This window comes from Trifolium pratense, linkage group LG2 (genome assembly GCF_020283565.1).
Source record: "Trifolium pratense cultivar HEN17-A07 linkage group LG2, ARS_RC_1.1, whole genome shotgun sequence".
NCBI lineage: Eukaryota > Viridiplantae > Streptophyta > Magnoliopsida > Fabales > Fabaceae > Trifolium > Trifolium pratense.
In genome coordinates, this window is record NC_060060.1 from 19547576 (window position 1) to 19619664 (window position 72089).

Below are 72089 nucleotides of genomic sequence, written 5' to 3' on the forward strand. Positions count from 1 at the left end.
TCACGAGCAGCCTATATATAAAAATCGTGCGTGCCTCGTGCAATAAGCAGTCACTCCCAAACATTAACCGGTGCGGTTTGCGCCTCGCGCAATGGACAAACGCACACCACGCCAAGGGCAGAACCAAACCCTGATGATGGGCGCGTTTTACGCCTAGCGCAGAACCTAATGCGCCTAGCGCAGGGACCAATCTTGGAACCTGTTTTTCTGAACTCAAGATTTCAAAGCAATTATAACAATCACTTATAAAATTTTTAAATAGAGAACTAAAAAACTTCGTTTAAATCTATTTTTTATCGAATTAAAACCATTCTAAAATAAAGAGCTAGCTTGGCCTTTGGCCCCCTAAAGAGCTGTAGTAGTAATAAAAAAAGTTGGTTATTATGTATGGTGGTAAGTTTCAAGAAAGGATTCACTTTAATTTCCACAGACCACGGTATCTGAGTTATATAACCGACAAAGTATATGGATACTTGTCTCATCTAAAGCCTTTTTACGATGCAGTCTCAGTCTCCATCAATGTCAATTCCTATACATATCCATCCTCAGTAATCCTTGCGTATATCATGTGTCCATGCATTATTAATATTTGGATGCTACCCATAACACACAAGACATTTCAATTTCATTACTAACTTATTTTATATATTTGAATTTTTAATTAATCCTAAATACTTTCAATTACTAGTATTTTTGGTATTTGTCATAATGGTATTTGTCAGAAGGATATTTCAGTTTATTTTTGGTATCAACTTTTATTTTTAATATCTCCTTAAAAAAAATCAAATCCTCGTGAATTTAGTTCAGTTGTTAGGAATATCGCACACTGTATGTGTAGGAGTAAGAGTTCGAACTCCAAACACTCTATTTATTCACTTTTAAAATAAAATTTCTAGTTACTATAGACTACTTAACAAAATAAAAAACATCAAAGTTTGGTCTTACAAAATATATATATATCAATTAAAAAGTCTCACATAAGATGAGAGATAGTCTGCACATGAGTTTAAAAAGTAGAGATAATTTTCATCTTACGATGCTAAAATGGTATTATAGTTTCTTCAAGATCTGTTGGATCATCTGCTATAAGGTTTCGGTAGTCGGACTCGGACCATCCACCGTTTTATATTCATGTAACAAGTCAATAATGCTGAACGTGATGAAGTTTGTTAAGAAGTTTCAAATCAGACGTAAGATGATTTGTACGTGACTTTATAAAGTGTGAGGGTTTTAAGTTTTAACAATACCAACTTTATATTTCAGTCACCTCTTTTGATGATATTTTAAGATCTTAGCAATAGAATTTAAACATGAAACTTGACAGTTGTTTATATGAGTTTCAACGATATTCTATTTATCATTATTTTTTTGAATTTAAATCAATTTATCATCATACAACTCTGTTCTGGTTAACTTTTATTTCAAGAACAAGAATCAAAATATAAATAAATAAAATAAAATTATAAAGACAAAAATCTTACGGAAACTTTAAACAAAAAGTACAAAGGTGTGTAGGAGTAGGCATGCACCACGTATTACACAAAGCAGTGATGACCAAAACAGTGAGTTTGGCAGAATGTGAGATTTTATAGTATTTGGTTAGGACTTAGGAGAGTAGCAGAGATAGCATGATTTTAGAATGGTAGGGGTGCTTGCTTATTTATGGATCAAGATTCTCTACGGTAAAACTTGACCATTGATTACTGATCAGACGATTCTGATTAATAAATTATAAAATCATTCAAAATAATTTCAGCCGTACATCTCAGATCGAACGGTCTAAAACTAAAACTGTGTAAAAACTGCAGGAAACTTTACTGCTGGAAATCTAATTCCCTTATTTTTGGATCTCTAAGAGGTATATATGGCCAACAAGGTAGGACGCAAACAAACGGTGACACATATAAACTGCAATGCAACGTTAATTAATAAATAAATTAAAGAAAGTAAGATACATTTTTTTTGACAAACACCTAATTAATACATTTTTTTTTAAAATATACAACATATAGAAGAAATTTTAAGAATTAATTTATTTTTTTGACAAATTTAAATGATACTGCAAATATAAAAAGAAAGGGTAAATAGGGTTTTACCTCCCTGCAAAATAAGCCAATTTTGCATTACCCCCTGCAAAAAAAAACTTGGGATTACCCCCTTGCAATATTAAGATTCTCTCTTTTTACCCCCTGTTTGACAACTTGACATAGAATCTTTATTTTTTATGAGGTGGCATGCATATGTGGCATTTAATTTTTTTTTAAAATTTTTTTTTAATTTGCACATGTCATTTTTATTATTAAATAAACTAAAAATTAAAAAAAAAATAATAATAAATTCTTTTCTAATTTCCCCTTCATCCCTACCACAATAACTTTCATCATTCAACAAGAACAACAACATCAACACCACCAAGAACAACAACATCAACAAAATCATCAACACCACCAAGAATAACAATCCAAAAAAAACCCAATTTTTTTTCTTCCAAAAATCAATCTCGGTAAACCCAGAAACATAATCATAAATTTCTTTTGTTCTTCTATTCTTCATCCCTTTGCAACAACTCAATTTCTTCCTAACCCAAAAACATAATTCTTCTTCCCAATTCTTCATCCCATCAATTCAATCCCTAACCCATAAATTCAAAAACCCAGTTTCTGCCTTTATAGGAAATCCGGTTCCTAGTTCCTGCCTTTGTTCTTCATCAATCATTTGTTTCGACGAATTCGGCGGAGTGATTCGGCGGATTTCTAGGTTTTATTTTAGAGAAAAAGGATTCTGGAATTCTAAGTTTGTGTTAGAGAAAAAATAATTTTGGGTTTTGAGAAGAAGAATGAGAAGGAGAAAGATTTGTGTTATGTTACACGAAAAGATTGTGAGTTTTTTTTTTTTTTTTGTTAGAAACAATGGATTAACATATCTTTTTGAATTAACATATTTTATTTTTAATAATTTTTTTTGACACAATATTTTTTATTTTTTTAAAAACTAATTAAGTGGAATTTTTAAAATTTTTGTCACCAATTTATTTAATAATAAAAATGACATGTGCAAATTAAAAAAATAAAAATGAAATAAATGCCACATATACATGCCACCTCATAAAAAATAAAGATTCTATGCCAAGTTGTCAAGCAGGGGGTAAAAAGAGAGAATCTTCATATTGCAGGGGGTAATCCCAAGTTTTTTTTTTGCAGGGGGGTAAAACCCTATTTACCCAAAAAGAAATATTGTAAAACAACAATGATTTTATACAAGTGGTAAGAGTCTCGATCTAAGCATGTGGTCAGAGGTTTGATTTATGTGTATGGAGAATATTCAGTTTGGAGGGGAGAATCCACCTTGTGTGCCCCATAGATTCTTCGGCGGAGATTAGTTATTGCTAACGACAGTGAAAACTTCATACCAATATCATGGTAAAAAAAAATCATTTTTTTTTACTTCTTAAGTTATGCAAGAAGTTGTTAGTTCCAGCAAAACATCCATGGTCAAATGACTATATAGATACACTCACGTAATTTTTTGATTATTTATAATTAGAATATATCTATGTTGAATGTTATTTATAATGATGACTATTTTTTTATAGTATTTATAAATTAAATAGAGAACTTTTTTTTTTGAATTTTTTGCACAATTTTTTTTTTTAGTAGAGAATTTTTTACACAATTTTTTTTTATAATGATTTTTTACACTATTTTTGTTGAAGACTATTTTTAATATTCTAATAAAGCCTTCAACAATTCCTCTCAGCTGGTCATGTGGACCAAACCGTGACCCATTTCTATACTCATCTCAATTTTTCCATTTTCACGGTTTATTATTTATGTTTTCCCTCCAATATATTAAGTATTACTATTCATTATGGGAATTTAATTTATCATACATGTTCAGCGATTCATGGTTTATTATGTTTCATTTTCCCTCAACTATTAATTAAGTACTACGTACTATTCATTATGGAATTTAAATTATTAAACAGACGTATAGATGTTCAAGTTCAACGAAGAAGTGTACATAGATAAATGGCAATAAAAAAATGTAGTTGCGGTAGACAAACTATTTGACCCAACGAGATTTGAAAAATCTTTGATGGAGGGAAAAATAGAGCCTCAATCCTGTACTCGATATAGTCCAGGTATTCCGGCCATCTCCACTCCATTTTTGCATGAACTTACTTTATATTTCAATATTTTCTTTTATACATGGATGAAATTATAAGTCATTAGAAACTCACTCACTTAAAGTGCCTTTCTGTCCTGTAGATAGACTTATAACTGATAATATTTTGAGGTGTGTTCAATTATAAGTCTACAGATCGATTAATGGTTCCATGTGTTTAATTTCTTTAAATTTGATTTAAATGTTGATGGTAGAAAGTTGATCAGAAGAATTAGGGGTTTATTGTTGGGAGATTGGAATGTTCGTATCATTGTATGTTTATTGCAAATATAATAAGTTGTTGACGCCTTGTCTGCATTAGGTTGTGCTTTAATAGGAGTTACATATTATGAAGAATCTTTAATTGAGTTTGAGCATTTGTGCTTAGTTTATGTAATGGAGTTCTATTTCCCGAGTTATTTTCGTGCAATTTTTCTCTTTAGGCTTTGATATGGTTTTTGTAATTTTGTATTGCTGAATTTGGTGGATATATTTTTATACGACAAAACTCTCATGAGATATAGTGTTATAAGGAAAATACTCACATATTTTTATTGTTCGTATTCTCTTTCTAATTCTCATTATTATTCATAGTTATATGACTTTATATATATATATATATATATATATATATATAGATAGATAGATAGATAGAGAGCTACAAATTTCTAAATCATACTTTAAATAATAAACTAATCCTATAAATTATAAACAAATTTTAAATATTATAAACTAAAATTCTTATTTTAAATATAAACTAAATTATGTACCAAAAAAAAAAAAAAATATATATATATATATATATAACTAAATTTAATCTAAAATCTTCAAAAGATATTTATGCATATTATTCTCAAAACTCCTCCTTAACTGAATATCTTTTATGCGCATTCAATCTAAGCTTCTTAGATTTGGTTGAATTAGACTGCATTTGACCTGAATTTTTCCATCATTGAAGTTTTTCCTTTTTTGCAAGCTTTAGCAAATTTGTACCTTGTGGTAGGGGTGATCATATCCAAATCAATTCAAAAGTAACCACAAACCGAACTAATCCAAATTGAAACCGCAAAAAACCGCATTTATAAAGTTTTAACCGCACATCATTTATTTTCCAAACCGCACGGTTTGGTTTGATTTGCGGTTTTTATTTTAGAAATCCGAACCAAACCAAACCGCAATACATAACTTACCTCTATCAACTATTAGCAATCAACTCAAATTGAGTCCATAAAACAATAGGCTGTCAAAACATATCATTTCACGCAATCGATAAATATATTGTTGGTATTAAAAATAAGTTATTATGTATCAATTTCTGTATATGCATATTGTATCATATGTAAACAATAAAAAAAAAAAAAATTAAAATCTCATATTTTTTATATCGTGATCAACCTTACAAACCAAACCAACTCTAACCGCATTGGTTTGGTTTGGATGACTTTTTAAAAAACCAAACCGAACCGCATGCATTTTTATCTCTTAAATTATAACTTAAAAAAATATAAATTGTTATTTATATAATTTTAACATTTTCTTATACAAAATTACTTATTTTGGTTTATTAGTCGATACTCTTAAGCTACTCATTAGTATTATAAATTAGTCTTATTAATTTTATATTTGTTATAGTGTAATAAATTGACTATATAAAAACGATAATACCAGGTATATGGGGTCACATTGCATAAATAATACTAGTATTAACTAAAAATAAATTGACCCCACTACCCCCACACTAAATTCGTCCCTGGCGGTTAGGATGCCTTTTATACTCAAAATCGAACCGCGTGCATTTTTATCTCACAGTTAGCAACCCTACCTTGTCGACTCCATGGTAAAAACATTGCATTTTTATGACTTTTATGTGGTTTCTCATTTGCATCTTTATTCTCCTTCTTAACCTAAAATTTCTTAAATCTTATGATCTTTTCTAAATTTAAATTCCTTTTTTTTTTGTCTCTTCATCTTTTTACTTTATACTGTGTCAATATTTTATAATTTTTTTATATGATTTAGATATCCTCTGCGTGTAATAGAACCACAAAAAATGGCAAAGCTCTCCCTAGGGAGTTTAACGATGTTTAATTCTCATGGTAGAATTTTAATTCAGTTTTTTTTTTTTTTTTGATTCAAAAAGAAGTATATTACTAAACAGAAGAAACATGAGATGGCATCATATCTTTTTGGATATCGCCTACAATGTGTGTGTGGGGGGGGGGGTAAGTTTTGTTGGGTTCAACTTCAGCCCAATTTGCTAACACATGAGCCACCGTGTTTTTGTTCCTGTTGATCCATTAGATAGAGATTTTGGGGTTTTTTTTCCATAACTTCTCTAATCTTTCTCGCTAGCATCCCCCAATAGAGTCTAGGATAACTTCTTTTGTGGATAGCTTTCACAATTGAAGCATTGTCTGTCTCGAGATCGTTTATTATTTTATTAAAGTGATCTTGAGTCAATATTTTAATGTTAAAATAACACAATTGAAAAGAAAAATACTCCCTCTGACTTTAATTATTACACATATTTATTTTCAAAATTTATTAAATAATTGATATATATTTAATTTATATTTTGATGTATATATATTCTATAAATATAATTACTTTTTTTATAATCTATAATTACTATACATTAATAATCTAAAGAATACAAATATTTACTTATAATTAAAATTAGTATAGTATTCGGTTGAAATTATTCTTATGTGGTCACGTGACCAAATATAATTTTCTTAGTCACATCACAATATTTATTTATTTATTTTATTCTTTTAATTATTTTGTAAATAATCAAAAAATCATGTGAGTGTGTTTATATAATCACGTGACAATAAAAGTCTGACTTATTTTGAAGTTAGTACTCCTTCGGTCTCAAAATATAAGCAAAAATAATCAAAAAAACTTAATGTATTTAGTTAAAAATTTGGACCAAATATATTCTTTTAGTTGACCAAATTTTACTTATATTTTGGAACGGATAAAATATATATAACAGTAGAGTAGAAAAGATTCAAAAGAATGTCGCTATAGAATTAGAAGAATTATAGAAAAAATACGCAGAGAGCGTATCCTGAAAAGATATCTGCACCGGGATATGCTGGTGCATGCTTGATAAAACATGTCTTCAATTAAGGACTTTGGTGTGTTCTATTCTATGGGTCCCTCCCAAAAGGAAAATAAGAAGGATTTTTTTCATGTACACGAATGATCTGATGGACTGGTTGTAGCTGTAAGAAACATGAATAGCAGAGGATTTTAATGAAAAGCTGCCTCATACAAATTGCAGAGTAATAGAGACAGAAAAATGGCATCATTATTGGGATGAGATGAGACATGCTAAAGCAATTGCATGTCAAATACAGTACTATTTTGGTCACATTTATTTATGATACGTTAGAGTATTTACTATTTACAATGAGTTTGATATTTTTTCCCAATTACTATTTTAAATATTTAATTCCTCTAACTTAACACATTTTAAAAAGTGTTGAAAAAAAAGTCTCACAGAGATATATTTTAAAGAGGAGAGAAAATGTTTATAAAGAAGTAGATATTCAATTTTGTTGATCTTTGATCAGTTTAGTGCTCTTTGTTGTATGAATTTGAGTATTTATAGTACTTTCTTATAATAAATTTTTATTTATAAAAAAATGCTTAAAAAAATAATAAAAAACTTCCATTGAAGATTGTCTCTTATAGTTTTTCAATTTATTATATTTTTCTCTTAGACAAAGTGAAAATCTACCAAAACTCACATACTATTTATAGATTTTGAGTTTGAATTATAGTAAATTTGTTCAACTTAATAATATCGATAAAAAGAGTGCATATATACGACATATTCAAACATAAACAACACAATCAACAAAACTTATACAAAGGTAAACTTAGTTTATTGTGAGTGAAATTATTAATCCAAATAAAGTTAGACAATCTATTCTACCAAGTGAAGTTAGTAGTACTAGTATATTAACTAGACTTATATGTAGTTTTGGCCCGCTAAATTTTACAATTGCTTGATTTTGACCCTTAACGTTTCAATTGCTTGATTTTAACCACCTAAGTTTCAAAATTGCTCGATTTTGGCCCCCAAGTTTACCCTCTTTTGCATTCGCTAGCCCCCCGTTGACGTTTTTGACTAAAAATTACTTATGAGACATTTTAAAAAAAATAAAAAATATGTTTTAATTAAAAAATTTATAAAATAATAATATTTGCTTTTATAAAAATGTATTAAAAAATGTTTTTTTAGTAAAAGGTAAATAATTAGTTTTTATTTTTTAAAAAAGTTTAAAAAGTTTTAAAAAAATAGTTCATTTTTTTTTTACTTTTATATATAAAAAAATTACTTTATAAACTACATATAATAAAAAATTATAATTTAGTTAAAAAAATAATTTGTAATTTTTTTAAAATTTAAAAACATTTTAATTTATTTTTAAATACTTATTTAATTTTAAAATGTCATATAACCAATTTTAATCAAAAAAGTTCAACGGGGGCCAGCAAATGTAAAAGGGGGTAAACTTGGGAGACCAAAATCGAGCAATTGAAACTTGGAAGGCTAAAATCGGGCAATTGTGAAACTTATATGGTTAAAATCAAGCAATTGAAATGTGGTGAGCCAAAATCAAGCAATTGTGAAACTGCATTTAAACCTATAAACTAATATTGGCCATTTTATCGGCCCAAAAATTACTCTCTTTGTGAATGACTTTAAAATGCATTTGAGAAAAAAGATGTAAACAATTCCTCCATCTATGTTATGATGAGTTCAAAGAACAATGCAAGGTTATTTGAAAATCAATGTAATAAGATGCGAATTACTTTCTACCCAGATATGATGCTAAACCTTTACCAAAAATTATTTTAATGGCTAAAATTGCTCTCATCCCATCAAACTCTTCCTTAAACATGGTGACACGTTACTTATTTTGATGTGAATTAATTTGTGAATTTATTGGAAAATAAGATAATATCATTGCATTATAATTCAAAATATAAGATATATGGTAATGAATATGAAGTCTGGGACTAACCATGCTTTTGGATTAACATACACTTGGTTTTGAATAGCAAAAAAGGAGTTTCTCTATCTAAATTCTATATATCATTAAAAAAATTGCTTTTGGATTAAACTATTTCATTTGTTATAATCAGACCAATTATTAAACTAAAAAGAGATCTTATATATCTTATACATGTCATCTCTCTAAATCCTTTTGGATATTGATTAAAACTATGGTGTGATATTTCTTCGATGATAGAAGTCAGAAAAACTTAGGTGAAAATTGGAGCAAATTAGTGAAGAAATTAACGAATACTACTATTTATGGTTGAAATAGTTTCTACGCGCAGACCTAGTTCCAAAATTCAGAACAATATATGCATGGCTAGCCAAACTAAAAACAATTATTGAATACCTTCTACCACATAGATTTAATTAACTGGTCCCAATTGAGTCATATTATTGTTTGTGAAAATAGGGACGTTATGGCAATTGAATTTCAAGTTATTATATTAGCCTAATTAATTACTCCTATTATGGATGATGACAATTAGTTTTGTACTTCTATATGCATGTAATGTAATATAGTCACAAATTTTGATTGCTAGATGATGCTATAGTAGGAGTACATTATACTTACCCCAATTACTTCCTCCGATCACTATTATAGGCAAAAAACCACTTTTTATATTCATTCAAAAAGTAATGTATCTAGTCAATAATATAGACTTGATACATTATTTTTTCATTGAACCTAAAAAGTAATTTTTTGCTTATAATAATAATCAGAGGGAGTATTTCTTAGACACACTCACATCAAGTGAAAAAAAAATACTATTATTTGATGTAACTATTTTATTTTATTTTTAATTTTTTTATTTGTGTGTGCATAACTCTTGTGTCCAAATATTTTGCCTAGGTAAGACTAACTCGTACATTATATGTAAACATATAATTTTGTACTATAAGTAAGCATTATATCAATGCATAAGCAACAAAGTGATATTAATTTTACCGTTACAAATGTTATAAGTACGGAATTTCTATTGTCATTTTAAGGATGATTAATCACTATTGAAAAATTTGTACTAAGATACAAGGTATATTTTCTCCTTTGGTTCTAACAAAAAATTATTCATTACTAGTCCCACACCCGTGCGATGCACAGGTGTTATGTGGTATTTTATATTATAATGTTGAAAAATTATTCGTATAAATTGTAACAATAAGTATTATAAAATGAAAATAATAATAATAATAATAATAATAATAATAATAATATAAAAGTGATGTACTTATCACTTCCTCCAACCAATATATATACCTATATGTATAGAGAATGAGTACGGACCATCAAAATTGAATGAATTTTTTTTTTGTGGGGTGCGCCAGCCAATGCAATAGTGCAACGCATAGGCGACACACTAAAATTGAATGAAATATGATAATGATAATGGTTATTATATATTTCAATCCCATAACCTAACTTTTTGCATAACCTTCACTCTTCTCTAAAATTATAATGTAATTAAGTCAATAATGTATACACTCTTCGTATTTTTTTGTGTGACTAAATTATAAACTCTTTGTTGTTTCTATGAAAACGGTTGACATTTAAATGGGATAAATGTTGAAAGAGAATCCAACTATGTTCATCTTCATTGTCACTAAGAAATGTTATAATAATGTAGAAAAGTGTAACATCTTGTGACATCAATTTTTGGATAATTGGAGAGGTATAATTCAATAATAATGTAGAAAATTGTAACATCTTGTGACATCAATTTTTGGATAATTTGAGAAACATAATTCTTTATTAATTATTATGAGATTGATATAATATAAAAAAAAAATAGAGATGAGAATGATATAATATAAGGAAGTGATGTGGAAACAAAAAAAAATAGAGATGAAAATGATATAATATAAGGAAGTGATGTGGCATTATTATGTGATTTAATTGGATGTAAGTGGGTGATGTGGATTAGGGTTAAGATGAATAGTAGGAGAACTATCTAGGAATTATATATATAGATTCTTCTCCCATTGCAACCGTGTGTGCATTTTGGAGTGCCAGAAATGAGTCCATCTCCTTTGAAAAGACAAAATCGATAGAAGAAGTGGTTGATCACATAAAAAATATATCTTGGGATTGATTTTTGGCTAAAAAAGTGGGAACTCTTCTTTTTTTATAAGTGGTTTGTCAATTATTTGAATTATATGATTAGGTACGTGTTTTTTAGTGTGATCATTTTATAGTCGTCTTAGTATCATTTCGCCTGCCTTTTTGTGTGAACCATGTATTCTCTATGTGCAAATGCTATAAGACTATAATTTCTCGAGTAAGATCACAATGGACGGAAAAATTCTTTCTAAGAGATTTAACACTTTTGCATTCTCAGATTGAATCCAAATCCACAATCATGTAACTTCACTCTAAAACATAGATTCTTACCATAATTTTGAGTAAACGTGAAAATCCATCCAGCCATGTAAATGTAACCAAACAGTGACTAAGCAAAAGTCAAACAAAGTAAATTTTTAGATGTAACATGAAAAGTGTTACAGTAATGAGCTTGAAAAGGTTAATGAGGTTGAAAAGTGAGTAATCAACATTACTAATAGGAAAGTGAAGCAAGGCATTAGTTTGAGAGAATTCAGTTGTAATGCAAAGATTAGTCAGTTAAAGGAATAACAAATTTAGGCAAAAATTGAGGGTGTGAACGTGTGAAGCCATGCCAAAGTTTTCGATTTTTATGTCCTTTTTTTCTGATTTGAAATAGTACAAGCAGTAACAACTTTTCAGTTTATAGCTATCAACAAACAGGACCTAAATAATCTCACAAATCTTCATATAAACCCCTAAATATGAGACAAGTCCATGTGATATATAAATTCTTGGTTTTCTCATCAAACAAAGAAAAATAAACAAGCAAATCAGTAAATATATTGACACTTGCATAATCAACCTCACTAAAATGGAAAATAAAATTAATGTAAATAACCAAAATTAACCAAAGTAGGAGGAACAATTTCTGAGCGCCGCCAGTGTAATCATTCAAATTCATAATCACAGGGGGTTTCAAAGACTTCATCTTCAACTTCCCATAAAATTTTATTTATTTTGTTTTTAATTTTAAATAAAAATATCACCTATCAATATCAGCTGGTATAGCTAAAAGCAGCTTTATCAAAACACCATCATGCACAAAAATCTCCATCCTTTATTAGTACTGTCTTTTGTTGGGTTCTACACTATTTAATTGATAAATTTTTCTTCAAAAAAAATATATATTATTTTTTCCCAAATTTCTCACCATAATTTTACTTTTGAAATACTACACAATATAAAACCGAGAGAATAAGAGTATAGGTTAAGAAAATAAATGTAGAAATTAATTTTTGGGACTTATATATTTTAACTTTTTTAAAATTAAATTTTTATATATTAAATACATAATTTATATATTAAAATATCTTAATATATATATTTAAAGATATGTTAACATATGACCCATATATAAAACTATGATAAGAGGTTCTCAGTATGCACAACTCAATTAGTAGTTACTCCTCCTTCTTAAATGACTTAATATTAAATTTGTGAATATAATCTACTTTGAATATATTTTTTACTAATAGTAATATGTAAATGCAAATATTAATAAATTAGATGTTTAATTTGTTTCGATGAATATTTTTAAAAAATATAATTTCTAATAAAAGATAACTTAAAATATTAGTGATTAAAATTTTACATTAACGAACGTTAAGATAGTCAAATCTATTATTAATATATTAAAATCGATTACCACCAAAGTTATTAATTTATCCTTAGTACTTTTAATCACGTTACAAATTTTATATCCTTCATCATAATTTCACTAAAAAAATATAGAAACAAGATAAATACAAAATAAAAAAAATACAAAAAATATAGAAAGAATAAGAATAAGATTAGTACAAAAAAAAAAGGAATCTATACATAAAAATAGGGAAAAAAAAGATTATAAACAGTTTAGTCAATAATAATAAATTATCGAAAGAATAAAGAAAAATAAGTTGAATACATAAAAATAAGAATATCGAAATAGAAACATAAACAATATTTTTAATCAAAAATAAAATAAATAAATAATATTACTACCAAGTTTACTACTAACTAATAATAATAATAATAATAATAATAATAATAAAATAAAGTTAATTCCTATCAAATTTACTAAATTACCCTAGATATTTGATAGTGGCTCTACAAGTGTACATAATCGCAACCAAGTAATAAAGTAGTAAGTTATTGTCTCGACAGGGATTGTGCCAAAGCTACCAATTTCGGTTAGGAATTATGATAGTTTTGCTTTTGCTTTGTTTGTTTGGAAAATGTTTTGAGACAAAGTTAGATAGTATAAGACTAGAGATAAAATAAAGAGTTTAAGATGATAAAAGTAGGTTAAGTGCTTTCGAATCCCTCTCATATTTCTGCTTGGTAACTGACTCTATATCTGTTCACTATTGAAGCATTATCTAGAGATTAATTTCTATTAAAGTAAACTTAGTATAACTATATTTACTTCTATTGTAATCTGTTTAGGTTGAGCCAATTAAACTAGGTTTAGCATTCGTTATTTTTGTGTCCTTACCCTTAACGAGTTCAACCTTTAATGTGCATCCTTATCTTTAGAGGTTCCTAATTTAACAAGTTCTCTAGCGTAACTGATTTCCCTATTATCAGTACAAAATTTAATTACGTGCGATTCTTAATATCTCAAACCTAACCGCAGATACTGAATTTAATGGTCTCATATAAGTAGGTTACAGTATCTCATTGTTTACGAAGTCTTGGATGTGTCACGAAATCCACTTCGACCCTAAGTACTAACAACACATGCGGCCGATCATATATACTAGTATATAAAACGATAAATACATATACTAACAGATAATAATTGAATATCAATTTGTATATAAACTTGGAAAATAACCAGATTACATGTCTCAAGCATTCCCAGGGGAGTTCATCTACTTGCCCTAACCTAAATGGACTTAGCTACTATTAATCATATTGAGCAATAAAGAAAACATGCATAAAAATAACCTCGATTCCTTGCGGAGAGGGTTTCGTCTCCTGATGGTGGGGGAGAGTCTCCCTCTCTTGAGAGCTCCTTAGCCCTCCTTGTCTCTTCCTCCTTTGATCCTTAGAGAGCTTATAGTTCTCTGAACTTCAGAATGAATAATTGTGAAGGAGGAGAGCTCTATTTATAGTTTTTCAGCTGGGTTTGGGCTTTTTCCTACGACCCATCGTATCCATCGTAGCCACGATGATGTTCAAATTCGCCTCATCGTGGCCACGATGGATCTTATCGTGGTACGATGGAAGATTTGCTTCATATATTCTGTGTTGTTAAACCGCCTTTCATCGTGCTGCGATCAATCTCATCGTGGGTACGATAATTTGTGCGTTTTCAGCCATGTTTGCTTGTCATCGTGGCCACGATGAAACCCATCGTAGCCACGATGGAGTCCATAATTTGTTTTTTTGCTTCAACACAAAAGTTGTAGCTCTTTGTCTTAGCTTTCCAACTCATGGTCACGGTCCTCGATCTGGCAATCGCAGCTCAAGTTATGGCATTTTTGGTACGATGTGGTATTTCTTCATCGTTCTACGATGGTCATCCATCGTAAGTACGATGACTTCTTCAATTTCTTATTTTTCTGCCATTTTTTGTGCATTTTCCACTTTTCTTCATTCTTGGTTAAGTAACTTCGTAACTTTAGGTATTTGCTTGCATTTGTTCTTCAATTGCTACTAAAACTACTCTAAAATAGTACTAAAAAATCATATAATCGACTGTCATCAACATTCCTAATAAAATTTCTAATTTTCGATTAGAAAAATATATACGGGATCACTATTTGTCATTGAAACATAAAAAATTAGATAAATAAGTTTTACAAAAAATAACACAATAATTTCACTTATATTTAACAATATTATTTGTTCTCAATAAATTTTCTACACTAAGATAATAATAAACTTAAATATCGAAAATCTTTAAACTAATAAGTTATTTATTTTGGGACATAGAGTACAAAGTAGTTTTAAGAATATAAACAGAACTTGAGTTTGAATATGAAATTTTACATTTCTAACTTTCTTTATATTAAAGTGTATGATATATATATATTAAAGTGCATGAGTTTGGTTCCCGTGAGCTTAACTCAATTGGTAGGGACTTCACGTTATATACGCAGAGCTGGGGTTCGAACCACGGTACACTACACTTATCCGCGTTTTAAAGATGGAATTTCTAGCCACTAGGCTACTTGACAACAAAAAAAGTGTGTGAGTTTAATCATTAAAGTTAGGAAAATGTTAAACACTCCCCTCATGGCACTATTTATTATACTAATATGGAAGTTTTACCTTAAAACTTGTGCATTTAATACATTAAAAACATAAAAAAATCATTTTTTAGCATTAATTTTATCTTTTAATTTTCGTTTTTAGTATGTTTAACAAGTGTCTCAGGGACACTGTTTAGCATGATCCATTAAGTTATTAGAATAAAAGCTATGATTAAAAATGAGTAAATACATTTTGTCAAAAAAAATAAGAAAAAAAGATTAAGGCTTTCTTTGGTAAAAATAGTGGATAGCTGGTAATTTAATTTATAGCGGATGGACTTATAGCAGTTAGCTTATAAGCTACCTTTTAGCTTATAGCGAATAAGCTAGCTGATTGAATTTGTAGTGTTTGGTAAAATTAGCAGTTGAACTAGCTTATAAGTATGAAATGACATAAAAAAGACATGTTTAATTAATATTTAATTTTTTCAAATAAGATGATAGGGGTAAAATTGGAAGAAAATATGATAAGATATAAGCTCATAAGCTAGTAAAATAAGCTATAAGCTCTTTTTTAAAAATTGTTACCAAACAGAGCTTTTAAGTTATAAACTAAAAGCTATAAGCTAACTCATTGCTCTTCCCAAACAGAGCCTAAATACATTTTTTTTAGGAGAATGTTAACATGTGCCCTGATAAATGTGGAAAAACTTTATTGAACTTGTGATGTATTGAATTCTCTAAACATTAGATTATTTGTATCACTAAATACTACTATATTTATATTTTTAGGTAGTTTAACATGTGTGCTTACGGCACTAGTTAACATGATTTTCTTTTTATTGTCTTTTCTTAAACTACTAGCTTCCACTATTTTCTTGGAATGAAGATATGAGAATATGCTAGTAAAATTAATTAACCGTTTGTTTCAAATATTAAAAATTGTAAAGTTCAATCATAGCTAATCCTTTATTTTTGTCGTTGGGAAAACCTTTTTCAATCATAAACTTTTAGACGACCCAAAAAGGTATGGTTCATTTCCCTATCTCACCCCAAATTTGTATCCTTTCTTGCTCTCTTGGAAATAGCCGAAGGCATTCAATTACTACTACTGAAGTATTCTTAGCTGTCACAAATCACCACTTCCATAAATTAACACTTTTTTCTTCAATCCATATTTAATTTTAGGGTTATGCTAACCAGTGCCCCGGGGCACTGGTTAAGGAAATCAAAAAAGGAAATTTTAAAATTGAAAATAATATTTTTTAGACTTTCGAGGCGTTGACTGCACAAACTTCAATATGATATTACTATATTTGGTTCCTTAAACAATGCCCCGGGAGCACTGTTTAGCATTTTCCTTAATTTTAAGGATAAGTTTGAACACTCTCTTGTATATGAGTGTACATATAGGTTGGATAAACCGTATATGTGTACAAAGGTCCGATTTAGATTTTCTTAAAAAAAATTTGATATTGATCATGTTATAATAATATTAGCAACATTTAATCACTATATTTATATTCATATATTTGGACAGAGTACATCAGATTCAAATATGTATAAATTCAACATTAAAAAGAATTTAAAAAACTTAAAATTGCGACACTAAAAAATAAACAAGGTAATACATATTAAACATTTTTTTTTTATTGTAGTTTGAATTATGTTTTTGAAATATAAAAAATTACATTTCTACTATTAAACTAACATCTTAATTAAATTCATGAATTGTTAGCTAATTAAACACGTATGCAATATGGGTAACGGACTACTTGGATTTTCTGGATTTCTTGAGATTGTTTCGTATGTCTTAGCTTAAGCTTCATGCCCATTACAATGATTTTTGCTTAGTAATGAACCAATGTTTCAACAATGTGGTTATTGAATTAGATTTTACGATTGCAATTGGTTTGGTAGAATACAACACCTCTCATCTCCATGCTTAATTATGCTTTTCTCATCAAAGAAATTTGACAATTTAAAAATATAAATTGGATTATCGCTTTTTATCATACTTTTAAACGACAACAAATGTGTAAATTGGCTTGCCACGCTATCTCATATGTCTCTCTAAAAATTTGACATATAGTTGTTGATCTCCTCAATTTAGCTGTACTTTAATAGTTGATACTTTAAGTGTTGCTTGCTCGAGCGTAGTATACTTTTCCCTTTTATTTTATTTTCTGATGTATCAATAAAAAAAGCATGCACATGGATAAAAATGGCTAACTGATCGATGTAATCGTAAATTAATTTATTTTCTATACTAGAATTTATTTTTATATATAGAAATTTATTTTATTGAATGATATTTTGAGATAATGACATTAAATAATGTGAAATTAGTTAATGTAGATTTTATTTATAATTTAATCCAAAAAATATGACTACCGTTTTGATTATTATATTTAAGTTTAGGAGAAATTATATAAGTTGATTTATTGTGAGAATTAAAATACTTATAGTTTGAGGAGCAACACTTGCTTAGGCACAAGTGTTTAGACACAAAATATAGGTGCACACACATAAATCAAAAAATTAAAAGAAAAATAAAATTGTCACATCAAATTATATTACTTTAATTATTTTTTATTTTTATATTTATGTATTTTGGGTATGTGCCCAACAAATCATATTTATGATCGTAGCTATTAAAGAATTTCTCTAGTTTGAGAGATGTTTTGTTTTCTTTCTACTGTACGGGAGCTTCTCTCCTCATTTGTGTAAGGCACACCTTGAACTGTTGCTTTTGTGTGTTAGATTAATAAAATAAATTCTTTTTTGCCTTTGCAAGAAAATATTTATCTAATGTAAATTCATCACGTTATGTTTCTCAAAAAAAAAATAAAAATTATCACGTTATAAATTATTTCTTATTATTAGTTATCACTGTTTTATTGTTGTTGCCAAAATTTTAAAAAAAACAAGTGGTAAATATAATTTTTTTTTTGTCAAATAAATATATAAATTTGGATTATTAGTTTTTCTTTTCGAAACGAATATAATATTGTATCTACGATAAAAAATAATAGAAAGTTCATAATATAAATAGGTACAAGAAGTAAAATCAATTAGATATCCACAGTCTGAAAAAGGCAAAGAAAAATAAAATAAGGTAGATAAAAACTATCATACCAAAACTACACCAATAAAACAAAACAAGTAAAACGACGCCAAAACAAAAGAACACCGTACGTAACACTTCAATCACGAGAATACTAGACTTCTTTGAAGAGAAGAAAAAGATCAACTACCAATACATAATACTCATTTCAGTCCTATATATAAGAAAAGATTTACTTTTTAGATGTCTAACATTTTCTTATATATAGGACTAGAGGAAATATATAGCACCGGAGGGAGTAGACATCAAAAGAGTCTCAATCTAACTTTAAAATACTTAGATCCATCTCGACATCGCGAGAAACTCTACATTTGGATTACTCCTATTACTAGTATTAGTTATGACATACTAGTAATTATTTAATGGAGAATGTTAACATGTGCATATATATATGGTACATGTTAAGGTAGTAAAAATAGAAATTATACCTTAGAATTTGTGCATTTTAACTTTTCAAGCATTAAATGTCCTGTATCATTAAATGTTAAATTTCTATATTAAGATACCTTATCATGTGCCCTATATACACATGTTAACAAGACCCTTATTTAATTTGGTTTATTAAGTACGAGTAGTAGTTTAATTATGTATTTGATGAGATGTAATATTCAGGGTGTATTTATGTTTTGAAATGTTGAGTATTTATGTTAATATACAAATTAACAAAAATATTCAGGGTGACCCTTATTTATCCTAATATACAAACTCAACATTTAATGATACAAGAGATTTAATATTTCAAAAGTTAAAATGCACAAATTAACATTCAATGATTTTTATTTTTATTTTCTTAACATGTGCCATAATAATAATAATAATAATAATAATAATAATAATAATAATAATAATATTGATTGAGGTGATAATAGGAGTTGGAAAAGCAGGAAGGAGACAAGTGGGGTTAGGCAACAGTTGGCTTTTAAAAGTCTTCGGATATGTAGGACGATAGTGGTCCGGCAATACTAATACTAGCCCTAGTAGTTAAGGTATAGATGCGCAAAAAAGTTCATTGGATAGTATTAATGTTTTTTTTGAAATTTGAGATCACAACCTATCTATCTATCTATCTATCTACTATAACTATCATCCATCCTCCTCCATACAACACTGTTCTAATCCGATGACAAATTAGAAAATTGTCATCATGTCATGCATGCACAGTAGACAAGGTCTCTTCTTAAACTTGCAGAATGTATTGTACTCTACGATACAAAATCAGTGATTATTAACTCTTAATACAGACAAAATGGGACATAAAACACGTTTATGTATAAACTTTTGGATTTTTCTTTTTGTCTCTAAACCGTAATTATTACTAGTACGTTTTCGTGTTCTTTTCACATTGCCATATTTTTAACTTACAGTACATGACAAAAAGATACTAATCCTTTATCCTAATTAGTAATATTTTTTTATATTACTAGTATAAATTAACAAGGCGAAGGCTAGCATGAGAGAGCAAATCATGTCTCTCACCGGTCGAAACTTACTTTCAATCATAGGATGTGCTGAAAATTAGTAAACGGCTTAGATGAAGTACAGTAAACTTATTTCTACAGTATAATAGCAAATTTAATTTTTTACTTTTACTTAAATCATCTATTTCACTTAAATTAAATAACATTTTTTATAAAAAATTTAAAATAAAGAAATATATGATATGTTTTTACATTTACCAACTGAAAATACTTAAATGATTCGTTATTGTTTTTTTAAATCTGCCAAAAAACAAAAATCAGGGAAACAGGAAGAAGATGAACTCAGTAAACTCAGATCTCATCATCATCTCTATGAAGTCCAACTTTGAAAAAGCTTAATTCCAAATTTCAAAAAGCTTCAGAAACGTTTTTTTTTTCTTTTTCTTTTTCTCTACAAGACAAATAAAACACTTCATGGATTATTATTTTTTGACAAATAAAACACTTCATGAATTTAATTTAAGGAGAAATTGATTTTGCGCCTTCTGCAATTTGCCCCTTCACACTTGGCTGCAACAAGGCTTCACATAGAAAAGTGATTTTGCTGCGATGATGATGATATATGAGATTTGGGTTTACAGAGAAAGTGATGTTGGATTTGGATTTTGCTGAAAGTGATTTTGGATAATAAGACTCAAAGATGATGATGTCAAAAAAAAAAAAAAAAGAAGATGATGATGAAAAAAAATAATTACTTAAAAAAAAAACAGGAGCAACCTGTAATACCCGGTAAAAATAACTCTTCACCAGTGGGAGACATGTTGCAGTGACCCACACTAGAATCCGCCAAAATTAAGTAAGTCAATTTTTATTGATCAAATCATTTTTTATAAAAAAATGAAGGTTTTTTTTTTTTTTAATTTATTGTTGATAGTTTATTTTGATGCAATAAGAGTGCGTTTGAACTGCTAAAAAATAGGGGACAGGACTGAACAATTTTTGTTGTACTCTGTTTGATTTGAAACTGATTATGAGAATGGACAAATTAGGTAGCAAGGGACAGGACAAAAACAAGATTTTTTGTCTCTCACTAAACCACAGGACAACTTTTTGTTCACAGTACAACTATAAAAAATACGAAAATACCCATTTAATTTTCGAATATAAAAATATTATCGCCTTATATCTTTCTGGTATAGTTTTGTCCTGTTCTATATTATCGTGTTATGTCTTGTGCTGTTCTGTTCAGTTCTTGCTGTTTTACGAATCAAACGCACCCTAAGAATCTAAGAGCATCCACAATGGAGAAATCCAATTTTGGGTACTTAAGTGGGTCCCGCATGTACACATCACTCATTTATAATTTTTTAATAATAGTACCTAATAAGTACTTAATCTCTCCAACCCAGCACATCTTAAAAAATTCTAAACCGGTCCCACAAATAACTACACATTTCATCAATAATTCTACATATTTATAAATGGGTCCCACAAATTCTATTAAGTACTATGAGAGAGAGGGTACTTATTTGAGAAGTGGTACCTATTTGGTACTAAAATGTGTTGTGCTCCAATGGTAGTACCTAATAAGTACCATGAGTACCTAATAGGTACTATACCATTGGAGATGGTCTAAGACTCTTTGTTCTGGGTGTATTTATGTTTTGAAATTTTCAAAAACAAAAATCAAATTTTTGAGCTGTGGAAATTTTCTAAAGCCAAAAACCAAAACATGCGATCACCCCATATAGGCCTAATACAGTTGGATTACAACTTATCATTTTATCTTAATTTTACCACAATCATCTTACTTCATCAGTGCCAAAATATAAGTAAATATGAGTAAAAAAAAATTAATGTATTTTGTTAAGAATTTAGACCAAATACATTCATTTTTGTTGACATATTTTTCCTTATATTTTAGGACGGATGAAGTATTTCATTTCATATTTATAAACAAATTTAGTTTATAAGTTTTCATTATAAGTTCATATGATATAAGTTATCTAAGCTAATTGATATTTTTTTCCAATTGTGCTATTATTATTATAATTATATATTATTTCAATAACATTATATTTCACTTTGTGTGGAGAAAGAAACAAAACCAATAGTTTATTTAGTAAATGAGCCATGTCCTTTAACAATATTATAATATTGTAAATATGTAAAATTCAAATATTCAATATGATTAACATTATTATGTAGGACATGTTATAATGATTTTTGTCTAATAAATATAGTGAGACAAGTTTTGCATTGTATCATACATAAATTTGTATTCACCATGGAATCAATTTTCCATCATCTACACAATTTATCTAAAATAACAAAATTACCTTTTTACCTATCAAATATTATACAAAATAAAATTTATTTGATACCTTAAATTTTATCATATATTATTCTATAGTATACTATTTTATTCAATTAAATATATATATTTTACAGATCAAACCGATCCTGATAAAGTTTAACATAGATATATATGTTGTTGGATATAGTATACTCTATAATCAAATCAATCACTTTCCTAACATCCACTCTCTCTCTCTTTCTCTTTCACAAGTAGAAATAAAAACAAAAGAAAATGGAAAAATCTTGTTTAGTTGATGCGTACAATAACTCACCCATCCATCCCACACTATAACTCAACTCAAACCTCTATAAATACCCCCAAACAACACCAAATTCAAGAACCAAACTTTTCTCTTCCATTTTCATTCTCATCTCTCAAAACTCCTTTATTCTTTCTCATCTTCACTTCACTTCATTCTCTTCAATGGAAGAAGCACTTCACCGTCTCAACGGAACTTCCCCAACAGTCCCATTCCCAGACCTACTCGAAACAAAAAAACCAAAACCCAAAAGAACATCACGCGACAACACAACAACAACAACAACCACCGGCAACGGCGGCGCACTTCGTTACCGTGGTGTACGCCGCAGACCATGGGGTCGTTATGCAGCTGAAATAAGAGACCCAGCTTCTAAAGAACGCCGCTGGCTTGGTACTTTCGACACAGCTGAAGAAGCCGCTTGTGCTTATGACTGCGCCGCACGTGCCATGCGTGGTATCAAAGCTCGCACGAATTTCGTTTACCCAACTCCTCCAACACCACATTCCACCACCACTTTCCCTTCTTTCAACTTCCCTAAACATTCTCAAACTAACCGCCACGTGTCAACTTGTAGTTGGTCCGAACAACAACAACAACAACATGCTACTCCTGTTGACATGCTTCTGTTTCGTGATTTCATCAACTCTTCAAATAATCACTTCCATGACAATTCTCCTTATTCTTGCAACAACAACAAAGGTTGTTCTAATTCTAGTAGTTCTGCTTTTTTACCAGGTTGTTGTTTGGTGAATTCTTGTGGAGGGGGTGCAAATAGCAACATGAGCAACAATGCTTTTGGTGGTGTAGATGGGAATAATGGGAACAGAATTTCTGCTGCTGATGAAGATTCAGAGTTTTTCCCAAAAGAATCTTCTGATTCTGGTTTATTGGAAGAGATTGTGAATAAGTTTTTACCTAAACCTAAACAAGAGATTAAAACTGAGATTTTGCCAAAGACAGTGACTTTATCTGACCCTTTTGTTTCAACTGCACCTGTGAATGATCACATGCTTGATATCAAAAAGGGTTTTTCAAAGAATGAATTTTTAGGTGTTGGGTTTGATCAAAATGGTTTTAATATGCAGCAGTATGAGAATTTCAATAATGGGTTTAGTACTTTTCAGTCTCTGCCAGTTGGGAATGAACAAATCACGGTGAATCATGCTGAGAATTCTGTTATTCAGTATCAAGAGTATCTTCATGGTTTTGCACTCAGGATGCAAAATGCTTAGTTAATTGAATTTTACTAGTATAGCTTATGTATTTTAATTTTGTTGATTCTGTTTATGTTGATGTTTTTAGGGTTTTGATGTTTCTAGGTTAAACTATGTTAGTACTACTACTACCACTATGTACTTTATCCTTCTTCCAGCTACTATGTTCTGAAAAGCAATATTGGATAATCTTATAAAAAAGTGATAATGTAATATTAATATTTTATGAATGGTTTTGGGTAAGCATGGTTTTTACCTTTTTCATTACTTTATGCCTTATTTTGTTGTTCTGTTCTGAAGGTATGTAAAAGTTGATGAAAAGGGGTTAATGAGAAAGACAAACTCAGAGTAAAGTGAGTTTCTTGCTTTGTCTTCAGTTTCTAAAATAATGATGACTTATGTAGTTGACCTTGGAACTAGAAAAGTTTGTTTATTTGTTGCATAAGTAGTACAACTTTATTCTCATGCTTTTGTTAATTGGAGAATGTATTGGTCTGGTTTGAGTAATGCCTGGTTGTGTTGTCCTTTTCTTCTTTGAATTGTTGTGGAAATTGGAATTTTATTTACTGTATTTCAATGTTTTTGAAGTGTGTTTTTGGGAAAAAGTGTGAATAGAAGAAGCTGCAGGGTGAGGATTTTTAGTTAAAGGACGAAACAACATGCAGTATGTGAAGATTTTTAGTTACTATACTTGGGCAGTGAAGAAGAATAAAAAATATTGGTTGTGCAAGTGCAAGTGCAAGTTTTTGTTTTGGAGTGACAGAGGATTGTTTGTTCAAATAAGCTTGGTGCTACCTATGCCTATAATAAGCCATATGGGCCAAGTTGTCTCATACTTTGATCATAATTAATGGACCATTAATACTTGCAACTAGTTTCATATGTGCCTTATGGATTACAATTTACTAAAAGCACATAATTTTCTCACGGTTTTAAATCTCAACCGTTGATGATAGATTAAACAGTTCAGATTAATGCAGTTTTGAAATTACTCTAAACAATTTCGACCATACATTTTAAAATCAGACAATCATGATGTAAAACAGTGTGAAAGTGGTGTGTATTTTGACAGCAGCAAATCCTATTATGTGACTTATACCGTGCAAATTGAAGAAAATTGATAGATGGTGAAATATCCAATTTATTAGTGTATAGATTGATAAAATTCAAATTGAATTAAACTTGATGATTGATTAATCCATTTAGTAACACACCATATATGAGACACACACCATTGAATGTCAAACCATAATTGAATGTTAATAAGGAACTAAAAAATAAACAATAGGGATCGTGAAAGATTATCGACACCTACCCGAAATACCTAAAAATTATGTTCGGCAATTGAATTAATAGAGAATTCACAAATTACAAACAAATGTGGCACAAAACACACAAGAATATTCAGCTGCCAAGTGAGGGCGATAACTTGTTATATATTATATTGGAAATTTATCTAAAAACTAATTAAGTAGTTGGGAGAGAAACTAATGTAGTAATTGCCACTTGGCAATTATATATTTACCTGTTTTGATTGGTTTATTTAAATTTATTTATTGCTGTAAGTTTTGCGAAATTGTTTGAGAGAGAACTTATAAAAATTATTTATGATAATTTTTATAAAAAAATTTCAACTTCTTTAAATAATTTATAAAAACAACTTATAGCATATATAAAAATAATTTAAATATTTTTTTTTGCTATACAAATAACTTATGTGAACTTATACATAAACACTTATTATGATAAGCGTTTGTACTAAAAGCTATCAGCTTAACCAAACAAGCCCTATTCATATATGAAAAAAACATATGCGGTGTTGGTTCGTGTATAATTAACATTGATATTGGCAGATACTAATATTAATAATATGTATTACCAAGATACGTAAGCTAGCATTTTAAACTTGAAAGATGGCTAAATATTAAACCTCCATTTATTTACAGTACTATATAGTTTTAGTGCTTGGTCTCTATTGTGATGTAAATAATAAATGACATTATTATTGGAGTGCCGAATCATGAGATATGGAGTATAACCGAATGAGTCCATAAATTTCTTCAAGTTGGAAGTGTATTTATTCTTTGTATTTTTTTCTTTCTTTCGTTTTTAATTAAAATACAATATTTAATTTTATGAAGAAAAAAAAACACAATATTTTTATAAAATTTATAATCATCATAAAAAAAAATCTTCATATAAAGAAGATGTTCTTAATCTTTATTGTTTCCTTGCAAACCTTTTACAATGAATTCCTTCTTTTTTGGAATTGATGGAACATAAAATTTTCACTTTTGTTGTTTGTGCACATGTTTTTTAAAAACGTTGGCAGAGGAGATTGAGGATAAATTTAGATCACTTAATCCTTAATCATGTACTTAATTTAACTTAATTGTTACTTAATTTTGTGCTTAATCCTTATCATATAAAGGAGAAGTTATATGCAACCCAGATGACTTGAAGTATTGTTGATTGATGCTACAAACCACCATTAGTCTTTTTAGCATGTTTTGTATTCATTCATGTGCTTTATGAAAAACTTTCTTAGAAGGTCGACCCCTATTCAATTCAAATTAAATGTCAAATGCATTTAACTATGAAGTTCTTATGTATGATGATTATATATACCAAAAATAAAATGATATTGTTGGTAAAGGTAGTACCAATCATTTTTTATAAATTGCCGTTCATTTTTTTTTTTTTTTTTTTTATATAAATCATATATCTTTCAACCATACAGTCATGTACATGCATGGCCTCAGGATATATCGCTCTCATTTTGAAGCGAATTCATGTCCTTTTTCACATATTTGCTGTCAAGACTCGCTCATTGTCCATGTCTTATATGTACCGAGGATCACTCCTCACTCCGACACTCTCGTCGGTCTCATACGTCACACTACATATTAATGAAAATATTATGCAAATTATAGTGTGATCAAACAACATGAACCCTTGTGAGTTTTAAAAAAATTAATAAGGCAAGATAGATGATTGGTTTCAAAGTTTTCCTATTGCATGTTTCCTCCCTTCCCAACAGAAACGAGAGTATACATGACTATATGGTATATGTAATAACTAATAATTATGGATGCAAGTCAAAACTACTAGCATAATGTAAAAAGAAATATAATTGCTTGCATAAAACTATTAGTATTGGGCAGAATTTGTTCCTACTACTTCCGGCAAAAAACCAACAAGTAAAGAGTCCTTCAATTAATTTTAAAGAAATAATTCATGTGGTTGATATATATATAGAGAGCATTAGAGGAAATATACATAAGTGATAAGAGTAAAGGACAATTAAAATCTTAGTTAATAACTATCCCATACATATTGAAGTACTACTTTCTATAACTTGATGAACATAATCATATTCTTATATGTCCATATAAGGAGTATGTCCATGTTACGTACTCATTTTTGGCCTAATTAATTGCCTCATATTAACATAGGCTATATGGGTCCATCTATCTGCATAAGTTGTCTAATTTTATCTTTTTTACATCCATTAATTCATATTCCTACTACAGTACTACTACCCAACTATATGTTTAATGTCAAAGCACTGTACTATACGTAATGTGTCCGTAACAAATAACAAAATAAAATTCTTGCATATAGGCCGGTAGAACAAATGTACGCGTGTCCATGTTACCGTGTGCATCTTCCATTTGATGGATTTTTTAGGAGTACATACATAAAAGAAAACACTACGTCCGAAACTCCTAAGAATATCTTCAATTAGGTTAAAAGAAAATAAACTAGTTCGAGATGTTAAGAAATTCCCTAACGATTGCGATGTGGTCTGAATAAATGTTTATAAAATAGAGATAATTTTTGCTTTACAAGTCGATTTTGTAGGATTGCGATATGGGTCCATACGGGCCGGGCAATTGAAGCAAACAAATCGTTGGTAATTACTCTTTTCATTCAAAATCTCATCATTATACTAAAATATATTTTTTCGTAGTGTATATTCTACCGAAATATAACTTCTATTAGTGTAGAGTTTTACTAGAAAATATATTCTAATAATGTATTTTGCATGTCTAACATTACGAGGGAAGAAGAGCAATCACCCGACACTTCAACGCTTCTTCTATTTCCATTTGACAGTAAGCGCAAAGGTAGCTCAAATGTCACATGGACAACATCTTGTTTGGTTGAAGGTTTCTTTTACGGGTTAAATAAGTTTTTGATCCTTATAAATATTTCAAATTTTACCTATAGCCCAATGTCACCAAGAACATAAAAGGGCTCCAATATACGTGTCCAAGCAAAGGATAAATGCTCAAGTTGGGGATGACCACGTCCTCCCTAGCACATCGGTTCAACCAACAAGAATTCAAGATAGTACTAAAATTGTACTATCCTTAGCCCCACCCACGTAATGGAATTATCACTATTCATGCATACTCACACAAGGCATGACCTATAAATACAAACATATACATAAACCCTAAGGTATGCAATCTCAACACAATTTACTTAGCATTTCCCTTCTTTCAAATATTGAGTTAAGCATTATAGTGCTAAGACTGTATACAAGCTAAGACCATCATATCAACCGTTCGTCTCCAACAAGTTCCCGTGAGTAATTTCCGTCTTGACTTTTGGTCCCTGCTGCTAAGTAAACTCTTTACATTTTTAAATGAGTTTTTGTGTTCATATTTATAGTATTAAGGGAATTAGTCCCACAAAAATTTATAACTTAAAATACCCATTCAATGAGAATTGTAGTACATATACCTCCACAGTTTATGTTCACACTCCCACGCTTTCTCCCGTTTCCAAATATTTCATGCCCTCTTTTCCCCCCTCTCCACAGTTTTACATAACACCTCATTATTTCATTGACTCACCATAACATCACATTATAAAAATATTAGATACAATATTATTGAAAATTCAGTATTGTTTAAAATATGTTTACATGTATATCCATTATCCAAATAATTTTAGAAAATAATATTATAACATTTAAACGGTTAGATTTGATTGGATATATATGTAAAACATATTTAAATCATCGGTGCATACAAATTTTAAACTATATTATTTATTTCCTAACGTGGCAACTCAAAAGCTTCTTTCACCAATCTCCTTTTTCCTTCTTGCTTGAAGAATTCTTCAAGGAACTCAGAGAAGTGATAATTTCTATATTTGAGAGGGTGTTCTTCATCTATCAATTCTTGAATTGGCCCAATTGTTGTGTTTGGGTTTGGTCCATAAAACATCGCCATTGAAACTCGTGCATGGACATTGTTGGTAACAGCCCTGTGAAGCACACTTTTATATCTTCCATTGCTTAGAACCTACATTTAAAGTTACAAAAAAAATGATGTTTCAACATCAAAATTTTATTTTTATTTTTATTGTGTCAAAAAAAAAACATCAAAATTTTATTGTCAATAATATCAAAAAATGATAATTATTGCCATTTTTTTACTAAAATTTGTCAAACTTGTTGCCAAGTGTTATTTGTGTGTATTTTTAAAATATATGTAAAGTGAAGAAAGTAAGAGAAAGATGGAGATAAATGTATACTACTTTAAATGCTATCAAATCTTTTATGTTTAAATAACAAACCTCAAGGTTCTTTTTTTTTTTTTTATTAAAAAACATGAAGGTTCCTAAAAGAAAACAATGTGTTTATGTCTTCAAGTAAATTAAGGACTTTAGGCCCGAAAATACTTTAGTTCACTCTGTGTTTAAATCCTAAACACTTTATATTCTTTGTTATTATTTTTTTATTTCATTTTTTTGGGTTTATAGATCAAGTGGTAAATGGTAAGGACCGTCAAGAACTCGGATACACAATTGTAGATACACAATTGTACAGTTTTGAGTTTGATTAAACTCTATTGCTTTAAACTTCACATCAACATAAGTGGAACGAGTGGATTGCCGTCCATAAGTTGCGAAGTAACGATGATCAGGATGATCCGCCTGTCAGCACCATTCGGTGGAAAAAGCCTCGTATAGGATGGTTAAAGTGCAATGTAGATGCAGCATTTTTTGTCGATGCAGGTAGGACCGCAATGGGTGCTTGTTTTCGTAATAATTCTGATGAGTTTATGGCTGGAATTACGCAGTGGCAGCAACTGACTTTATCAACTGAGGAGGGTGAAGCATGTACACTATTGCAAGCTATGAATGAGGCTAAGAGTAGAGGTTTTGAAAGCGTCCAGTTTGAAAGTGACTCTCAAGTGTTGGTTGATGCTATTCGTACCAAACGGCGAGGCAATTCAGAGTTTCTTTCAATCGTTAATGAAATTATTCTTGTTATGTTATCAGGTGTAAACTTTGAAGTTAAGTTTATTAGGAGACAAGTGAATTCGGTTGCTCACAATTTAGCTAGGGCGGCCAATTCCTGGACTAGTTTCCATAGATTTGAGATTATTCTTTCATGTATTGAACTTTTGATAATTAATGAAATGCAGTAAGTTTGGTTGGTTCAAAAAAAAAACTTCACATCAACATCTACTTTATGGCAAATTTTTTTCATCCCACCCACTCACTTTCTCGTCTATTTCCCTAGCGCGCAAAAAAATTCAAAAAATACGTTACGAACTGTTTTTTAATGTAAAATTTACACTATAAAAAATTTGGAAAATGTTTTCCGAATTGCTAGAGGGGTAGGGGAGAAAGTGAGTGGGTGGGATGAGAAAATTTCCTATCGCTATACATGTTGGGCTGAGTTTGCGCTATTTTTGAATGATTTTACAATACTAACAAGAGAAACAATTGTGTGATCACAATTTTTTAGATACAAGATTTAAACAAAAATGTGAAAAAGCAAAATGAAAAAATAATTAAATAATATATATTTAATTAAACAATTTTTTATTTTGATCTTGTATCCATTTAAGTATTTTTCCTAGTAATACAATTGGATTTTTGTTTTTTGACTTTGGAAAGTGGATTTTCTCTCCTTTTCAAATTTTCAAGTCATCTTGTGATGCGACTTGGGAAATGGTAAGAGAATTAGTTTTTGGAAAGAGAAGTGGTTTAGGCAGAACAACTTTTTGCTAACTCGAGCTAGTCATGGACTGTGATGGATTTGGGAATGGTCAGAAGAGCTATATAACAGGGAATGAGGTGCAGGAATTAATTGATCTTCAACAGCTGCTGGTCGGGAAACAGTTCCTTTCTAACAGAACGGATGATTGGCGGTGGTTACCGGACTTGACAGGGAACTTTACTGTCAGATCATGTTATTCTTCTTTGCTGCAGCGCTGCAACTCGGTTGTATTGCATGCAGATACAACCACAGCAGTCCGTAAATTATGGAAGAATGACATTCTGCCGAAGGCATTTGTTAAACATAAATTACCAATGCGTGCAGCTCTTGCTTCCAAAGGAATCCTTACTAATATCCATGATCTGGTATGTTGATTTTGCTTCAATGTTGTTGGAGACAGCAACCACTTATTTTTCTCTTGCCATTGCATTCAATAGCTTTGGGAAAGGGTTTATATATGTTTGGATGGGATTACATATCACTCCAAGGGAAGTAGGAAGACAACACTGTATCCTCTTCGGTAATATGATTAAATCGAAAAAGGGTAAGAAAATTAGACATTTGATTTGGCTTGCTATCACTTGGAGCATATGGAGAACGAGGAATAACATTATGTTTAGAGGTGAAATCGGTGATTCCACACGGTTGGTTAATAACATTATTAGCATCTCTTGGTTGTGGTTTAGTGGGAGATCGGGTAGTCATGTAAATTTTATTTTCTCCAATTAGTGTAATAATCCCTTAGTTTGCTTACAAATCATCTAAGGTTCTTACTTTGTAAGGAATTGAGTACTTCTTCCTTATGCTCCGTTATAATACAACTATCTTTACTTATAAAAAAAATAAGTAGGTCAGTTAAATATAGCAATGACACTTACCTCAATTTGATCAGCTAGATTGATGACAAAAGCATTAGGAATACAAGGTACAGAAATCCATTTTCCATCTTTGTTAACTTGAAGACCAGAAACTTGTGATTGCAGAAGAACTGTGAGAGCATTGAGATCAGTATGTTCTTGGAGACCCATAGTCAACTCTGGATCTGGACATGGTGGATAGAAATTTGCTTGTGCTCTTTGTCTAGGCTGCTCACCCACCTTCTTAAACAAAAAATCCTCCTCTAAGCCAAGCCCAATTGATATCAAACTCAATAGCCTTTTCACCAATGAACCAATCTCCTTTGCATATTCAGTGAAAGCTTCTCTGTAAAATGCAAAAAAATATAACTAACTATATTAGCTTATGATGATCTAGTTTTTTTATAACAGTGATGATATTATGATACAAAATGTTCGACGCCGTATACATACACCATACATAAGTTTTTGCTATCTCAATAACCATAATGCAAACACAATTGAAGTTATTTCGGCCACATTTGACCATAATTTTTGAATATCAAAGGATCAGGATATGTTGTATCGGTCACACATTGGCAACAACTAGCTTATCATTTTCATATACATGTCTATTTTACTGCGCCTCTCTTTAAGATAGTGACCTGATCTTTATGCCTTTCATGCGGGTTGAAACTTACCAGACAAGGAACTTTGATACCTTACGGCCGTTATAGTTATGAGTGTCATTCATCGGAAGTTCAGCCGCGGCTTCACAAACATCCATAATTAACCATTCAACACTATTCAGGCTTAAGCGCTCATAACAATAAAGATTATCATTTAAGTGCTTATGTATAAGTTATTTCTATAACAAATGGTAAAATAAAGTCAAATTGTTTTATACAAACTAATTTCATACACTAATTTCAGTTGGTAGGACATTGCATTATATATGCAGGGGGCAGAGTTCAAACTCAGGTCATCCCACTTATCCATCTTAAGAGTGAAATTTCTAGTCAATAAGCTATATGACGAAGAAAAAAAGACAGTCTAAACAGAATTTATGGACATGTCATAAGTCATTTCTATAAACTCTCCAAAAAAGTTTCGCAAGTGTTTATGACATGATATTAGCTCAAATAAATCAATTCAAACAAATATAAATCTAGAATGGTAGAGTCAATTGGAAAATTCCTCACCTGTATTGAGTTCCAATTTTTTCTGGCAAAAGATGAATGATATCATCAATAGGATACCATGAATGACTAAAACATTCACTCCACATTTTCACCTTTTCTCCACCTTCCACTTTAAGATAATAACTGATCAATCTTACATTCTTAGTATAATCTGTTGATGAAAGATGTTCTCTTTCATCTGGTGGAAGCTCAAAAAGACTAGTAATTGCTTTCATCATTTTGTTGCAAACTTGTTCAGGAACACCATGGTTCACAATTTGAAAGAAACCAAATTCTTCACAAGCCTTTGAAATCTTGTGAACAACTTCCAAGGATGAAGGGTTGTTGTTATTGTGATCATAGTAACTCAAATCAATTATTGGTATTGAGTCTAAAGAAGTGACTTGTGAAAGGTTTGGTCTTTTGTGTTCTGGGAGGATGAAATTTGGAGTTAAGGATAAGGGAGAAGATTCATTGGCTAATTGGAAAGAATTCATCTTGTGTTAGAAATTTTGATATTGAAGTTCATTCAAGAAACAATGGGAATAATATTTATTTATATCTTATTTGATTAAGTAAATTATACTATACTACTAGTTGATGGTAACATACTAACTTGCAGGGGCCACCACCAGCCCACCAGAATTGATCAAAGGATTAAGATGACTTTCTAGGAGCATTATTAAAGAGTTGACTATTAACTTTCTAGTCTTTTTTAGGACATAAGTTGACTTTTTAGGTCTTGTTTATTTGGAAAATGTAAATTAGTGTATATATTTAGTAACATAAATAAGCTAGCTTATAATTTATTGAATTTACTTTTAAGTTTGTTTGATAAAATAAAATGTGTTTGACTGAAAGTTTTTAATCTGACTTATAGTTTTTTTTTTTTTTTGAAATGTTATTTTTGTGTCTAAAACTTATAGTTTTTTACCTTTTAGTTCAATTTTAATCTTATTATTTCAATTTTATTATTTTTTTAAAAAATGTAATAACTAGTTAACTACCCGTTAATCATGTATTTATATCATTTTATAGGGACTAAAAATAAAATTTGAAATATTTACACTTGAGGGAATAAAGTGTGGTTTGTTACCATTGATCAAGAGAGAGAAACATATAAAAATTTAGAGAAAATGAATTTAGATGGTGTTAGATTACACTTTATTCTCTCAAATGTAAATCACACTTGAGAGAATCCATTCCCCTCCTCATTTGTTCTCTCTCACTCATTGTTCTCTATCTCTCTAGTGAAGAATGACGTTTTTGCCAAATTGTCCTTAATTTTAAGGATTTAAATGTCAAAAGTGTCCATATTTGTGTGTTATCATTCACAAAAACCAAATAAAAGTTTAACCAACACATTTTTTTACGTGAATCAAACTTAGGAACACTAGGTTGACGGTACCGGTCATAGAGCATGTTACTCCACTATGCCAATTGGTTACTAGGTATGATTCATAGTAATCTATATATGGTTAAAATCGAGCCGTACATGGTGAAAGACCCATATCACTTTTTCACTCTAGACTTAGTATTCTCTTGAAAAGAGCATGTTACTCCACTATGCCAATTGGTTACTAGGTATGATTTTAACCATAGATTAAGTGAATCAAACTTAGCTAGAAACACTCTGTTGACGATACGAGTCCTAGAGCATGTTACTTCACTATGCCAATTGATAACTGAGTATCATTCATAGTAATCTATATATGGTTAAAATCGCGCCTTGATGAAAGACCCACCACACTTTTCACTCTAACTTAGTAATTTCTCTTGAAAGAGGTGTTGCATTACATCCAACTTTTGCAGTGTATTTTATGAGTAGGTACATATGCCGTTCATTGGCTCGACATAACAATAAAAATAGTAGTAGGTACATTATTGAAAATCCAGCATTGTTTAAAATTTAATTTGAATGCAATCATAGTGCAAAATAACTTTGCACATATATCCTATGTCAAAAAAAAAAAAAAACTTTGCACATATATCCAACTAATTTTAGAAAATAATATCATAACATTTACATCATCAATGCATACAAATTAAACTATTTTATTTATCTTCTAGCTTGAAGTTTTCTTTCACCATCTTCCCAGTTCTTTTTGGCTTATAATATTCTTCAACGAATTCAGAGAAACGATAATTTCTGAATTTGATAGGATGTTCTTCGTCGATCAATTCTTGAATTGGCCCAATTGATGTGTTTGGGTTTGGCCCATAAAACATAGCCATTGAAACTCGTGGATGCACAGTGTTGGTAACTGCCCTATGAAGTACACTTTTGTATCTTCCATTGCTTAGAACCTACATATACATGTCACATTTTATGCATTTGTTTCACGTTATGACTCAATTTTTATACATTGTTAGTAAATGAATTGATGAAGTTGAAGAACTATATATGCACACAAAGTATAAAACATTTTTACAATCATCCAATTAGATTTTACTACAATGTTAATTTGATAGAGAATTATCATCCATTCATATGCCACTATCGTGGTCGATTAATATTACTTCTAGTCGTAAGAGTTTGACCTTAGAGTCTTAAGCGGTGATAGTGTAAAAGGCACACCAATGACATGTGAAAAAAATAGCTAGGAAAAGCACATCAATGGCACATACCTCAATTTGATCAGCTAGATTGATAACAAAAGCATTAGGAATACAAGGAATAGAAATCCATTTTCCATCTTTGTTAACTTGAAGACCAGAAATTTCTGATTGCAAAAGGACAGTGATAGCATTAAAATCAGTATGTTCTTGGAGACCCATGGTCAACTCTGGATCTGGACATGGTGGATAGAAATTTGCTTGTGCTCTTAGTCTAGGCTGCTCACCCACCTTCTTCAACAAAAAATCTTCCTCTAAGCCAAGCCCTATTGATATCAAACTCAAAAGCCTTTTCACCAATGAACCAATCTCTTTTGCATAGTCAGTGAAAGCCTCCCTATGAAATGCAAAAGTCTAAATTGCTTGTGATCACATTTTTCAAAAAATGGCAGCAATATGAGCCATGACATTAAAGTTTTTGATATTATTGAAGATATAGTTAGTTTACATTAATTACTACCTGTAACTTACTTTCCTGCCAAGTAACTCTAAGTTGGTTAGTTAGTTCAATAGAAGCAATTGCTATCTTGTGTGAGCTATAAGTACAACTTTTAAGCATTGTTTCAAGCCAATGAGAATCACTTTTCTCTTTCCTTTTTTTCATTCCTAACTGTGTTTCCCTCATGGATCTAACAAACTATGAATCCTAACAAACTCAACAGATATCTCTGTAACTACAACACAAACACAGTTGAGGTTGTGTTGGGAAAATTTGACCGTAATTTTTTGCAGTATTAATGGATCATAATGCATTATATCGGTCACATTGGTAGCAACTAGCTTATCAATTTGTTCAACTAATGCCATACTCTAATTAAGTGCTTACGGCATAAAAGATTATCATAAGTGTTTATTTATAAGCTATTTCTATAACAAAAGATAAAACAAAATCAAACTGTTTTTATATGAGTTGTTTTCAGAAGTTACCGAGATAACCTAAAAAATAACTAATGGACGTTTCCATAAGCTCTCGCAAATGGTCTAACAATTGTTTTTATGACGGTAGATAAACTCAACAAGTATAGTCAAATATATACTAAATTTAGAATGGTAGAGTCAAATGGAAAATTCCTCACCTATATTGAGTACCAATTTGTTCTGGTAGAAGATGAATGATATCATCAATAGGATACCAAAAATGACTAAAACATTCACTCCACATTTTGACCTTTTCTCCACCTTCCACTTTAAGGCAAAAATTGACCAATCTTACATTCTTGGTATGATCTGTTGATGAAAGATGTTCTCTTTCTTCTGGTGGCAACTCAAAAAGACTAGTAATTGCTTTCATCATATTGTTGCAAACTTGTTCAGGAACACCATGGTTCACAATTTGGAAAAAACCAAATTCTCCACAAGCCTTTGAAATCTTGTGAACAACTTCCAAAGATGAAGGGTTGTTTTCATCATAGTAACTCAAATCAATTATAGGTATTGAGTCTAAAGAAGTGACTTGTGAAAGGTTTGGTCTTTTGTGTTCTGGGAGGATGAAATTTGGAGTTAAGGAAAGGGGAGAAGACTCATTGGCTAATTGGAAAGAGTTCATGTTTTCAGAAAAAATTGAGATTGAAGTTCATCAACAAATAATTGCAATGTAGTAGTAATTTATATATTATTTGCTTAAGTAAAATATACTACTAATTATGAGAGGTGACAATGTTTAAACATTATTATTTTTTATATACATAAGTCAAAAAGAAGAAGAAAAAAGAAATCTCTGATAGTATCTTGCAGGGCCCCCACCAGCCCACCAGAATTGATCAAAGAGAGAATTATTGAAGAATACTATTTATTTATTTTATGTTTGTAATAAGAGAGAGATATTTAATTTTGGCGAGAACAAAAATAGTTATGGTACGTTTGGTTTGCTAAAAAACAAGACATTGGACAAGACAACTTCAGAAACATTTAAGTTGTGGTTCTGTCTAGAAATTGTTATGGAATGCTAAAATTGTAGTGGTAGTTATACATGTGACAGCATTAAGTACAAATATATCATAGCTGTTGATACAACAATGTGTCTTTAGGAGCTTTTGCAACGCCGAAATATTCAGCAACACTCTCAGAAGTCCCGGCAACATTATTCAACAATGACGCTCCCCATGCCAGCCATCCCGTCTCTGCTTGTTGATTTTGAGTTTCAGCCATGTTTTTCTTTCGTTCTTCGTCAATGAATTCAAGCCACCGTTTAGCCATGAACTCCTTCATAGCCTCAACTCCTTGATTTACAACCTCTACCGGTGGAACGATGATTGGATTCTGGTCCAGGTTCAGCTTTGTTAGTTTTTCAAGCTTGCAAAACGCGTAAGGCAAAGCTCGGATCTGGTTATTGCTTAGGTCTAGCTCCTTTAAGTTAACCAGACCACCAATTGTTTCAGGAAGTTGAGTCATATCGTTGAAATTACTGCCGATGTTTAGATATTCTAGATTTGTTAGTTTCCCAATAGATTGAGGTAGGCCATGAAGCTCATTGAAATGAACATCAAGATATCTGAGAGATTTCATTTCTCCAATGGATAGAGGAAGGAATCGTATCTTATTCAAATGGATCGAGAGCTTCTCGAGGTTAACAAGTCCATAGGCCGTGTTTGTTGGCAAACACATTAAGTTATTAAAGCTTGCATCCAGTTCAACTAGTGACCTACAATTTGCATTGAGGATAAACTTAACAGAAGCAACAAAATAGGAGAAACAAGTGTGCAGCAAATTACATTAATATCGAGTCTAATGAAATTAGGTTTTTAAAGCAAACAAGAACCTGCAAAGAGAAACTGATTCAGGAAGAGCAGTTAGCTTGTTCCCTGACAGGTTAAGGATTTTTAGATTGGTTAGCAATCCAATGCAGTCTGGCAGAGACTCTAAAAGGTTCGACGAAACATCAAGCTCCACAAGCTTTTGTAGTCCTTCTATTGAATCAGGAATCACCTGTTTTGAGTGGATGGAATTATTCAATATTATAAGTTACACTTGATAAAACTAAACATTTTTGGCGTTCATTGAGTAAAAAAATAGTTATTTGTTCAAATTCTGCGACTCTATGATGTAGTGCTATAATGCTACTAAAGCAGCTATTTCGCGACATTTTGTACTAAATAGCGTAGCACGGAAAAATACTAATTTGTTCAAACTTTGCTGTGATAATAGGACATGTTTGGATTAATTTATTTAAGATTATCTGTTGAGATAAACACTTTTGTGAGAGGGTTTGTGAGAGCTTATTATGGAAACAACTTATGAGTTATGACATGTCTATAAGTTGTTTTCAGCTTATTTTTATGTCTATATGAAAACAGCTTATATAAAAATAATTTGACTTCATTTTATTTTTCTGATGGAAATAGCTTATAGATATATATCTATATATACACACTTATATTGATAAGCACTTGTGCTTAAACACACTTATATTGATAAGGACTTAATTAAGTTGTTTATTCAAACATGTCTATATGTTATTTCACAACACTGATCATATCCATACAAAAACTTCAAAACGGTTTACCTAAACACATATACAAATACGAGAGATGGATAGAAAAAATAGATACCTTTAATTGATTATGAGACAAATTAAGCAAAACCAAACCCTTCATCTTCCCAAACACCTCAGGAAAAACCCTCAACTTCATATCAGAAAGATCAACCTGCTCAACAACCTCGCCTTCTTCAACTTTCCTCAAAATCCCAACAACTCCTTCATTAACATCCTCACCACCAACCCCTTTCACCAATTCCTCCACAAACAACCTATAACCCTCCACCAACCTCTCCTCAGCAACCATCAACAACTTCACACACTCCTCATGCATATCCTCCACCTTCAACAAAGCCTGATACACCGCCACATCCACGTCCGGTTCGGCTATTTTAGCGCGAGAAGCGGAGATAGACGAAGGATCAGGACGAGGACCGAGGGTGCGGAGAAAAGATAGAGTATGTGTTATGTTGAGATTGGAAATGAGGTTTGTGAGTGAAGGTAAGAGTTCAGGATTGTTGAAATGAGGGAAATGAGTTAGTAGATTTTGGTAAAGTTGGTTTGTAAGAGGTGGATAAGTTTGAGGGTGAAGGTGGTTTAAGAGAAAGGAGAGAATAGGGAAATCATTTAGGTTGGGATTGAAATCCATTGAAGAAAGAAAGGTAGAAGAAAGGTTAGAAAATTGTGATGCAAGGAAAGAAAGAGTTTTTGGTGTTGATATTTTGAGAAGTGGAATGATGAGTTATTTACTTAACTGTATATTGGTTGACTTGACTAAATAGTGAGTGGAGGGAAAATTGAATTGGTCATTGAGGTGGCTTCTTGAAGTAGGTAAGGGGGCACTAGTCAAACCTCTCACATGACCAATTCCACATTACCAATAAAAATATTTTATTTTGATCTCTAAATTTAGATTCGCCCCATATTTTGATGGACAAGATCAAACTGTTTTCATTTAGATGGTTGAAGTCGACGAGCATTACGTTAGCTTTAAACTACCACAGTTGGTGGTCTAGTCCTCGACTTTGTTTGGGTCTTGTTTGACTGTTGTAATTGTTTTGTTTTTTATTCTTCTTGTAAACTTTTGTAGTCTATCTTGGTACGTCTTGTGCCAGGGAGACTGATTTGGTTAATATATATATATATCTCATTTTGGCTTGTTCAAAAAATAAAAATATTTTATTTTGATCTCTAAATTTAGGGATGCATGTACAAATTATTTAAAATTTTAGGGACTTCAGTAATTTCACATCATGATACCGGAATGACCCAAAATAACAAGGTATGTGAGGTGCTCACCTCAGCATTAAAGATGAAGAAACATAAAAATCTGAGATATTCTTACATGGTTTTTGGATCAAAAAATAGCATTTGGTCACACAATCATCTAATTAAGGTGGATCATAAAATTGTTTTTTTATTATATTATTATAATTACTTTTTATGTATTTTTATGTTTTAATTGGTTGCGACCAAAAGTAATGTTTTGGTCATGCGATCACCTAAGATTATCTCCAAAAATTGACTCTCGACTATTGTTCTGTAAGTTATTCACATCGATACCAGGATTGTAGAAATACCAACGTGCTTCAAGTCGGATAACTCACAAGAGTTCAACTTATCTAGTTGTACATACTTAAATCAACTTAGGCAGTTGTCACTACATAGGCAGAAACAAGAGGAGTCTATTAGGCAAAATTTCATTTTACTTAAATCAACTTATATATTATCTCTCTATTATTGGGCAATTGTATTTTTTAACACATAAGGTTTTGTTGTTATGCTTAATTTTGGGGTTCAGGGAGAAATTTGATTAACTATTGCTATGTAAATATTCACAAAGTCAACAACATAACAAACCTCATATATAGGGAAAATACTTAGGCACAAACACATATTAGAGGTGTTAGGCACACACATCAGCAAAGCAAAATTAAAGAAAAAAATGATTAAAATTATATTAATTGATGTGATTATTTTATTTTTCTTTTAAATTTTTTGATTGATGTGTGTGTGTCTAAGTCTTGTGTCTATATCATTGTGTCTAGGTAAGAGTACCTCCATATATAGACATCCCAAAGTCTCACAAAAGGATCTAGTTTCTCTGCAGTGGACATAGATGACCATTCAATTTTGAGTGGACTATACACGTACTCAAATTTAGTAAAGTATTTAAATTAAGATTAAATATGTTTTTAATCTTTACAAGATTGCATTCTTACAAAATATTTTTTTGATAATCAAAGAATCCATTTTTCATAAAAGAATAAGGAATTGACTTATATATAATTTTTTCTTTTTGATAAGGCAAACATTATTTTTTTTAGGAAAATGCTAACTAGTGCCTCAGACACACTAGTTAAGAATACTCAATATAGTAAAATTACATTGGAATTTGTGTGGTCACCATTGACCGTCTAATACCCATGATCTCCACCATGGATAACTACAAAACCCATCTCTGTTTTGGAGTTTTGTAGAATCACTAATAAAATTTAAGAATGAGATTTTGAATGTTCATATGAATTAGGAAGGGTGGAAATATATTGATGAGTAGAAAGGAAGAAATGGGCAGTGGAGTTTTGTTTTGCTGATATTAGAATGTGGAACACAGAAAATTGTCCACGTGTTATTTCTTTAGTGGAGAACGGTTTGAAAAAATATAGGGTGCAATGCATTTGATTCGTAACACAGTATGTACCGGACAGAATAGTACATGATAGAACAAGATAATACAGGACAAAACAAAACTGTACCGGAGATAGATAATGCGATAATATTTTTATATTCGAAAATAAAATGGGTATTTTGTATTTTATTGCAGTTGTATTGTGGACAAAAAGTTGTCATGTGGTTTTATCCTGTCCCTTGCTACTTAATTTATTCAGTCTCATAACTAGTTTCAAATCAAACAAAGTACAACAAAAGTTGTTCAGTCTAATCTCTTATTTTTTAGCAGATTAAACACACCTATATGAAACTATATTTAAGTTTTCTCTTTTTTGGAATCGTTTGATTTATAATGTGGGCGTTGAACTTGCTCGGTCTTAATTTTGAAATTATTTCACAAACGCGCGCGCACCACTAGAGCAACTATCATCTCATAAAAAAAAAATTCAGCACAAATACTTAAACACTTTTTAGCACGATGGGCCCAAAAAAAGTTAATTAGAATATGAATCTTTTTAGTTAATTATAAGGATAATTTTTAAAAAATATTTTTCATTTTTTTTATTAAGGGGTTACTTTTAACATTTGAATATAGTCTCAAAAACTCGAACCGTTGAGAAATTACAGATACTATTTACTTTTTTTTTATTAAACAGATAGTAATTTTTTTTTGGTAAGTTATTTATCGTTTTATATACCTTAGATTATTCTTATTTTATTTATTTTAAAAATTAGATTTTTTTTGGTACAAAAAAAAGGATTATTATATAGTTTTTCATTTTTTCTTTGATAAAGATTATTAGATAGATGACAAATATTCTTTCATAAAATCTAACTAACGATATATTTTTTCCTTTTTTTACGGATGAAATCTAACTATATCTATCTTCTGTCAAAAAAAAAAACTATATCTATCCAGCCTGTCACACCGCCATATTTTTATTACAATTATATCACCGCCGTTAAATCGTCCACATCAGCTTAATCGTAACCGTTTATCCTGACCCCGATTCCTATATAAATTCTTGATGCGTGTTCTTTAAGTCCGTTGCTAAAATTTCTTTGCCACGTTGTGTCTTGATTTCAGGTTTTTCTGTTCTTGATTTCTTTCATACATTCCTATAAATTGGATGAATCTAGATGGGTTTTGCGATTCTTGATAAATTGGATAACAACAGAGACACGGTTCCAGATAAATTGAATTGAACTATGAACATGTTTTTGAATTCTTGATTCTAAAGTTTTGTTCGTTCATAAGATCCGTTGCTCAGATTTGTTTGCTTTGGTCATGTTTTGATTTCAGGATTTGATTTGTTGATCTGAAGAAGTTTATTGGATATAATTTTTGATAAATTGGATAACAACATAGAACGGCTCCAGATAAATTTAATTGAACTGTCAACATATCTTTCTTGATTTGCTCTCGGATTTTGGTTTCTTAATTCTAAAAATTTGATTTTTCACGTTTCTTGATTTGTTATGTTATCTTGATGGTTTACTCTGAGAAATCTTGATTTCAGGGATGGCTGTTCTTGTTTTCTTTGATCTGCTGCTATAAACTATTGATATGGTTTTCTCAGATTGTAGATATCACACGATCACACTTCTATTCACTCTTCTTTTAAAGCATTGTCGGTTATCAATAATTATTTGTATAATTTTTTGATATAATTCATCAATTGATAATGAGAGAGCATTTATCCGTTTTGCTTTTGCAGTGAGCTGAAAAGTTCGGTGTCTAGAGCGACTCTATACAATAGACAAGATCAGAGAACAGTCCCAGATAGATAAATCAAGATTTTTTTTCGATGAATATCTGCTTACTATTTTTTCAGATTTGATTTTAAGACGTGCAAATTAAACTGAACATGTTTTTCTGCAGAGTGGTTTGTCAAAATGTTAACCTTCTTCATTGCATGGAGATGGAGGCCAGAATTTTGGTTTGTGTGTACAATATGAATTCATAGAGGAAACTAGCTTTCTCTTTTTGTGAATTGTCGATAACAAACACTAATCACTATTTATATAGATGAAATCATATGAAGAAAAAATAAATAATAATAAGTAATATAAAATCTAATCTTTAAAGATACTAATATAATATCAAAGATATACTATAGATATTTTTGGATATTTTAACGGTTTGATCTTCATGTTATGTACTCTTTTGAGGTTTTATTTGGTTGTTGGTTTTGATCTTAAAGTTAAGTTTGCTGTTCTATTTTTATTGAGCTGCTACTGTTATTAAGTTTCTTTTTTCAATTGTTTTGTGAAAGCAGATGCATGATTATCACCTCTGTGCAGTGTAGTATGTTTTGAGACAATTTACTTAATCAGGTTTATTTTCGTACACACTACTTGGATTGTGAATTATTTTCAATTCATTTATTCCCCTTGGAGTTTTATTGTGCAATCTTCTCGACAAGTCTATTTTGATGACAAGTTTATTGAGGTGTGGTGAATGTTGGTATTGAAAAGTTCAGTTGTAGGGTTCCTTATGCCATCAATACATTTATGTTTTTGACTTGTAATATGACAGTGTGAAAGTTACAAAATTTTGGATAAATTGGGAGTGAACAGCTTAGTGGAGCTCTCTTCCTAACTATGATATCAGGGACTTGGTTCGGAGAATTATGCTACTCTTTATATATTCATAGCTTTTTCTACAACTATTTGTCACATCGTGATTTTATTGAACATGTATGATGTATCATCTGGTGTTCACAGGGTGCCACAGAAGACTTGGTTTGGAGAATTATGCTACTCTATTTATTCCCTGCTATCTTGGGTGAGGTTATCCGATAATGGTGATTCATCCTTGGGATATATTGGTCTTTAATTATTATATGTATATGATATGTTTTTTTTTCCGGAATAATTATTCTTTGATCATGTTCAAGATGGTGTTGATTGTGTATCCAGAACCTTTGTACTGCTATAGCATAGATTACAAGATTTTAGAATGACTCTTTGGCCTTCCCAAGATGAGGAATTTTGGACAACTGATTCTGATTATTATAAACTTTATTCTGATGATTTGTTTGTTGGTGATAACTTAACTTTGTTGGGGAGGTTTTCTAAATCTTCATTATTGTTTTGTTGTTTTTATTGTGATTTGTGATTTATGATGATGATGATGATACTCCTAAAAAGATACCCTCTTCATTATAGTGGCCAAAGGACTCTTCAGTATTTGGAAGAAGCCAAAATCATGTCATTTCATATGGGTACATGATTGCAAATTGGATGGAAATTTGGTTAACTCTTCTAAGACTCTTCTTTACATTTCAGTGTTTTTTTTAATACTCAACACATATAAGGTCAGTTCCTTTGAGTTTTCTTTGTGGTTGTTATAGGGGAGAGCCTATAAATGTGGTTGTTATAGGGGAGAGAGTCTATAAGTTCACTGTGGAACCCATGGCAGGCAGAGGTTCACATACTTACTGTTCAGCTTGGAATTTTGAATAGTGTCGTTTTTGTGTATATATGTATCAGAATGTAAGTATGAATGAAGCAAGGATGAGAAATTCGTGACAACGTAGTTTTGCACCAGAATCTGCAATTGGCTACTATTGATGTGTTTTCATTTGGTTATCTCAACTCTGACTATGCATTTTTCATGTTTCTTTGTATATTTTGAGGATATAGTTTTCTTGATTACACGGACCTGTTTTTGCTTTGCTGTTACATAGGAGAGAGCTGTGAATGTACTGTCGGATTTTAAAGCTTTGAGCTTTTGGATTCAACGGGTTACTTTTTTTCCTTGAGTGTTTGTTGTGGAATAGGCAGTGCTGGTATTTATTTATGTTTAGAATTATGAATCTGAGTATTAGTAGTGCATATCTTTCTTGTATAATCAAGATATAAGTCTGTTTCTTGTATACATTTTGTAGTGAGCTGATCGATTTTTGATTTCTGGATATCTGGAACAATTTGCAATTATTGATGATAATGGATAAGAATGATAATGGCCACAGATACATAGATCAAGTTTCTTCATTGAAGTCGTTCTCTATTATTTTTGTGCTTTCATTGTAAAAATACAAATTGAATTGTGAACCTGTTTGTCTGCAGTGTGGTTTGGTCATGTTTTGATTTCAGGATTTGATTTGTTGATCTGAAGAAGTCTATTGGATATAATTTTTGATAAATTGGATAACAACATAGAACGGCTCCAGATAAATTTAATTGAACTGTCAACATATCTTTCTTGATTTGCTCTCGGATTTTGGTTTCTTAATTCATAGCTTTTTCTACAACTATTTATCACATTGTGATTTTATTGAACATGTATGATGTATCATCTGGTGTTCACAGGGTGCCACAGAAGACTTGGTTTGGAGAATTATGCTACTCTATTTATTCCATACTATCTTGGGCGAGGATTATCCGATAATGGTGATTCATCCTTGGGATATAATTGGTCTTTATTATATGTATGATATGTTTTTTTGCCGGAATAATTGTTTTGTTGTTTTTATTGTGATTTGTGATTTATGTTGATGATGATACTCCTAAAAAGATACCCTCTTCATTATAGTGGCCAAAGGACTCTTCAGTATTTTGAAGAAGCCAAAATCATGTCATTTCATATGGGTACATGATTGCAAATTGGATGGAAATTCGGTCAACTCTTCTAAAACTCTTCTTTACATTTCAGTGTTTTTTTTATACTCAACACATAAAAGGATAAAAGGTCAGTTCCTTTGAGTTTTCTTTGTGGTTGTGATAGCGGACAGAGACTATAAATGTGGTTGTTGTAGGGGAGAGAGCCTATAAGTTCACTGTGGAACCCATTGCAGGCAGAGGTTCACATACTTACTTTACTGTTCAGCTTGGAATTTTGGATAGTGTCGTTTTTATGTATATGTATCGGAATGTAAGTATGAATGAAGCAAGGATGAGGGATTCGTGACAACTTGGTTTGGCACCAGAATCTGCAATTGGCTACTATTGATGTGCTTTCATTCGGTTATCTCTACTCTGACTATGCATTTTTCATGTTTCTTTGTATCTTTTGAGGATATAGTTTTCTTGATTCCAAGGACCTGTTTTTGCTTTGCTGTTACAGAGGAGAGAGCTGTGAATGTACTGTGGGATTTGAAAGCTTTTGAGCCTTTGGATTCAAAGGGTTACTTTTTTCCTTGAGTGTTTGTTCCGGAATAGGCGTCCTAGTATGGTGTGGCAGTGCTGGTATTTATTATTTATGTTTAGAATTATGAATCTGAGTATTAGTAGTGCATCTCTTTCTTGGATAATCAAGATATAAGTCTGTTTTGCAGTGAGTCGAACGCTTGTAGATCCTTGATACATTTTGTAGTGAGCTCATCGATTTTTGATTTCTGGATATCTGGAACAATTTGTAATTATTGATGATAATGGATAAGAATGACAACGGCCACAGATACATAGATCAAGTTTCTTCAATGAAGTCGTTCTCTATTATTTTTATTTTTGTGCTTCCATTGTAAAATACAAATTGAATTGTGAACCTGTTTGTCTGCAGTGTGGTTTGTCAAAAATGTTCTTTCATCAAAGCATGGAGCCTCAAGTTTTGGTTTGCCTATTTCATTTTAAAACATATTTTCTTTATATTTTATTCCCTCTGGTTATGCAGGGATGATAAGAAGTTTCTTTCTCTTGTTTGATCTTCAGGTTTTGTATTCTGATTGTTTTCTCTTGTTTGATCTTCCGATTGTGAGGTTTGATTTGGTTCTGGCTTTGATACATGTTATTTTCTGCAGTGCAGTGTGTTTTGAAATAACAACATTTTATTAGCATCAAGTCTCAGGTTTATTTTGGTACCTCTATTTGGAATACGAATTATTTTCATTTCATTTTTTCTCTGCCGATTCTTAATGTCTAGTCTTCTTGATTTTCTCCTTTATGATTTAACCATTAATACTTATTTTTTCTTACAACGATAGTAGAGATTTTTTTTTGTTATTTGTTTGTGTATTTTGGGACAGCTTGGTGGGCCTCTCTTTGTTATGCTGATATGTGATTTAGTTTGAAGAATTATATTTTACTTTTCTTTCTTGGATCTTTTTCTACAACCCGTTTGTTACAGCCTAATTTTATTTTTTATATGGTATTAACAAAGTAAGTGTTGTACGGGTTGGTATACCTCAAGTTTCCTTCTTTCTCAAACACACTGCACTTTTTAATCTGTCTCAATTTCTTTGCGCTTTGTGCTGCTTATCTTCTGTACACTAATTAATCTTACACATGAACCATAATGTTCAGCTGTTATATATATTTTCCTAGGCTTTAATTTGGTTATATGTACTCATATCTGAATTCTTTACATTTCGTTATATTTGTTTCAGCATCCACGCTTCTTGATTCCCTTGTGAAAGCTTATGGTGAGATTATCACATACTTCTCCTTTTATCTTTGGGAAATAATTGTTAATTGATAAGTTATATTTATTTCTTCGAGCGTTGAAGCTTCTATAACATGAGTTTTACTCGGCTGTTTAGCATATAAGATTCGGGAGTAACTCTTCCTTTCCAAGACGAGGAATTTTGGACAACTTGGTTAGGTGCAGTTTGTTATGATGATCTGTTTCATCGGCCCAAGAACTCCCCTGGTATTAAGGTAGAAGCTTAAATTGGGACGTTTCATATTGAGCACAACATGATATTGCAAATTGGTGTAGTATGCTTTAATTTGGTCATCCTCTGCTATAAGAAAGACTTCATATTTATATCTTTTTGATGCTCATCGACTATTATGCGAGACAACTATGATTGTGTGGTGTACTGTGGACTGTGGCTAGCAGAGGTTAACATATTATCTCTGGCTATGAATTCTTCACGTTTCTATTTCTTGGGGATTTAGTTTTCTTGATTCCTAAAGTTTCATGTGGGTGTCACAGGGAGGATATATGACCATGGGCTCTTCATGGATTTTTTTTTTCTTTTACTTTTTCAGGCTTTCTGTGTTGAAACAATTGCTTAAGTTTAATATGGTGACAATTATTGGATTTTAAGTCAATTTTACTTGATTAGTTCTCTGTTGATTCTTGTTGTTTATTCTTCTCGATTTACAGGAGAGATATAAATGAATGTGCGACTGGCGGAGATTATAAATGGGTTTGCTTTAATACTATTTTTTAAGCCTTAACCTTTATTTTCTTACAATTGCTTGTTGTGCATTTGTTTTTACATGTTTAGAATCTGTGTATATTTTTCACTACTCAATCTCAGGCCATGATTGGCTAACAAGTTAATACTGACTCATCTTATCTTATATTTAGCCTGACAAGTCTGTACACGAAAGCACATACATCTTTCTAAATATACAGTTTCATAAATTTTGCAATGTTGTTTATAAATTAATGTATTCTTGAAGTGTCAATTAATCATCAAGAACTAACTCATTATTTGTACAACTAAAATGAGAAGAACGATTCTTATTATCATACTGAAATTACAATATAATGGTACTCATTCAAGATAGAGGCCTACTACATTGATTCTTAGAGCTATATTTCTTGATTTTTTGATCCGTTGACTAGATTGTTTGCTCCGTCGAGGCTATAAATAAACTTACATTTGTGTATTTGTTTTGGGATACTCAGTATCTACTTTTACAGTTCCTTTGAGTTTTCTGTGTGGGAGAGAGGTACACATACTTTCCGTTCAACCTATAAATGTGTGGTTTGCTAGGGTTCGAATGGCACGAAAAGGTTCACATACTTTCCGTTCAGCCTTGGGATAAAACAATCGTTTCACTTACACATGTATTTGTTTTGGGATAGTGTTTGGAGCATGAGTATGAAACATTTAAGATTCCAGAGTAAATCTCTTTGCCATCCCCAAGGATGAGGAACTAGACAAGCTTGGTTTGGCACTTTTTTGTTCTTTTGACTCTTCTTTTATGGATTGGTTATGAAGAATTCTTTGCATAATTATTAGATATAATTCTTTATTGGACAATCCAGATATGTGTTTATTCGTTTTGCAGCGAGATGAAGTCATTGGATATGTAGAACATTTTGTGATTCTTGATTAAATGGATAAGAACAGATAATGTTTCCAGATAAATCAATTTTCTTCAACGAGTCATTCTTTATAATTTCTATTTATTTGCTTCGATGGCAAGACATACGAATTGAACGGTGAAAATGTTTTTCTGCAGCGCGCGGCTTCTTCGTAGCATGGTGCCTAGAGTTTTACTTTGGTGATCTCTAGTAAATTCTTTTTGTTTCAAACTTTACTGATTCTGAGAACATATAATTCATGATTTTTTATTTATTCTTTTGTGCTGCAGGAGAGGATATGATTTTGATACCATCAAACTTCTCTTGACTCTTCTTTAACTGATAAGATTTTGTTTTGTATAATTTTTTGATATAATTCTTCGTTTGAAAATCAAGATATGTGTTTATTCGTTTTGCAGTGAGCAGAGAAGTTTTGATGTCTATAATGACTTGATACAAAGGACAAGAACGGAGAACGATTCAATATAGATAAATCCAATTTCTTCAATAAGTCGTTCTATACTATTTTTATTTATTTTTGGGTTTTGATTTCAAGACGTATGAATTAAAGTTTGAACATGTTTTTCTAGTTTGTCAAAATAATAACCTTCTAATTTGTTATAGAGAATCTTCTATCCTACATGGGTATAGGGGAAGCCTTGTGGAGCAGCGAATATGCAATTGGCTGAAGTACTTGTTATTGTGCTTCCATTCGGTGATCTCTTTCCTGATTATGAATTTTTCATGTTTCTTTGTTTGTTTTGACGATCTAGTATACTTGATTCCTTCATCAGTTTCTGTGGTGTTACAGGGGTGAGAGACTATGAATTACTGTGCGACTTGAAAGTTGTGATAGATATTATTAAGGAAATGCTTTGAGCCTTTGGATATAGCGGGTCAATTTTCCTTGAATGTACTTGTTCTAGAATAGGTGTCCTATGCTTTTTATGTTAAGAATTACAAATCTTAATATTTGGAGAGATTCAGTAATTACTTGTTTTTTGCAGCGTGGTTTGCGAAAATCAAAATAATAACTATTTTTCATCATAACGTGGAGTCCTCATGTTTTGATTTTGTTATCTCTCTTAAAATATTTTAGTTTTCAATAACTCTATTGCTTTTGAATGCATATTTTCTTAATATTTTATTTCCTCTGGTGTTGCAGGAAAGTAATTTGTGAACACTGATTCCTTCTGGTTCTGGTTCTATATCTTTCTTTTGTTTGATATTCATGTTTTGTATTCTTATTCATTTCTGATCTTTTGATTTGGTTCTGTGCTTTTTACTACTTCTGTATCCATGCTTCTCATTCATTCTTGGGATATAATTGGTCATTTTTTTAATTATATGTATTTGTTCCCAAACGATAGTTCTTTGATTGTGTACAAGCTGGTGTTAAAGTTTTTGTGTTTCATCTAGTGTTGAAGTTGTGTGTTTCAGTATCCACAACTTTAAATAACTCTTTTCCCTTTCCAAGATGAGAAATTTTGGACAATTTGGTTACGTCATATGTGTTGTTTGCTTTTCTGAGTTGTTTGTTGGCGACATAATAACTTTGTTGGGGAAGGTTTTTCATAATTTTCTTTTGTTGCTTTTATTTTGATTTGTGATTTGTGATTTATGATGATGATACTCCTAAAATGATATCCTCTTCATTACAGTGGCCCAAGGACAAGGCTTTGGCGCCAAGGTATACAATTCAATCACTTTTCACTTCACTCCTCCTTGATCACATACTAACTTGAGCGTTGGAGTGCTAACATGTTTTGCAGGTACCTTCCCCACCGTGATCCTCCGTACCAGAAATTTAACGCCACCGTAACTGCCTTAAGCCTCACCATTGAATTTATCTCATTCTGATCTGGTCAGAACACACTGTATTAGGAGGAAGCCAAAGTTATGTCATTTCATATTGGATGGACTTTGTTCCGATGAATCATCATCTCCAGCATGCTTTAATTTGGTCATCTCTTCTTAGACTCTTCACATTTTCAGTCTTTTGTTTGATACTCAGCATCTACTTTGTCAGTTCCTTTGAAACATACTGGAGATATAAATCTGTGTTACAGGAGAGATAACCTATAAATCTGTCGTTTGTTGTGGAACCCGTGGCAGGCAGGTTCACATACTTACCCGTGAAACCGGTCATTTTTTTTTTCACGTACATGTGTATACTTGTTTTTTGATTTGGGATATCGTTGGATTTTTCGTGTATCTGTATTAGGAAAGTGAGTATGAAGATTTGGGATATCGTTGGATTTTTCGTGTCTCTGTATTAGGAAAGTGAGTATGAAGCATTTAAGATTCTAGGGTACATATATCTTTACCCTCCCGAGGATGCATAATTCTGGACAGCTCGGTTTGGAACTTTTATGTTCATTTGCCACTTCCTTTGTTAAAATTGTTTTTCTATATTCTTTGTATTCTTGTCATTTGTGGTATATAAAATAATACTAACAAGAATCTTCTCTCCCAAATGGGTATCCCTCACAAAATTTGTAATTGAAGAAAGAACTTGGTATAGGGAATGGAACACCAGAATCTACGCTGACTGAATTCTTCACTTTTTTTGTTTGTTTTGTGGATCTAATTTTTTTTATTCCTTTGTTAGTTTGGCATAGATTATCTATCAAGGACATGTTTTTTCTTTGGTGTAACAGGGGGAAGAGGCCATGATTGTGTACCGTGGGATTTGAAAGTTGTGACAGACATTATTAAGGAAATGCTTTCAGCCTTTGGATTTAACGGGTTAATGTTCTTGTTTTGGAATAATTGTGCTGTGATGGTGTCGATTTTTATGTTCAGAATTACGAATCTAAATATTAGGGAGAGCTTCAGAGTTACATATCCATATCTTTCTTGAATAATCTTGAGATATACAATCTGTTTTGCAGTGAATTGAAGTTTGATAAAAAGAACATTTGTAGATACTTGGTACAATGGATAAGAAAGGAGATTCAAGATAAATCATGTTTCTTCAATGAGTCATTCTTTACTATTTATATTTTCGAGCTTTGTTCATAAGACATACAAATTAAATTGTGAATATACTATTCTGCAGAATGGTTTGACAAAATAATGCCGTTCTTCATAGCGTAGAGCCTCAAATTTTGAATTGGAGATCTTCAGTAAATTCTTTTCGTTTCAGTGTTTCTATATTTTGAGAGCATATATCTCTTTATTTAGTAATATTTTCGATGGATTTTCAGGAGAGGATATCTATGAAAACACAATTCTTCTGGTTCTTCATTTATTATTTTCTATGGTACTCTGGTCTCTTGATGTTGAGGTTTGATTAGGTTATTGCTGGTTTCGATCGTGGGGTTTGTTGTTCTTATATCAATGATCTGCTGCTATGAATGATTTGTATCGATTGCCCTTCCAATTCTCGTTTGATTATATGTGTAGTTCTTTGATATAATTTGTCTTTTGATAAATGAACTATTAAAAATAAAAGAATATTGAGATATTCGTTTATCCATTTTGCAGCAAGCTGATCTCTGGATATATGGAACAATTTGCGATTATAATGGTTAAGAACGATAATGGCTACAGATACATAATCAAATTTCTAGGATTTGTAATTCTTAATTATTTTTATTTTTGGGGCTTTGATTGCAAGACATACAAATTGAATATTGAACCTGTTTTCATCATAGCTTGGAGCCCACAAGTTTTTTCTTGATATTTTATTTCCTCTGATGTTGCAGGAAGGTCATTTGTGAACACTGATTCTTTCTTGATCTGGTTCTATCTTTCTTATGTTTGATCTTCATGTTTTGCATTCTTATTCCTTTCTGGTATTTTGATTAGGTGCTGGCTTTAACCACCTTACATGTGAATTTAAATAAGATGTTGTTTTCTGCAGTGTAGTGTGTTTTGAAACAATAACATTCTGTGTAGTATTAACTATCAAGCCTCAGGGTTTTTTTGCTACCATGTACTTGGATTGTGAATTATTTTCATTTCATTTCTATTCTTTCATTTCTATTCTTATTGTCTAGTCAAATTGCTTATTTGTTCATTTGGCTTTTTTATCTGAATTCTGACAGTGAAGAAGTTTACATGAGGAATTTGGTGGGCATGTCGTTGTAATGCTGATATTCTTTCTTCTTTGTTCTTTTCTTTTTTTCCTAGTGTAATTTTTTTTCTGTAAATGTATCATTGCTATTGGAGATGAGTTTCTTTGCCTCTTTGTACACCTTCTGTGAACAAGTTAACAAGGACCCACGAACCATAATGTTCTGACAGACGTTTTATATATTTTCTAGGCTTTAATTTGGCAATTTGGTGATCTCTACTCTGATTATGAATTCTTTACATTTTGGAATAGTCGTTTCAGCATCTATGCTTCTTGATTCCTTTGTCAAAGCTTAGGGTGAGGTTATCACATACTCCACCTTTTATCTTTGAGTGACATGTATTTCTTCCAGTGTTGAAGTTTGTGTGTGTTTCTGTATCTGTAACTTCAGTTTTACTCTGTGGTTTTGCATACAAGCTTTTGGAGTAACACTTTCCTTCCCAAGATGAGTTTGTTATGATGATTTGTTTGTTGCGGATCAATTGACTACAGTGGCCCTAGGACTCCTGGTATTTCCGTTGTTATTTTTTATTTGTGATGTATACTCCTAAAAAGATATCCTCATGGCTACTGTGGCCGTAGGACTCCCCTGGTATTAGGTTGAAGCTTAAATTGTGGCATTTCATATCGATTACAAGATATTCCCAAATTCGGTAGAAATTTGTTCCAATGAACTATCATGTTCTGCAGATTGTGTACTATGCTTGGTTTGGTCATCTCTACTAATAAAGACTCTTCACAGTTCAGAGACTTGTCAAGATAAAACCAGTAATTTGGCTTTTGGCAAGCAAGGGTTAACATCTGTTTGTTTTGAGATTGGGGGATGTTTGTCTTTTGATGGTGTCCTGCTAGTGTTGGTGTTTTTTGTTTTGTTTTTGTATCAGCTGCATGAACATTGATGCAGACAAGATTCAAAGTACATCTCTTTGCCCGCACCAAGGATGAGGAATTCTGAACAGCTTGGTTTTGGCTCTATCTTGTTCTGTTAGTTTATCACTTCCTTTGTTGTGATTCTTTTACTATTTTCTTGTCCTATTTTTTATAAGAATCGTCGCTCCTAAATGGGCATCTATCACAGTGGGAAAGCATTTGGTGATTTCTACTCTGACTATGAACTTCATGTTTCTTTCTATTGAATGTAGTTTTCTTGATTCCTTAAGTTCCATGTGGTGTGGGTGTCATAGGGAGGATATGAACTGTGATGGCTGTTGCTAGATTATGAAGTTCTGCTTGGTTGTTACAGTGTAGATAACCTACGAATGTAATGTGGGATAAAACTGGTCATTTTTATTTAAATGTACTTTTTATAGATTGGAATAGTTATTTTTTAATGGTATGATGTGTTTATGTTGATTTTTGTGTGTTTATCAGATTGGGAGAGCTATAGACTTTGTGATTCTGTAGTATATCTGTGTTTTTCTAGATGAGGAGCTGAGTATATATGATTCTGGTGTACATCTCTTAGCTTGGTTATTGTGTGAGTTTTATGTCATTCACATTCATTGGCTCTGGATAAATCTAATTTCGTCATTGAATTGTTATGTATTTTTTTCTTAGGCTTTGATCCGGCTTTCTGTGTTGAAACAATTAAGTTGTCTATAGTGTCAAGCCTCGAGTATACGTTATTGTTCATTGTTTATGTATTGATTTATAGGAAAGATAAATATATGAATGTGCGACTATGGCGGAGATTATAATCAGTTGGGGGTTTACTTACCCTTAATACTATGCTTTCATAAAGATTCTTGTCCTAGATTTGTTATTTGTTTGTATCATTCCTGAGAATCCGTATAACGAGGATGCCTAAATTGTGTCATTTCATATTGAGTTTTCTGTGTGGCTGCTAGATAGCTTATGAGTTATGAATATGTGTTGTGCTGTGGAGCTCGTGGCAGGTTGAGGTTAACATACTATCCATTCAGTTCACAGCCTTGGGATCTGTCATGTTCCTTGTGTCCTGCTAGTCTTGGTGATTTTGTGTTTCTGCATCAGGAACATGAGAACTGAAGCATACAAGATTCTAAAGTATACCTGTTCTCTGGATTAGGAATTCTGGACTAAATTTACTTAAAAGCTGGTTTGGCGCTTTACTTCATCCATGTGGTATAGGTGTGTAGCCTAAATTTTATATTGTTTCACATGGAGGACCAGAATCTACAATTGGTTGTGACATGCTCTCATTGCTGCTATGCTTTCATTTGGTGATCTCTACTTTGACCATGAATTTTTCATGTTTCTTTGTCTTTTATGAGGATCTATTTTTCGCAATTCTTGTGTGAAACTATGGACATGGACTGTGAACATGGACTTGTGAGGTAGTGTGATTTCTGCTTTGGGAGTTGCAGGGGAGATATCCTATGAATGTACTGTGGGAATGATAAAGTTGTGGTGGACATTATGAAGGGCATTCTGGCATTATTTTGGCCTCATGTCAAAACGGGTAATGTTCCCTCTTAAATGTACTTGTTCTGGAATAGTTGTCTGTTGATTTTATCAGGAATCTGCCATGCTAATACAATGGATATATAGAACAGCAAACAATTCTAGATAAATCCAGTTTCTTCAAATATAGTTGTTCTCTATTATTTTGTTCATTGGGTTTGATCGTGTATTGTGAACCTGTTTTTCTGTTGCGTTGTAGTGTTCTTCAAGAACATGTCTTTCTGCAGTGTGGTAGTTATTCATAGCATGGCGCTTCGAGATTTATTTTTTATCTATTGAATTTTTTCCCTTTCAATTGTTTCTTTATGATTAGGGTGTAGTTTTATTTATTTTTTCTTTTCTATGTTGCAGGATAAAACTATTGAACGTGTGATTCTTTTCTGGTTCTATCTTTCTCATGATTGTATTCTATCTGGTTGGTGGTTTCGGTTTCTTTTTTGCCTCTGAAGTTTTCTGTACTTGATTTATTAAAACTAGTAATCATGCTGCTTTCTGTCTTTCTGATTTCAATCAGAGTTATTGTTTGTTCCTTCAAATTTTTGTGGCTTATCCATGAAACTCTAATGAAAAACAGGAAAGATTGAAAGTTGAATTTGCAAAAAGTTGTTTCATTCTTTACTGACATAATCATCCTTGAGAGCTCATACTTGGACAGTGCATCCAAATTGTGCAACCAATAGGTGAGATGTGTTTGTCATGGTCTGTTGGAATAATTAAGATTTAATGATGATTGTGCATGCCTACTCTAAAACACAACATTCTTCAACTGCAAAATTGGGATGAGGTTAGATAATAATATCAAGGCTTAACTACACATTTGGTCCCTTACGTTTATTTTAGGTTTCAATTTGGTCCCTTACGTTTAAAAAGTATCAATTTGGTCCCTTACGTTTATTTTAGGTTTCAAGTTAGTCCTTTCCGTCAATTTTGTCACATGTGGCAGCCAATTTGCATATGTGGACTGACACGTGACACTTGGACACACCGACACTTGTATTGTTCAAACGGTGTTAGTGACAAAATTGACGGAAAGGACTAACTTGAAACCTAAAATAAACGTAAGGGACCAAATTGACGTAAGAGACCAAATTGAAACCTAAAATAAACGTAAGGGACCAAATGTGTAGTTAAGCCTAATATCAAATTTTCACTCAGCTTTTTAATCGGTGTCTGAGAATAAAGCGATATCCCATAGGCTTCACAAATATTAAAGCAGGCCTGATCAGGATTTCTTGGACGTGTGAGTTTTGTAATACTTCATTAACAATTATTGGCTCTAGTTAAATCTGGTTTGTTCATTGAAGTGTTTGGTATTCAACTATTCATTTTTCAGGCTTTGATCGCGTGTGTAACGTATCATGAACCTCTTTTATGCATATTAGAACAACCTAGTATTCAACGATGAAGCGTCGAGAGCAACAGTAGACCAATGCTCCAAGATCACAAAAGACAAAGACACCACATCTCCATTGAAACCTTACAACATTGGGTACAAAGGTCATCTCTCTTGTATATCTAATTTTTTGTCCATTCATTTGTGAGACTTAATCATTCGCATTTGAAACCCAACACTTTTAGGGTTTAATTTGTAATGATTATTTTGATATGAAGTAATGGTATATATATATATATATATATATATATATATATATATATAGGGGGTTGCTAATTTAGACCCAGTTAAATTAGCAAAGTGCACCTTTTCAGTTGGACCAAAATACCCATTCTTTTTAATTAATTAACCAAATTATCATCAATGGACACGGATCCAGTGTCGCGCGCGTACCGCAGGACCATGGTTACAGGCCGTTGATTTCCATCAGACAGCCAAGATCTGATCTCATCAAGACTGTCTGATCAATCAGACAGCCCAGATCATCCGAATCCATCAGATTCCAGCGCGTGCACCACACTGGATTACACCCTGGAGAGAGAAGAATCTACTTTTTAAAAGCAGGACACGTGTCGCTGTCTGATTGGTTGGGCGTGATTTATTTCCATTTAATACTTTGAACTCAATTATTTCGTTGTAAATTAATTTATTTTTTTTTTTTATACCAAAATTCATAATTTTTTTTTCTCTACAAATAGAGACTTGGTTCGTTTGATTTGGATACAGAAAAAAAAACCCAATTTTTCACTACCTTAATCTCATTTTTCACTACCTTAATCTCATTTTTCACTACCTTACATCAACTCACTGAAACCATTCTACCAGGAAAATGGTTTCAGAGTACAAATCTCTGAAACCATTCTACCAGCTAAATGGTTTCAGAAGCAAACACAATTAATAAATTACTCACTGAAACCATTCTACCAGTAAAATAGTTTCAGAGTACAACTATGTGCAACCATTCTACAAGCTAAATGGTTTCAGAAGCAAATAACTAATAATCAACTTACTGAAACCATTCTACCAGCAAAATGGTTTCAGATTACAACTCTCTGAAACCATTGTACCAGATAAATGGTTTCAGAAGCAAACACAATTAATAAATTACTCATTGAAACCATTCTACCAGTAAAATGGTTTCAGAATACAACTATGTGCAACCATTCTACCAGTAAAATGATTTCAGAAGCAAACATTAGTTTTTAATTACCGTTTTATCTCATTTAATTAATTAAAAATAGTTTCAGATCTCCAAAAATTTCATAAAATATACCAAAAGTTCTAGAATATTATCTACTATTTTCCTGGTATAATGGTTTCAGTGAGTTGGTTGAGTGGTGCGTGTTAAATTACAACACACAAGTAACGTATTTAGTAGACAAAAAATGAGATTAAGGTAGTGAAAAATTGCATTTTTTTTCCGTGTCCAAATCAAACGAACCAAGTCTCTATTTGTAGAAAAAAAAAAATTATGAATTTTGGTATAAAAAATAAAAAATAAAAAATTAATTTACAACGAAATAATTGAGTTCAAAGTATTAAATGAACAAAAATCACGTCCAGCCAACTATTGTGTGACAAGTGTCCTACTTTTAAAAAGCAAATTTTTCTCTCTCCAGCGTGTAATCCAGTGTGGCGCACGCGCTGGAATCTGATGGATCGGGATGATCTGGGCTGTCGGATTGATCAGACAGTCTTGATGAGATCAGATGTTGGCTGTCTGATGGAAATCAACGGTCTGTAATCATGGTCCTTCAGTACGCGCGCGACACTGGATCCCCGTCTATTAATGGGTATTTTGGTTAATTAATTAAAAAGAATGAGTATTTTGGTCCAATTGAAAAGGTGCACCTTGCTAACTTAGACCTAACTAGGGTCTAAGTTAGAAAACCCCATATATATATATATATATATATATATATATATATATATATATATATATATATGTTTTTAAGTATTTTAATGTGAGGATGAATCTTATATGCTAGTATCTTGCAACGTTGAATATCCTATGAATCAAAGTAATCAAGTGATAATAATTACATCGCATTCAAATAAAAATGAATTTTCAGTTTCCTATTACTTTGTGCTGCCATCATTGTCATCATGATTCATGATTGACAATAGTATATGTATGTGTTTCTGTTAACATGGCCACAGAAATGATGTGAAAAACAATACAAATGATGTGTAGACATGATTTCCTTGCAGCCTTGGTGAGATTCTAATCAATAACCTTCATATTTTTATTTTTGTTTTATCACAATTTTGTTAGTCGTTATTTAGTTTTGTGCTATTATTAGTAGTTTACAGAAGCACAGGATCAATGCAATGCATGCTAAAACTAACTGAATTTCAACAAACTACATTTATGAGGCAATATTGCATAATTTGAGAGTAGTTTCATGTTCCCTTACATCATGTAAGGCAATATTGCCTTACATCATGTCTTTAAAGGGTATAAAAGAGGTTAAAATAACATGAAAAAAAAAAAAGAAGACGACAAATTTGGGTAGTAAATAAGGGTCACCTTACCTCAACTTTCCCAATGCTAATCACCGTCGCTTCAAGATCATCAAGAGGAATGCTTGATTCTTTAAAATATGAAAGGCAAGAATTAGCAGATAGTGGTTTTACTGTTAGATCATCTTCTACGCCAAATAATGCTGCTCTCTTCACAAATCCAACAACACCGGCCTTCTTTTGACTTGTTGGGGGGATCCAGTTCACTCAAGAGTTTTGGATCATAAATCAATTCCTTTGTCTTAGAAAACAATCCTCCCTCTACCCTTTTTTCCTTTATTTCAAAACCAGAAATAGATTTGAAGTCTTGGTGTCGAGTCCCTGTACCTGTACTATAATAACATGTAGTGGGTGGTGGTTGTAGATGGGGAATGTTGATGGGCTGATTTGGACAACCAAACTGTGGTTCTATACCTGGATTGAGTAACACAAATCTCCATTGGCTTCTGCAAATATTATCTTTTTCTGCGATTTACTATGCACTACCTTAATATCCATTTTACTGCTGCCACTACTGCAAGGCGCTACTCTGACTGCTGATGAAGATTGGTTAGGCAGGTTGTCTTTGTTCTCAGAGCTACTTGTCAGAATTGTATTTGTTAGAGGCTCGTGAGAGGTTAAGCTATACTTCAGTATGTTCAACATCTATACATGAGAATGGAAGTAGTCAATTATATCTATACACCAGAATTGTTGTAAGGAACATCAGGGAAAGAATTGGAAAATTGATATAATGAAATAGATGAAAAAAGAGCAATTTAATTGAAGAAAATAGAAGTGATCACTCCTCCAAAGATTTCAAGTTTTTCTGTTCATATGAAAGCTAGTAAAATGTCTAACATGTGTCCTATTTATCCTAATTATACATAATATACTCCTCTAACTCATTAACATCCCTAAATGTGCCTCATGGCATGTTTTTAATATTTTATCTTGCTTATCAAAAGTAAAGTCTAACATTAATTAGAGGAAGCCTTGAGCGGACAGAATGACACAAAGATTTGGTCATTCTATTTGGTCACATACACAACCATCAGAGTATACCAATTAAACTTGGTTGGCTTGGGACCTGGAGTGCACTCCTCCTTGAGGTTTCAGGTTTGATTCTCTCCGATGCCAATTTAGCTTCTTCAAAAAAAAAACAATTGAACTTGGTACAAGCTACTTATGTAGCAAATTTGAAATTTAAGATCCAATGAATAATAATGAAGTTCCTTGTGTCAAAAAAAGTAAAAAATAATGAAGTTCCTAGCACTAACTGATATTTCCTAAAGGATGAAGCATACTGCAATTGCAGCCACAATTGTGGCCGCATTGTCATCTACATTTGTTTAGATTTCACAGCACAGCCACAACTTAGAATTATAATTGTCTCCAAAAGTGATTGTAATAAGGGCATGTGAATTGTGGGACAGATACAGACATTAAACAAAAAAGCAGGATGAAAACCATTACCTCCTGATTGCCAATGTTGTGTGTGACTTGCTCTAGCTGATTCCAAGTCTGAATACCCCAATTCCTTCAACAGCTGCAAGGAACTCATAATGGAACTTGGCTATCCAAATTCCCATTTCTTTTTCAGAAAACTGATTTGACCTATTTTCCCTTCCTTTTTAATAACAGAATGACATAACTACCCCAGGTTGTCAAGGAGTATATATCCATGTTCCCAAACTTTAGATATTGTACTTTGTTAAGGTTTTATGTCTCCTCCTTCAAAACAGGGGTATTGTTGTAAAAAAAATTAATACTCCTTTAGATATTTTTCAAAACAGATTTGACCTATTTTCCCTTCCTTTCAAAACATGGATATATATCTGAAATTCATTATATAGTTTAATTGTCGTTAGTATCATGAATATTATGTATTTTTTGTAAACTTTAAGGTTTATTAAGTTTGTTATATACCAATAAGTTTGCTTGCTCATGCACTAGGGTGGCTAATTCTTAAGCTAATTTTCATAGATTTGAAATAATTTCGTTTTATATGAAATCTTTGTTGATTAATGATATAACTAGTTTCTTTTGTAATTTTATTTGTTTCTATAATTTATTTTTTTTAGTTTTACCTTGTTTTATTTCAAACCTTATCAAATTTGTTCATGTTGAAAAATTAATCGTCGTAATATGTATAGGATCTTGCTAATGACTAATGATTGTTTCATAAGCATTTTTTAAGCATTTTATTTGAAAAAATTATTACTTTAAAAAGTGAAACATTTTAATTTTCATTGACTTCACATATTTTCAATAAAATTTCATAAAATTTACTATTTAAGATGCTTAAAAATGTCCCGAGTACACTCTTTAGCATTTCTCATATGTATAATATCATTATCATTTTATGTGACTTGCAATTGGTGGAATAAAACCAAATATGCATTCTACATATTACATGGATTAATTCCAACTCTAATAAACTTTAGCGTTAAATATATTTTTTAATACCCAATAAAATGAGAACTTTTAAGTTTAATTCTTACTTCCTATAAAAAAAATACTGCTTGTACATAGTTTTTTATTTTTATACATGCATAGCTTTAATCCTTAAAAACTATAAATTTATGTAATCATCATTAAACTCTTAAATCTTTGAATGATTTTTTATAGACATGTTTAAAATATCATATAAAATTTATTTACTAAAATTTAGAATTTTTTAACATGATATGAATTAAATATACTTTTTTTAAACGGCATAAGTTTAAAATAAAAGTAACGAAAATCATGACCAGAAATCAATTTTAAGCTCATTTTTTCTAAAGGGACTAGTTATGATTTTCTAAACATACATACAAAAAAGGCAAATTCTATGGTACATGTAATAATTCTTAATGTACCGGTACATTAGGTAACTAAATTAATACGTAAATGAATATTTTTTAAAGAAAATCATTTTTCTTATCATTAAAATGATTATAGTAACTAAATATTATTCATCAAAATTGTCAAAAATATTAAAATTGATATTTTTTGAATTTTTATTCATCATTATAGTCAATATTTTTTTCTAAGAAAATATTAGAAAAATTAGTATCATGCTTATAAACAATATATTGTGTTTTTTCTTATGATATTATCATTTTTAAAATATAATAATCAGTTAATAGTTTTTTAATTCATAAAAATAATCATTAATTTATCAATTTACTGACTTGATGTACCGATACATTCAAATTATTCGAATGTACGGTAGAAGCTCCCTTACAAAAAAACATTCAAAAGTAAATGCTGTTTTTCTCATCAGTGTGGGTATAAAAATCAAAATAGTGTGAACTCATTATCAATGCAAGCACAAAGTTTCAAAAAAAAAAATGCAAAATGTCAATTTCCTAAGCAGAATACTCTTTTTTCTCATTATTTTTCTTTGGTCGGAAAATCCTTTTGAAATGGTCTAAATTTTATTTTACTCTTTTCTTCTTATAAATAGGCAAGCAAAAAATAACTTTAAAGAAAATTTTCAGCTTCATTATATATTTTTATCTTTTGCCTAAAATTCGGTTTGATCTTTTTTCTTTTTTTGAATCAATTTGGTTTGATCTTTTAAAAAAATCATTTTAATCTTTTATCTTTATAACATTATTATACAAATTTACCTTTATATTAAATGTAAGTTGGATGTGGACATTGTCCTGATGGACTCAAATTCTTTATTATAAAGAAAATCAAATATTTATACCCAAGAGACAATCTTAATTACTAATTTGAAATAGCAAAAACTCTACTTTTTAGATTCATTCAATAACAGATATATTTGGTCTATAATATAGGTCAGATACATTTATTATTTAATGAATCTGAAAAGTTAATTTTTACTTATAATTAAGAATGAATAAAGTATATTTTACCTTTTAAAAAACTACCTTAAGCAATCTCGACCGTCAAAAATAAGTAACTGGGTAGCATATATGCTTCCCTTATGTGACATATAAAAAGAAAAAGGGCTGAGTTGGTCATCTTTGTTTCACATTGTTAATTTGTAGTATTGATTAATTAATTGATTGGTTCCATGTGAAAGGGAATTAGAATATATCTTACGTTTGTACCAAAAAAAGAAGAATATATCTTACGTTTCTTTTTCTTCCAAAATTTAGACGGTGAAAGGGATTTTCTTCTTGAATGTTACATGAGTGGAGGTCCTTTTATTTCCATCTCCATATCATAAATTATTGGCGCCATATTTGGGGAAGGGATGGCCCTGCTTCTTTAATTTTTTTTTTAATGTTACTTTTTCTTCTTTTTAGATAAGTATAACTTCATTTTATTTTCATTATTATAATGACCTCATTATTTTTCTATATCTTGCATACATATGGACATTATTCTTTGGTCCCACGTGGCCAATGTTTTGCGTTTGGTGTTCATATTAAGAGAATCCATGATATCACCTGTGCATATAAGACAAAGAAAGTACAATCAGCAAATAAATTATACTAGTAGTTCAAAACTTTTTATTTTTTTATTTTTTTATTTTTTGTGTTCAAAACAACATAATCCATAGTAGGTATACCGTATACATGGACAAAGAAAATCGATTTGTAACATGATTAGATTAGATGGACCATGTGCATGTTTAAAATCACTATATGTTTTTAAAGTATAATTTATATTAATTTTGTGCGATTTTATTTTTTAATAACATGTTGAAACTTTAAATGTAACTTTTATGATGACATGTAATTTATATCTAAGTGCATCTAATCCAAATTCTTGAAAGAACGGGTGGGGCGGCAGCTAAATCTAGGTGGAGTAGAAAAACTTACAAAAGAAGCGCACCAAAGCCATGTTGTGTACATTTTTCAGTCTTCAATTAAACCTGAAATAAGAAAAGTTAAACTGTTGATCAATCCAAATTATACAAACCCTTAAATGAAAAGATAATAAAGTTGTAAAAAATCGAAAGTATAATTTTATCAATTGCGATTGAAAAGGGAATATAGGATAAGAGTGAGATCATAGGCCATAACCAAAGCACAAGAAGACGAACATGTCCATACTGAAAAATATGGATCCAGGATTTTTTGGCAATGAACCTAATCTCATCCTCCAAGAAGAAAAAAAATCCATAAAAAAGACAGAAAATAGAAAAGGACGAATAAACTCACCATAACAACAAAAATGGAACCAAAATCGAAATTGGAGACAAATTCATTAATGTACAAGCAAGGATCACAAACTAATACCTCAATCCTTCTCAACCATTTTACATCACAAATATATCCTTCACAACTTCTTTTTTTTCCTCCACTTCATCTTTTGATTTAATTAATCTTATCTATATGATCGTAAAATTTCTTTTATCTTCATCTTTAATTAATATTGTCTTACTAATCTTACTAATTCCATTCTATAAACACACATACGAACACTCTTAACACATGTCAGACATCAGACACACGTCTTTAATCAGAGAGACAACGGACACTCTGACACGTGTCTGATACCGGAGGTGGTTTTTTCTCAGAGGTATCATCGGTATTACAAGTTCCATTCATATTCAAAGCCAAATGAGTATAGTGTTATTGCCACTGGTTGCAGTTGCCCTGCAGCGGAATATTCCTCCTGGAAGATCTCTCCATGTTGACATGATTCGCTCTCGGAGACGACATCTGATGAACGCAGCGGTAAGCTACGGGCAGCTCAGCCGCATACTTCCGGCTGAAACCTCCACCGGTAAGGCTACAATAAGACGATGAAGAAGACGTCGACGATGCAGAGGATGAGGAAGAAACAGATGCTGATTTTGACAGATACGGTAATGGAGGTTTGGAAACCTTGTTTGAAGATCTCGGAGGCGAAATGAACGCTCTGATCTTCAACGGTAATTGTGGCGACGCGGTACGATCGTATTCTTCGGTTAAATTGACGAGATCCTCATCGGAGGTAATGGAAACCAAAGCGTCGAGATCTTCGGCCGGTAACTGACAGCGGAGATGCGTCACGGAGGAACCGCAGAGTTCTTCCAGCTTCGAAAGCAGTTCTGTAACAAAACACGATTACGGTTATTACGAAATCATATTGAAAATTGAACTACGAAAGAGATAACCAGAGAGAGAGAACTGACCGGAAAATTGAATAGTGCGATCGACGGAGAGGACACGTGTATGGCCGCCGAGGTAACGGAGTTTGCCGTCGGGGTAGCGGGGGAGGATTTTGCCGCCGTAACTACAGAGGAATTTGATGGTGGATTTGGGAGTATCCGAAGCGGGTTGGGAGAGTCCGAACATGGTAGGTTCGGGTTCGGATGCGGTTTGAGAAAGTTTCAGTTTAGGTTCGGAGGAGTGTAGTGAACTGTGTATACGAATACGATGGAGAAGGGAAAGAGAAGGAAAGTGGTTCGGATTTTGGTGTGGCGCCTTCAAATCTATTTGTGCTGTCATTTGTCCCTTATTTATAGGGATTTTTCTCTAGGAGTGATACCCTACATACATGACGTTGCTTAAAACTCATATATTTCCATTACCTATAGAATCATGATTTGGAAAAAGAAAAAAATAAAGTACTTAATTACAGTTAGAAACTAAAAAGTAAAAAAAGCATAATATAATTTTTGAATTTAAAAAAGGGCTATATCAATTGAATTGAAACTTTTATTGATAATAATGTAAGATGACCACTAGTCCACTACAAAAAATGGGTTATTTATTTGTGAGCCATCTCAATTACAAAAAAAAAAAAAAAATAATTTATTTGCAGATAAAACAAAAAATAAAAATTTGCGGATAATATCAATTACGGGTATGTGGTGGATAGTTCAATGGATATTTACGGGTAAGATAAATTGAGAATTTTAACTACGTTTTAGAATTGGTCTAACTCAACTCGACAAAATCGCTTGAAAGGTGATGATTATCTTTACTTTTTGAACACATATTCAAACCATATTGAAAACCGATGTGAGACTTCTTAACACATATTTAAGATGGTGGATGACCCGATCAGAAAACTGCTAGCAGGCGGCTCAACAGATCGTAGAGGAGGGTTTGATACCATCTTAGAATTGAGAGTTAAGTCTAACTCAACCCTAAAAATTAGCTTGTAAGGTGATGATTGTCTCTACTTTATGAACACATATTCAAGATTTTGTAACCGATGTGAGACTTCTTAACACTATGCGTTAATTAATGGATACTGTTCTGGGCCGAGCATCGAGCTCGAGCATCAGAGGGTGTCGAACAACACGATCCGAGCAAGACTCCAACGGTCTGATACTCTTACGTATCGTAACGGCCGTAAACCGGAATGATGAGCATTTACTGCACATCAAGGCCTTCCAGCCGTTTTCCGGCAGCCACTTGATGGCCATTAATGCCATCAAGGGTCTTGGCCCAGCGCTGGGGGCTATATATATGTGACTCCACTTCATTTGCAAGGTACGCATTTTTTAGCCAAGAAAACCTTCTCAAACACAAACTGACTTGAGCGTCGGAGTGCCTGCAGGTACACAACCCCCCTCCGCTTCAACAGGGGTCTCAACGCTCTCAACCACCGCAAACGCCGGCAAAGTCGCACTCTTCTGGTCTACACGATCAGGCACGTGGCGGAGAACAACGCTCAACCAATGGACTACGCGCCGTACCACCCGCTGGACGGCCAGTTCGCCTCCGTAATGGAAGATGGCCAAGGGGGGCAAAACGTGCATGATGAGCCCTACAACCCAGAAGAACCGCAGATCCCTGTGGCTATCCCTTCGGGCGTTCCCATGCAGGATATGATGGCTGCGCTAGTCAACGCAATCAACTGCCAGTCGGACTTATTGCTGCAGCAAAACCAGAGATTCGAGCAGCAAAATCAAAGGCTCGAGCAACAAAGTCGTCGCATCGACGCAATTGCTGAATCAAGGGTAACGGCGCAAGCTCGCCAAAATCGCCGTTCACCCACACCTGTGAGGAGCAGAACTTTCTCCAGGTCACGCTCACCACCTCGCCGAAGGAGCGAGAGGAGGACGAGCCCGAGGAGAAACGAGGCAATATCTCGAAACTCCACCCCACCGAGGAGACATTCCCCTAGAAGGGACAATCCTCCTCGCCACCAAAGACACCGATCCCCGGAAGAAAGGGACAGCCACCAAGGCCCCCTCTCCTGAAGGATCCGAGAACTCCCTCTACCGGTCGGTCTCGAGAAACCACCGGCAATGGATACCTACGATGGCTCGACAGATCCAGACGACCACATCGAGAATCTGGAAGCCCTCCTCGAGTACAGAAATGTATGAGGCTCTATCAAGTGTAAGCTCTTTCCCACGACTATGAGGAAAGGCGCTATGGCTTGGTATAAGAGCTTGGCGCCAGGATCCGTAGATTCCTGGTCGGACCTATGCGCCCGCTTCCGGGCTCACTTCACTTCTTTGAGGCGTCATCCAAAAACGGAAGCAACCCTCGAAGCCATTATTCAAGGGGAAGCAGAACCTCTGAGGTCCTATCTGGAGCGCTTCAACAAAGCGGCTGTCGAGGTTAAGGTCGAAGAGAGCATGAAGTTGTACCTACTCGACAGGGGACTCCGTCGGGACAGCGACTTTGCCAAAGCTGTCGGGATCGAAGAACCGAAGACGTTGGATGCATTCTTCGAAAAGGCAAAGAAGTACATCGCCTACGAGGAGAAACAGAAGGCCATAGATTTAAGGAGGCCTAAAAGTCAGGAAAAACCCAGGAACCATGAGAAAGATGAAGCTGGAACCTCGCGAAGAGGTAATGAAAAAGGAAGGGAGGAAAGGATCAAGGAATCCAAACCTCCACGGGGAAAGTTCACAACTTACACCCCACTGAATGCGTCAAGAGATCGCATTTTTGCTGAAGTCTCCGCTGCGGACTTCAAGAAGGCTGGGATCCACTTCCCAAGGCAGCAGCCCATGATGGCAAATACTGATAGGACGAAATTTTGTCGCTATCATAAAAGCCATGGACACGTCATTGAGGACTGTGTCCACCTAAAAGACGCCATCGAGATTCTGATACAAAAGGGCTATGCCCGAAAATACGTTCAGAACGACGAACAAGTACAACAACAAAAACAACAACGGCGGGAGCATCAAGAGGTCGTAATGGCCGTTGATGTTCCCGAGCAAGAAAGCAACAGAGGCGTCGTCCCTCAGGCACTTGCCATTTCGGCACCAGAAATCCCACTCCCATCCCCAGGGTCGGATAAGGGAGCGCTCATGAGGCATTTCAACGCCCACCTGAATGGCTCATGGGAAAACTTCCCCAAAGCACTGGTGATAACAAGGGGAGGGCTCAACAAGATCACCCTCGGCTTCGTAAAAAGAAAATTCGAGGAGCTGGAAAACGTTTGTTCAGTGACTCCCATCACCGTCTCCAAACCTGAGGAAGGCTCCGACCCGCTGGCCTTCTACAAATCAGAAGTTCTTGGGGGCTCGCCAAACTACCAGATACCACTGTTGGTGAGAGCTCGCATGGCGAACTTCGACGTCCACCGCATCCTCGTAGACCAGGGGAGCTCGTGCGACGTAATGTACTCAGGGCTTTTCAAAACTTTACAGCTGTCGGAAAAGAACTTGGTTCCTTATGTAGGACCCGACCTTCAAGGATTCAACGGGTCGACTACCAAACCCTGGGGATATGTGGACCTCATCGTCACCTTTGGCGAGGGAAGGGCAATGAAATCTGTGAGGACTCAATTCATGGTCGTCGACTGTCCCTCGCTGTATAATTGCATCATCGGCAGGACTACCTTAGCTGAGCTGTACGCTGTTTCGTCGACCGTTCATCTGAAGCTGAAATACTACACACCGGATGATCAGGTCGCTACCATCAACGGCGACATAGCTGCTGCGAGGAGATGCTTTGAGGCCGCGGCAAAAAATCTGAGCACCGTGGTAACCCCCAAGAAATCTGAAAAGAAAAATCCGGGGGTAAACACTATTGGAGGTTCCGTCGATATCGATGCTCGACTCACAAAAAAGGAGCATCAGGAAGAGAAGCAGAAAGACCTCCCCGATGCTGAAAAGAAAATCTACCGCCCCATCCCGTACGGAGATTTCGAGCTGGTGCCCTTGGGCGAAGACCCCCTCAAAGGAATCAAGATTGGAACTGGGCTCCCCGACTTGGTCAAAAAGCAGCTGGTCGCCTGCCTGAAGGACAATGCTGAACTGTTCGCCTGGAGCGCTGCAGAGATGCCCGGTATCGACCCTGAGGTCGCTTGTCATCAATTGACTTTAGATCCTAGGGCTAGTGTCGTTGTCCAGCGGCGTAGGAAGCAGTCTCCCGAAAAAGCGGAGGTTGCTGAAAAAGCTGTAAAAGACCTCCTCGAGGCAAATTTCATTTTGGAAGCTAGGTATACCACCTGGCTATCCAATGTTGTACTTGTTAAGAAATCGAATGGAAAATGGCGCATGTGTGTTGATTATACCGATCTTAATAGGGCTTGCCCTAAAGACGCTTACCCTTTACCTAACATAGACAAATTAGTAGATAATTCGTCAGGATTTAAATTACTATCGTTTATGGATGCGTACTCGGGTTATAATCAAATAAAAATGGCTGAAATTGATAAAAAGAAAACAGCATTTATGACCGAATCCGGTAATTATTATTACAACGTAATGCCTTTCGGGCTTAAAAACGCAGGCGCCACATACCAAAGGATGATGAACAAAGTCTTCAATAATGAAATCGGGGACATGCTCGAAGTCTATATAGATGATATGATCGTCAAATCCGAAGAGGAAGTCGATCATACAGCCCATCTGAAAAGAGTGTTCGACCAAGGGAGAATGTACAATATGAGGTTCAATCCGGAAAAATGCACATTCGGCGTAAAAGCTGGGAAATTCCTCGGATTCTACTTAACCGAAAGAGGATTCGAAGCTAACCCCGATAAATGCAGAGCATTTTTTGAATTTCCTACACCGGACTCAAAGAAATCAATACAATCGCTAAATGGGATGCTCACAGCCTTATCTCGTTTTGTCGCAAAATCCGCTCAACACGCGCTACCTTTATTCAAATTACTTCGAAAAGAATCCGCATTCGAATGGACAAAAGAATGCGAGGATGCGCTACAACACTTAAAACGAGCATTATCTGAACCCCCAGTCCTAACGCGACCTAACGAAGGGGAAACCCTTTACCTTTACCTCGCCGTAGCATCGGAGGCCATCAGCGCCGTTCTCATAAGAGAAACCGAGCAAGGGCAAAAACCCGTCTATTTTGTGAGTAAGGCTCTGCAAGGACCAGAACTCCGATATTTACAGATTGAAAAAACGGCCTTAGCAGTGGTCACGGCCGCAAGGAAACTAAGACACTATTTCTTAGCTCACTCCATCGTTGTTCGAACTGACCAACCGATTAAGCAACTCCTTGCGAGGCCGGATATGACGGGACGAATGCTAAAATGGTCGCTCGAGTTGTCCGAATTTGAAATCTTTTTCGAGAGCAGAAAGGCTTTAAAAGCCCAAGTGCTAGCAGACTGCGTAGCCGAGATGACCACACCATCTACCCCGGATAAAAACAAATGGACCATCTTCGTGGATGGATCCTCGAATCCACAAGGGAGTGGCGCAGGTATAATACTCGAAAACAGTGAAGGAGCGCTCATAGAAGTTTCGCTCGAACTCGCCTTTCCAACCACAAACAACCAAGCCGAATACGAAGCCTTCTTGGCAGGAATAAGGTTGGCCTAGGATATGGAAGCCGAGGAGATTAAGATATTCACGGATTCACAACTCGTCACATCACAAATAACCGGAGAATACCAAACAAAAGACGAGCGACTCACGGAATACTTAAACTTGATAAAAGAAAAATTAACTAAATTCAAACAAACCGAAGTCAAACATGTTCCACGCGAACATAATGCAAGAGCGGATATCTTATCAAAGCTCGCAAGCACCAAGAGAAAGAAGGGCGGAAATCAATCGCTTATTCAGGAAACGCTATCCAAACCAAGCATAGCGAAACCCACCGAGGTATTCCTGATATGCGAAATCAACGCTGACAGTTG

General features: G+C 32.4%; 5 protein-coding genes and 1 long non-coding RNA gene across 7 annotated transcripts; 2 read left to right on the top strand and 4 right to left on the bottom strand.

The window, feature by feature from the left end:
• Positions 1–22767: 22767 nt before the first annotated feature.
• On the top strand, positions 22768–24119 carry LOC123903884 (ethylene-responsive transcription factor ESR2-like). The gene has a single exon (XM_045953570.1). The coding sequence runs from the start codon at positions 22848–22850 to the stop codon at positions 23916–23918; it is 1071 nt and encodes a 356-aa protein (XP_045809526.1). The 5' UTR covers positions 22768–22847; the 3' UTR covers positions 23919–24119.
• Positions 24120–28606: 4487 nt separating this feature from the next.
• On the bottom strand, positions 28607–33523 carry LOC123903885 (protein DMR6-LIKE OXYGENASE 1-like). Its single transcript, XM_045953571.1, has 3 exons — positions 32966–33523; positions 31806–32130; positions 28607–29218 (listed from the first exon to the last, which is right to left on the bottom strand). The coding sequence occupies exons 1-3, from the start codon at positions 33439–33441 to the stop codon at positions 28970–28972; spliced, it is 1050 nt and encodes a 349-aa protein (XP_045809527.1). The 5' UTR covers positions 33442–33523; the 3' UTR covers positions 28607–28969.
• A 1476-nt stretch (positions 33524–34999) lies between these two features.
• On the bottom strand, positions 35000–37106 carry LOC123904335 (protein DMR6-LIKE OXYGENASE 1-like). The gene is made up of 3 exons (XM_045954009.1): positions 36637–37106; positions 35573–35897; positions 35000–35251 (listed from the first exon to the last, which is right to left on the bottom strand). Exons 1-3 carry the CDS (start codon positions 37104–37106, stop codon positions 35000–35002), a joined length of 1047 nt encoding a protein of 348 aa, XP_045809965.1.
• Positions 35878–39899, bottom strand: LOC123903886 (plant intracellular Ras-group-related LRR protein 3). The gene is made up of 4 exons (XM_045953572.1): positions 39109–39899; positions 38319–38485; positions 36637–38201; positions 35878–35914 (listed from the first exon to the last, which is right to left on the bottom strand). Exons 1-3 carry the CDS (start codon positions 39682–39684, stop codon positions 37556–37558), a joined length of 1389 nt encoding a protein of 462 aa, XP_045809528.1. The 5' UTR covers positions 39685–39899; the 3' UTR covers positions 35878–35914; positions 36637–37555.
• A 2832-nt stretch (positions 39900–42731) lies between these two features.
• Positions 42732–57828, top strand: LOC123903887. Of its 2 annotated transcripts, XR_006808209.1 has the most exons (5): positions 42732–49554; positions 49677–56213; positions 56567–56999; positions 57371–57455; positions 57549–57828. It is a non-coding gene; the product is annotated as an uncharacterized LOC123903887 (long non-coding RNA). The 2 variants fall into 2 exon arrangements; XR_006808208.1 differs by having other exon boundaries at positions 42732–56213.
• A 7422-nt stretch (positions 57829–65250) lies between these two features.
• Positions 65251–66689, bottom strand: LOC123903888. Its single transcript, XM_045953573.1, has 2 exons — positions 66196–66689; positions 65251–66111 (listed from the first exon to the last, which is right to left on the bottom strand). Exons 1-2 carry the CDS (start codon positions 66509–66511, stop codon positions 65651–65653), a joined length of 777 nt encoding a protein of 258 aa, XP_045809529.1. The 5' UTR covers positions 66512–66689; the 3' UTR covers positions 65251–65650.
• Positions 66690–72089: the final 5400 nt, after the last annotated feature.

Coding starts and splice junctions, on each gene's coding strand:
- LOC123903884 (XM_045953570.1), top strand. CDS start 22,848: ATGGAAGAAGCACTTCACCGTCTCAACGGAACTTCCCCAACAGTCCCA.
- LOC123903886 (XM_045953572.1), bottom strand. CDS start 39,684: ATGGATTTCAATCCCAACCTAAATGATTTCCCTATTCTCTCCTTTCTC. Junction 38,486..39,108: donor TGTCTCATAATCAATTAAAG/GTATCTATTTTT, acceptor CACTCAAAACAG/GTGATTCCTGATTCAATAGA. Junction 38,202..38,318: donor GAATCAGTTTCTCTTTGCAG/GTTCTTGTTTGC, acceptor TGCAAATTGTAG/GTCACTAGTTGAACTGGATG.
- LOC123903888 (XM_045953573.1), bottom strand. CDS start 66,511: ATGACAGCACAAATAGATTTGAAGGCGCCACACCAAAATCCGAACCAC. Junction 66,112..66,195: donor TCGCACTATTCAATTTTCCG/GTCAGTTCTCTC, acceptor GTTTTGTTACAG/AACTGCTTTCGAAGCTGGAA.
- LOC123903885 (XM_045953571.1), bottom strand. CDS start 33,441: ATGAATTCTTTCCAATTAGCCAATGAATCTTCTCCCTTATCCTTAACT. Junction 32,131..32,965: donor AAAATTGGAACTCAATACAG/GTGAGGAATTTT, acceptor TGCATTTTACAG/AGAAGCTTTCACTGAATATG. Junction 29,219..31,805: donor ATCTAGCTGATCAAATTGAG/GTAAGTGTCATT, acceptor CTTTAAATGTAG/GTTCTAAGCAATGGAAGATA.
- LOC123904335 (XM_045954009.1), bottom strand. CDS start 37,106: ATGAACTCTTTCCAATTAGCCAATGAGTCTTCTCCCCTTTCCTTAACT. Junction 35,898..36,636: donor CAAATTGGTACTCAATATAG/GTGAGGAATTTT, acceptor TGCATTTCATAG/GGAGGCTTTCACTGACTATG. Junction 35,252..35,572: donor ATCTAGCTGATCAAATTGAG/GTATGTGCCATT, acceptor ATGTATATGTAG/GTTCTAAGCAATGGAAGATA.